Here is a 72,089-nt window from a genome sequence, read left to right as displayed (position 1 = left end):
CAACTTTTCTCACCTCATTTGTTAAATGAATCACTGCAGTTCTTAAATTAGTAACACGGTTGTTAAGTGAATCTGATTTCCCTGTTGACTTTGCTTTTCAGAAGGTCGCAAAAAGGGGAATCACATGACTCCGGGACACGGCAACCGTCATAAATGTGAGACAGCTGTCAAGCATCCGCATGTAAACCACATGACTATAGGGATGCTGCAACGGTCAAAAGTGTGAAAAATGGTCATAAGTCCCTTTTTTCACTGCTGTTGTAACTTTGAACGGTCCACTCGATGAACTGTTGTAAATCAAGGATTACCTGTAATCTATTAACTAATCTATCAGAGCTCTTAGTGATATTAAAAAGAAGTTCTATGCTTTCCTCGGGATTGAAAAAAGATGAATTCACTCCAATTTAGCTGAATAACCAGCTTCCCACATGCAACATTTTTAAACAAATGGACACAATGGAAAGGTTTCTGGATGAAGACTCAAACAGAGATGGACTGTCTTTTTTAGAAGAATGGCTGAGTTCTAATAACAGTCCTGTTTTCTTCTTGACTACGGATACTTTGCCGTATGATCTAGTCAGAAGCAGTTAAGACAGTCTTCCCAATTGCCTGTTTTCCAATGTGTTGGATTTCAAACCCCCAACAATCCCCCCCATCTGTGTGGGAATTCCACCTCCCATACTTCCCAACTTACTGCTTCTTGGTCTTAAAGCTAGAGTAGACGGTCAACTTGTGCTGCCAAACCCACTGAGTTAAGCAAGGAAAGACCGCAATAACGACTTATATAATCATGCTGATTTCTACTGAAACCTAGTCATAGCACATAGTGTGCATGTGTGTGTGTGCAATGTGTGTGTGTGTGTAAATGTGAGCAAAATTGGAAAACACCATACCCTTAGAATCTAAAGAAGAAAAATAACCGTAGCTTAGTGTAACTCATACTCTGAGATTTGCCACATTGTTTGACAGAAGAGGACATTTCCAGATAGTGAAATTTCAGTTGCCAGGTGCCAGAGGCAATTCATCAGGCGCTCATAAAACTGAGATCAAAAGCTCCTCAGCCTTTCCCTGCATCTGGTTCCAGGAAGGAACACTTAGGGACCCCAGTCCTTTAAACAGTGCTTACTTAAAGGGCTCACTGTTTATAATAACAAGAGAAGTGGAAAGGGGTCAGGTCAAGACGGGCAGCACAGCAGGTGGTGTTGTGAAGTTGTTGTCTTTTCTTGCTGCAGTTAAAAGGGAAGTGAAATCCTAGATGGGATGGCCTCCACCCCAACTGCTACTCTGCTACTTCTCTTCCGATTCATAGGAGCTTAGACAGGTGACAAATCTAGGGGTTGGAGTATTGTGCCAAGTAGCAATTACAACTCCCTCCCACCATAATGGGGTTCTCCCCCTCCCTCGTATGTTATAGGTTATATACTGGCATTCTAGATTACATTAAAAAATATTGTTTCATTCTAGCCAACACCCTTAAGAAAGATTCAGACGATCACTGAGGTTGCTTAACAAATTGGAATCTCACACTTGGGGTGGGCCGTAGTGTTAAGAGAACTGGATATGTTTATCTGAGCAGAGACAATTCAGAGAAAGTTTGATATGTAAAGATGGAAGAAATTACAATTGGGGAGAATTTCTGTAATAAAAATGAATGCTTTGCTTAGAAAGGTAGGTAGGTAGGTAGGTGGGTGGGTGGGTGGGTGGATGGATGGATGGATGGATGGATGGATGGATGGATGGATGGATGGATGGATGGATGGATGGATGGACGGATGGATGGATGGACGGATGGACAGACAGATAGATGGACAGACAGATAGATATGCAGGCAGGCAGGCAGGCAGGCAGGCAGACAGACAGACAGACAGACATAGACAGCATCACCATCAGATGGATTTGTACCTGGCTGACAAACCATACTCAATGAGTAGTCCTTAATGGTACTACATGTACACAGAGGGAAGTAAGCAATGGGGCATCAGAAGGTTCTGTTTTAGGCCCAGTACTCTTCAATATTTTCATAAATGACTTAGATGAGGGAATAGAAGGGGAACTCATCAAATTTGCAGATGACACTAAGCTGGTAGGAATAGCCAACAACCCAGAAGACAAGCTTAAGATCCAAAAAGATCTTAATAGACTAAAGAATGGGTCCCATCTAACAACATGAAATTTAATGTAGAGGAAAGCAAGGTTTTACACCTAGGCAGGAAAAACCAAAGGTACAGGTACAGATTAGGAGAAACCTGGTTCAAAAACAGAAATCGTGAGACATAACCTGGAGTCCTAGAGGACGATCACTTAAGCATGAGCCTGCAGTGTGCAGCAGCAGCCAAAAAAGCTAATACAATCCTTGGTTGTATAAACAGAGACACAAAATCAAAATCACATGAAGTATTAGTACCGCTTTATAAGTCCTTAATAAGACCACACTGCATTCTGTTTTGGTCACCACATTACAAAAAAGATGTTGAGTCTCTGGAAAAGGTGCAAAGAAGAGCAACTAAGATGATTAAGGGCCTGGAGACTAAAACATATGAAGAACGGTTGACGAATTTGGGTTTGGCTAGTTTAGAGAAAAAAAGGACTTGTGGTGGCATAATAGCAGTATTCCAGTATTTGAGAGGCTGCCACAAAGAGGAGGGGGTCAATTTATTTTTCCAAAGCACCAGAGGGCAGGACAAGAAACAATGGATGGAAACTAATCAAGGAGAGAAGCAACCTGGAATTAAGGAGAAACGCCCTAACAGTGAGGACAATTAATCAGTGCAACTGCTTTTCCTTCAGAAGTTGTGGGTGGAGGTTTTTAAGGAAAGGGATGCTGCTATGGTTGTAAGTGTGAAAAACTGTCATAAGTCATTTTTCTCAGTGCCAGTGTGACTGTGAACAGTCACTAAATGAACTATTGTAAGTCACGGACCACCTGTATTTGGCACTGATCTGAAGGTGGGACAGGATAGGTCCCTCCCTATTCAACTGAACTATGCACATGGGACTTTCCCTACTCCCTGATGAACAGGAAAAGGAAACAGTTGAAACTTCCTTTTTTTATTATTTTATTTTATTTATTTTATTTTATTATTTTCAGAAGAATAGAGATGAAATCAAACACTGAGCAAAGGGTAGCAAAGAGCAATGGGCTAAATAGATCCTTCCATCTCTATGACTCTTTGGGATATACGTTGAATGACTGAATATTTCAGGGCTCTCTGCCAGTGGTGAAATCTAAAAATTTTTGCTACCGGTTCTGTGGGCGTGGCTTGGTGGTCATGTGACCAGGTGGGCATGGCCAGCTTGACGTCACTCATGTCATTCATTGTTAGAACCAGGAGCTGCACATTCGGAAGCCCATTCTGCCCTTCTGAAGCCCCCAACACTTTTCAGTTTCCCTCCACCATCTGGCATGGGATGGAAAGAGCGTGGAGAAAAATCCAGGCAGATTGAGAAGGAGCAATAGGTGGGATGTGGGAAAGTGGTCAGAAACATCCAGGCAGAAGGGCTTGTTTTTAAGCGTGCTCAAGGCTGCCTAAAGAAAGATTAGGAAGCTCAGCCCCGGGCCCTTTCCTCCTCAGCAGCCAGTCCCATTCTAAACTTCCTGTAGAACTCCTGAGGCCGAAGGGCTTTAATCAGGGCCTGGGAACCCAAAAGCTGGCTTTCTCAGAACTTGCACATGACTCCCTGTCACCTGTCATGTTTACTTAGGGGGAGAGTTTGAATCCCGGAGCGATAAGGAAACGAGCGCCTTTTAGCTTGTCGCCAACGCCTCAAGGTTGGGGTGCACACTAGCTCCTCACCTGAACCCCCTGAGCCTCCATCGGCACTGCACACAAAACCGAAGTCTTCATAGATGGGCCGCAGTGGGATGATGCAACTGGCCACGGCCAGGGCCAGCCCCGTGCTTTCTCCGTCCCACGCTCAGTTCGTTTTCATTCCACGCAACCATCAATAGCTTGCCCTTTAACACAATTTGTAGACCTCAAATTTCAGTGTTTGCAGCTGAGGGAAATGCCAGGCCCTTCCTGGAACAACCCGCCATCCTCCCTCCCCGCCTGGCTGCAGATGTCCACCTGCTCTCCCAGAGCACCACTGCCACTGTTCATTTTCATTTCATGGTGGGAGAAGGAAGAAAGCGAATGGCGGCAGCATGGTGGTGCGCCGGGAGGGCAGGAGGATGTCCCGGGCTGCTGCACATGTCCCAGGGCAGTGCAGCAGCGGCATCTCCAGCAAGGGCCACCCACTGGCCAGGCCGGGCTGGACGCCGACCTCGGAAGGCAAGCGGGCATGGGGACCACCAGGAAGGCAGCATGGAAGGCAGGCAAGCATGGCAGAGCTGCAGGGCAGTAGACTGTTAGCTCCCTTCTCCGCAACGCTGCCATGCTTGCCTGCCTTCCACGCGGCCTTCCACTTGCCTGCCTTCGCAAGCTGGCCATGGGGACACCGGGAAGGCAGTGCAGAAGGCAGGCAAGCATGGCAGGACTGTTGGGAAGGGAGTAGGCTGCTAGCTCCCTTCCCCGCAGCCCTGCCATGCTTGCCTGCCTTCCACGTGGCCTTCCGTTTGCCTGCCTTTGCAAGCTGGCCACCGGGATGTGCCGCATGGAAGGCAGGGAAGCATGGCAGGACTACAGGCCGCACACCGGTTTGGGGCATGGCCAGCCAGTGATCACTACCAGTTCACCTGAACTAGTCCAAACCGGTAGCATTTCACCCTTGCTCCCTGCAAAGTCTTACCTTCAAATTAGTTTGGGGAAGTGGGAGGAGGAGGAGGTCACTAGCCAAGGGTTTAAACACTGGAGCATAAATAAAATAAAGTCCTGGAAAAACGAATGAAGCCAAGTGTAGGATAAAATTTAAGTTAAAATCAAAAGCAATCTTAAAACCGAACTTCCATAAAATATAAAACTATCATAAAATATTAAAAAGTGTGTATAAAAGTATGTTTAACTTTAAAAAAAAAAAGGTTACTTTGATGTTGAAAATTTTACATTGTAGGAATCAGGCACTGATCTGGAAGTGGTATATCCAGGTTGGTGGCGACATCTTGGTGATCTTAAAAAAGTAAGCCCAGAAGAATCTGATTACTATTTGAATGGGAGACAACCAAAAAATCTCAAGTTGAAGACTTGACTAGAAAGTCCAAAAAGCATAAGAAGAAGCAGTGACAAATCACTTTTGATGCTCTTATAAGGAAAGCTATATAAATGCCTCCATAAAATTGAGGGGTCTCTATTAACTTCATTTGGAGACCCAGGTAAAGGCCATGAAATTCAGTCTCTATAGAACATCTGAATGTCAATCAGTCAGGCTTGAAAAGTGAAAAAAAAATCCTTTGAAGTTAGGCCTGGAAAGAAAAGCAAATGACAAAGCCAGGGGAACAATTGAGTTTCACTGTTCAGTCTTACTTGTCAGAATGACTTTGCCCTGTTTCAAAAGGCCTCTGGCCTGCAGGTTAAATATTAAAATGTTTAAAATATTTCAAAACACTTTAAAGTTCCTTCCATATTTCATTTTCTAAAACTTTTACATAGACTTTATCTAGCTGTTAAGGGATAGAGTGAGGGGCCGGATAGCTCAGCCTGGTAAGGCCTGTTATTAAGAACACAGAAGCCTGCAATTACTGCAGGTTCGAGCCCGGCCCAAGGTTGACTCAGCCTTCCATCCTTTATAAGGTAGGTAAAATGAGGACCCAGATTGTTGGGGGGGCAATAAGTTGACTTTGTAAAAATATACAAATAGAATGAGACTATTGCCTTATACACTGTAAGCCGCCCTGAGTCTTCGGAGAAGGGCGGGGTATAAATGTAAACAAAAAAAAAATGCCTTGGTATCTTCTGGAATTAATAATCAAATCAGATATAAATGTTGCACAGTTCAATATCACCAAACAGTGGTACTTCAAAACACTAATACTCTATTCCTGTGATAGGGAACCTATGGCACGTGTGCCTCTGTGATGGCACAAGCCGTCGCCCCAGTTTAGCTCTGCTGTACATGTGCCTCCTGCCAGCCAGCTGATCTTTGGGTCTCTGCCGCGCATGTGTGGGGAGCGGAACATGTACAGGGAGGCACGTGCATGCATGGGGGGCAGGGCAATGTGGCGGGGGGCATGGGGGGGGTGCATGCATGGGGCCTGCTCACGTATTGCATTTTGGGGGTTTGGGCACACACGCGTGCATTTGAGCGCACACACGTGCTTTGGGCACTCGGTTCAGAAATGGTTAGCCATCACTGCTCTATTCTTCCCCCCCACATTGGACGGTTGGTGGTATATCCTGGCCAATACAATTGCATTCCTCCATATTTGCTTAATTATAAATTATCCCATAATACCCAACAAAAACAGTTAACATTTTGAAAGTCTAGGAGAAAATGGCTCAGAAAATAATTCTGGAGAAGTCTGATCCAGAAAACAGATCTGGGAAGTATTTAAATTTCAAATGGGATGTTCTAATGATGTTTTGTTAAGAGAGCTAGTTTGGTCTAGTGTCCAGGAGACCTGAGTTCTAGTTCTGCTTTAGGCATGAAAGCCAACTGGGTGACTTTTGGCCAGTCTCTCACAGACCAAGTGCCCTGATAGGGTTGTTATTGTGGGGAAAGTACAGAGAAGAAAGAATGTGCTGTATATTCACTATCTTGAGTGAACTATCTGTCCATCAACAGCACCAATACCATATTTAGACTAGTAGCTTTACCACTCCAATCTTTGTTCTGACATAGTGTCAGAGGGATCCAGGAAAGGAAGGAAAAATTTTTATTAAGCAAGCAGAAATTAGTTCATATACATTTCGATGAATTTGTCATATAAGGATGTCACAGCAGGAAAGCGAGTCAATAAAACAAGTCCATGGAAGATGCAGGCTAACAGTAGGCTTTATCACATACAATTTCAGATGTTCATCCATAGGATTTATCACAGTGCCAGAATTCAGTGGCAAACTTGCAAAGAACAACGGAATAATTCTTTATCCATTTTTGGCAAGAAATGCAAGACGTTTATTCAGATATCCAACAACAATACCCTCCCAAAACGATGAAATGCAGAGGTGGGTTTCAGCAGGTTCGGACCAGTTCTGGAGAACCAGTAGTGGAAATTTTGAGTAGTTCACAGAATCGGTAGCAAAAATTCTGACTGGCCCCGCCCCCATCTATTCTCTGCCTCCCAAGTCCCAGCTGGTCGGGAGGAAATGGGGATTTTACAGAATCCTTGCCCTGCCATGCCCACCAAACCACGCCCACCAAGCCATGCCACACCCACTAAGCCACACCCACAGAACCGGTAATAAAAAAATTTGAAACCCACCACTGATGAAATGGGCTTCAGATACTGGCGTCATCTTCCTTGGGGATTTTATTTGATTATAATATTGCCCATGAAATTTTGGCTAGCTTAAAAAAAACAATGGATGGATGGATGGATGAGGCTACTAACCTCTGGAAATTTCCCCTAGCTACCTAAGGTGCCCACTCATTTCAGCATTAACACACAGTCCTTTCCTTAATGAATTACCTCATTGAAAAATATATCATTCTAGCCTTGTCTATTTTTGGATAGTTTTAAAAATCTTGGAGCAATTCAAATGCTTGTAAATATTAACTAAGTTAATATTAACTGGGTTCTATCATATCGCAAGATCTCAAATGGACAGCTAACATCAAAAACATCATTAAAAAAGGACAACAAAGAATGTTCTTTCTGCGCCAACTCAGTAAGCTCAAACTGCCCAAGGAGCTGCTGATCCAATTCTACAGAGGAATTATTGAGTCTGTCATTTGCACCTCTATAACTGTCTGGTTCGGTTCTGCAACCCAACAAGAAAAACACAGACTTCAGAGGATAATTAGAACTGCAGAAAAAATAATTGCTACCAACTTGCCTTCCATTGAGGACCTGTATACTGCACGAATCAAGAAGAGGGCCGTGAAAATATTTGCAGATCCCTCGCATCCTGGACATAAACTGTTTCAACTCCTACCCTCAAAACGACGCTATAGAGCACTGCACACCAGAACAACTAGACACAAGAACAGTTTTTCCCGAAGGCCATCACTCTGCTAAACAAATAATTCCCTCAACACTGTCAGACTATTTACTGAATCTGCACTACTATTAATCGTTTCATAGTTCCCATCACCAATCTCTTTCCACTTATGACTGTATGACTATAACTTGTTGCTGGCAATCCTTATGATTTATATTGATATATTGATCATCAATTGTGTTGTAAATGTTGTACCTTGATGAACGTATCTTTTCTTTTATGTACACTGAGAGCATATGCACCAAGACAAATTCCTTGTGTGTCCAATCACACTTGGCCAATAAAATTCTATTCTATTCTATTCTATTCTATTCTATTCTATTCTATTCTATTAACATCTCTGTAGCTGAGCTAATGGCTATAAAAGTCCTACTTCAACCAAATAAGCACAAGACTCTTTTAGCCAATAGTTCAGAGACTGCACTATGCTTTTAGGTCAATATTTTGTGGTTGTTTCTTTTGAGGATAACTCAGCAAATACAGTGTTTGCTGCACATTTCCATTTTCAGTGCTTTATTTGATACTTCACTTATCTCTGCCCTGTTAACATTATATCTAAAATATTATCAAAAGTCATCTTAATGCTGCAAAAAGGATTTTTAACCCCTAATAATTACACTTCTCTTTAGATTGTAGTTATGCTCTGCCAAAAAATACTATTTGAAAGCTGCCAAGGTCAGGTAACTAAAAACGTAAATCTCTGAAGCCTAATAAGTGAGAAGGCCAATTCCTATACATATACTTTCTTTGGGGTTAGGAAGATGCTACAATAGTCTCCATTTCCTTTTACATCATTTGTTTGCTGAACAAATTCTGGAATTGTGATAATCTACTGCAGTTTTGTTTTGTTATGTTTCTGAGGAACTCTAGCCAACAGCTATGAGCATCATTTACAGCTACAGCAGGACTTGTCAGCAGTTCCCACACTTTTGTGTGGCCAAAGGAAAGAAATGAACTGTGGTTATCTTCAAATCCATGAAAGCTGGCCAGCATCTATTTTTCAATGGTGTCTATATGAGATGCACATGTCTGAATGGGTGTTTCATAAATACTCTGGATGGGCCATCTTTCTCCCCAGATGTTTCTGACCCTGAGACTTTAGTTTTGCCTTCTGGCATGAACCTGGGGGGCTTCCCAAGACACGCTAGCGCTCCACTTCTCTCACGCTGCAAGGTTTTCATCCTGGTCTGTGATATTCCATACGACATCAAACATCCAACAGAAATTGTTTTGAAATTTGAACAGATCTTTTGGTTTTGTGGTCTTTTCAGTCTCGTTTGGACCCTGCTGAATTGTCTCCTGATTGTGTTTCTTACAGCATTCATTTCTCGGGCTTTATTTCCCTCCTCCTTTTTCTTTTCTTTCCTCTAGTCCTTGCAACCTTTTCAAACGTAATGAGGTGCTATTATTTTAGATTCCTTTTGCTTCCAACAGGCCTGTTGCCTGATGAGGATTGGGCTGTGTTTTCTTTAAGAGCAAGGCCAGATCGCAATCAAGCAGGCTCTCTGGTGAGCATCCTTTACAAATTTATCATCCTTTTTGTTAGCCTGAGATAATATTGAGATGGGGGGGAAAGTGGGGGGAGGAGACCCTCTGTCTTTTTCCAAGCTTATTTATTATTTTCACACAACATTGGCAATAGGAAGACGGCTGGGCTGCTACATTCCCTTGATTTGCTAGATATATTTAAAATAATATCATGCTGATATGTATTGGGATTACGTTATGGGTCATGTTATACTTCAGCATTTTATTAAACTACAGAAATAATTCCTCGGGTCCCAGTCCTAGCAATGTGCAGGAGGTCCATATGCTCCAGACCACACAACTGAAGATTCGAGACAGCCATCTCCGTAGGGATGAAGAACTGGTGGGATTATAATTTGGAGCCCTGCCTGCCAGCTGACCCTGACAATAAACTCTCTCAGATGTTAGCAGCAGCAGGATTTTCTCACTCCTCCCTCAACTCATAAGAAAAGCTTTCCTCAGACACCAAAGGGTGGAATTCCACCATACATAAGCATATAAACATACTTAGAAGCGCAAGATGCGGTGAAGAAAACATGGACCCGTGTCAGTGGCTAATAAGTTTGACGTGGTTGCAAACTTTTTTCACAGAAAGCCTCACATACAACAATTGGGTGTCACTTTTCTGTGTTTTAGGAGCACGGTGCATCAAGTCATTGCTTCGCTGGGCAAGAGGTTAGCAAACCCGCGTTCGAGACCTGAGCACTGCCGAGGGCGGAGTTGAATTCTTGTCCTTTACTCCAGCTCCTGCCAGGGACATGAAAGGAGCCCCCAACTGGGTATACCCAGAGCAACAGTGATGTCACCGGCTAATCTTTCAACCCAGACGTGCCTTGGCGCTTCTGACTCAAGTGCAAAAAGCCATAGATGCATGTGGTGCTTAAAGGTGAAGTTCACAGTTTAATCAAAGCTGACCAAAATATTGGAACTACAATGGTGGAAGGAGAAGGAAAGACATTTTTTAAAACTGTGGTGCTTGTAGAAGTCAAAGATGGATCCCAAAAGAAATAAGAAAGCAAATCAAGGATTGTGGTGGTGGTGATGAGTGATAGTGATATTTATCCTCCCTTTCTTCCCAAATGATACTCATGGTGCAAACAGTTGAAGAAATTAAGATTAAAAAATTGGAATCTTCCATTCCTTCTGCTGTGCAGATAAATGGTGGTGAAAGGAAAGCAAGTCTTATATGCTAACTATCTTTCAAAAAATAAAAGATAAAAACTTGAAGTAACTATCAGTGAAATGTTACAAGCAGTTGAGAGGTTACAATATACATTAAGTCACTGCCACAGAACCCAAATTCTATATGTGGTTCTTGGAACAGCCCAATATAGACCCAATGTTATCATCTCTTAGGACTTCAGAAGAAAGAGAAACATCTGAAAAGCAAATGTTCTTCTGCTTCTAGTCACAGAATTAACTGTGGATTAGTGTTCTTTCAGCAAAAAGAACATATTAGATGCATTATTTTAAGCTTCTAATTAATTATAAGAGCAATTTTAGAATATGTTCAAGGAAAAAAAAACTTGATTGGAAGAAAGGGGTTCAAACCAGTGGTGAAATCCAATTTTTTTTACTACCGGTTCTGTGGGCGTGGCAGGGGAAGGATACTGCAAAATCCCCGTTCCCACCCCACTCTGGGGCCAGCCAGAGGTGGTATTTGCCAGTTCTCCGAACTGCTCAAAATTTCTTCTACTGGTTCTCCAAACTGCTCAAAATTTCTGCTACCAGTTCTCCAGAACCTGTCAGAACCTGCTGGATTTCACCCCTGAGCTCAAGCCTTGGGTTGAATCCTTCCAAGTCCATTCTCTCCTGCTCCTCCCCATATACACAGCAAACCAACCACAGGCGTAAATGGCATTGATGCTCAAGAATGGACCCTTACAAGACCACACCGGACCCTGATGGGATCTAGAACAGGATCCCACTCATGTTCCGCCCGGACAACCTTGTGCTTGGACAGAGTAAAAACAACTTCTGACATCAACCCTGTCCTAACTACACAAGCTTGCAGAACTTCAAAATTGCTTGTGACCCTCTCCCTCAGAGGTCACCACCCACAGTTAGGGAACTCCTGAAATAAGGACAGAAGAGAAATATGTTTAGCTTAAGGTTTATATTTGAATAGATAAATGCAGCCAATCTGCTAATCCCAAGCCTATACATAAATCAGATGTGCATGCCAATATCCACTATATACAGAGTGTTCCAAATCAAGAATGTGTACCAAAATGGATATTATAAGAGGAAATACCTAAAGCAATGTTTCAAACTAAAAAAAACAAAAACCTTTTACAACTCTGCACCCTGGGAAAGGTTTACAAAAATTTCTATATGCGGAGAAATAAACACAAGAATGAGAATATATATCTAGTCCCGCTTCCCCAGTTCGCAAATGAGAAGGTGGCTGAAACCATTTATCCCCTAACTGAAAAAGCAAGAAAAGTATTTCAATGTTTTGCTGATTAACTCATGGAATTATACTTCATAACATATTCTAATCTGTGAGAATATATTTTATTACCTATTATCACAAACACAAATCACAAAAGCAAAAAAAAAAAGACTTAGAAAAAATAGATGATAACTAGTGGATTACTAATAAGAAACTCTTCGTGCGATGATATTTTTCTATACATCTTAATATTTATAAATTCAGTTTGTACTTTAGAACCTATTTTCTCAAAATGATATGAAAAATGTATGGGACTCTTGAGAAAATGTTTTCATTGTGAAGCTCATAATGGCACATCCTCTCAAACCTTGTATCCCTCCCAAGAGACCAAAACTGTGATATTTAGGATTTTCCTAATTGTACATTGTTCAGCAACATTTTTATTATTAATGGACCGGAATTCATCCTATGTATTTTGGCATTTCTCATTTTATATTTCTGAGAAATGTTACCCAAATTGTGTCCCCACCACAATACTGAATAAAGAACACATTTAGGCTACTGATAGTGGTTGATTAGTTGTGTTATGATGGCTTTCCTAAACCACACATATTGCTTGAACTTTTTATGGGTTATAAAGAGGGGTAAAAATCCAAAGATTGAGAGAGGGAGACAAATATTTGGGTGGTAGTAGAAAAAGTTTGGATCAGGTTCCAGTTGATGAGGTAGCTGGGTGGTCTTCCTGTCCTCTCTTTATTTCAAATAAAAGCCACTTATTAGACAGTTGCTTAAAAAAAGGAAGTTGAGAACGTCACAGCACCACCACATACTGAGCCATTCTGAAAAGACGTTTAAAGGAAGCAAAAATCAGTGCTGAATGTGGTGCCTTGCTTAAAATAGCCTTGTCCACCAGGGTGCCTTCAAATACACTGAGGCTACGACTGCTGAAACTCAAGTTAGGACCAAACGGTTTAATGTCAGAAAAAGAATGGAAAAGACATCCCAGCCATTCTGTCCATATGTAAGAAGTGCAAGTGTAGGAAGTTAGCACCCACCCCTCTACTAGGAAAATGAAATATTCTAGAAAATATTAAAAAGGCAGAATATTATATTTTCCCTAAAGGAGAAACATGTTTCTAAAGACAAACTCAGAGCCTCAGCTCCCTGCACCACCACCACCACCCGCCAGCAGATATTTTGGTGCCAACCTAACTACAAGACAAAGCTGGGCCAGCTTATCTACAAAACAAAAGACATGGCCCTCAGGACATGATAGGATTAGCCCTGACTCAAAATCCAAACCAGGAAAAAGACATTAAGCCATAATAGGAATTGCCCAAAGCCCCTTCATTATGTCATCACCTAGCAAGATTCAATCAGGCCTGGGACTCAAGACAACCTACAGTTACCCCTACATGGCCCCATGGGAGTCTGACAAACAATCAGAATACGTTTCTTTCACAGGAACAGGAAGCTCCAATGCGGGGCCCAAGAGAGGGTATAAATCTTTCTCCCTTTCTCACCTATGTGCTCATTTTGCCTGGGACCTCAAACCATGTGGTCCTGTCCATTATTAAACCATCTTTCCAAATAGCCTCCATGTTTCCAGTGTCTTTCTCCCCACTTGGAACTGAACCTAGATGGACATTTCTTCCAACACAAGCTTTTCATAAAATCTTTATAAAAAACCCCAAAGTTGCATTTTCAGCAGAGGTGAAACAAAGATGGGAGGTAAGCAGGTATGGATCCTTATGCACATCAAGAGTTTGACATTTTATATTATGTTGGAATGATTATTTCTTCTTCATAATGGAAAGGACTTCAGCTGGGAAAGTTTTCTCTTTTTTTCCAGGCTTCCCCTATCTGTTTCCCTTCAGATGTTCTGGATGTCAACTCACAAAATTGCTATCCAGTATGATCATTGGCTCAGAAATATGTCATCCAGCACATTCCACCAGGTTAGGAAAATCTCCAAGAGATGAGGAAAAAAGCAGCAAAGAGATTAGAGTTTCTAGTTACTAGCTGATCTTAGAGAGTTGCCTGAAGTTGCAGCTAAGGATTGGGCATCTGCCTGCTGTCCATTTGCCTCTACTTGTTTTGTAGCATAAATAAAACATGCATTCTAAACATGCATTGAGACCTTGATGGTCCCTCATCCGAGGTAAATTTACTCATTCTCCTGTAAGTGTAGATAACACAGTGGACCGTATAATTAACTTGCTTAACTATTTCATCCTAGAAGAATATAGTGGGGCAGGCTGGACACTTTCCTGGATTAGCTTTTCCTTATTTACCATGAAAATAAAGGGCATTAAAATGAGAGGGTTTTTTATTTATTTATTTATTTTATTTTTTATTGTTAAATACCTTAGCCTGATTTCAGTCTCAGTCTGTGCTACCAATATTTTCCAGAAGTACCAACATCTAAACAACAACATTAGTATACATTCTTCACAGCCCAAACCATCCCATGCTACATGACATCGGACTGAGAAATATGATGCCATCACACTGGTAGGCCGATGACTGTATCTACTGCGTACACAGCTAAAGGAAGAGGAAAGCCCATTCAAATGGCAAACAGGATGACAACATTTTTGTATTAATTTTTTCAGCGTATAGAATCACACATCATCCATTTCATATATGAACCTAGGCTTTCATTTTTCCCCATCTCGTCCGTTTCTTTAATTGCAGTTCACAATTTATTTATTACTCTTTTTTTTTTACTTTACTTTTTTCAAAATTTATATGGGTTTTATTCTTCTAAAATGAATCAGGGGAAGACTGGAATGGGATGGAAGAGGGAACAGAATGGAATGGAACAAGCCAGTTTAGCCTAGTTGTTAAGGCATCAGGCTGGAAAAGATTGTGAGTTCTAGTTCCATCTTAATCATGAAAGTGTCTGGTGACTTTGGACCACTCATTTTCTCTCTTAGCCCAACCCACCTGTTGCTATGAGGAAAATGGGAGAAGGAAAAAAAATATTAGGTATATTTGGCACCTTATTTATAAAAATAATAAAGGGTTAAAAAAACATAATAAAAGTGTAGGAATTTAGCACCCACCCCCCTCCTAGAAGAATGAAATATTTTAGAAAATATTTAAAAAGGCAGAATAATATATTTCCCTGGATGAGAAATGGAGAAACATGTTTTAAAGACAAAGCAGCTTCCTGACTCCCCCCCAACCTTTGTCAATGGGCCATTAAAGCCTCAACCAAGCTCACTCATTTCCCCCTACCTTTGTCAATAGGTCAGAGGTAGAAACTCATTCTCCCCACCTTTGTCAATGGGTCAGAGGTAGAAACTTATTCTCCCCACCTTTGTCAATGGGCCACCATCATCTGCAACATAATAAGACCCATCTAGCAACAGAAACTCACCACATGACACCTGGGAAGATTACATCAGCCAGCAAGGCTAGCTAAGACCCCCACCCCCTGGGAGTCTGACAACCAATCAGGGTACTCTTCCTGTGCCCCAGGAAATTCAAAGCTCAGAGAAAGCATAAAGCCAGGGAGCGCACAGGATCTCACCCCTTTTCTGTTCAGGAACTCAAGCCATGTGATCCTGACCACCATTAAACCATCTTTCCAAGCAGTCTCCATGTTTCCAGTGTCTTTGTCCCCACTTGGAACTGAACCCAGATGGATATTTCTTCCAACAAAAGGAAGACAAAGAAAAGGATTAGGAATTTTTAATTGGGAATTGGGGATGCAGTCTTGGGGAACCATTACAACTTTGGTGGAATGCCTATTCGTTTCTACAATAAAAAGAACAATGCCAGAAGTGTCTTATCCAATCAGTAGCATCACTTATTGGCAACGCCAGCACTGCTGCATCTTTTCAGGCAAATGTCTGAATCTATACTTTGAAATTGCTTTTTACTGCTATTTTGCCATTATTGTTTTACAAGTGTCGAATCTTTGTAAAGTTATAAGAGAGGCTGGAAAAGGAATGGAAGAGAGCATAAACATAAACAACCAAGATGCAGAAGATGTGTCTGTTGGCAGTTTATCTCATAAACAGAACCTCAGCCCAGGAGAGAAGAAATTTTAGAAGAAGCATTTCAAGTTATTTAAAGACCCCACCTTAATATAGGCATTATAATGGAACCTGGGACATTCTTTGTACAATTTCCGAGACTTCGGATGTACTCTAGTTTTGTAATACAGATACTTTAATGAGGTATCTTGCTCCCAACTATGTTGGTCTTGGCAACATCATGAATGTCATTTATATAAATGCCAGCAATATAGATAGAAGAATGCCATTTAACTCGGAGAATAATGCCAGGCTATTGACTTATCGATTTAGGCTGATAGATAAAACTAGAAAGTTCCAAAAACTGAAACTCTTATCAGGAAGAGTGCATTGAAATGAACTATGTGTGGATCATTCTAATCTTGACCATCAAAGCTGAGTGGGACTCAAGAGAAATTACAAAACAAGAGTCTCCCTACAGTAAGGAATGGAAGCAGATGACTTGATATCAGGGAAGGGGATCATGGGGAGGAGAGGCTCAACCCCAGTAGTGGGTTCCATTTACCTTCACTACCGGTTTGGAACTAGGAGCGCTCGTGTGTGCTTGCTTCGCTCGCAAGGGGCGCTTCTGTGCATGCACAGACCATCCGTGATGACATCCGGCTCCGCCCACCCACCACCGCCATTGCTGGTTTGTGCGAACTGGGGCAAACTGGTAGAAACCCACCACTGCTCAGCCCTCTTCATACACCGAGTAGCCCTTGTTACCATTGGAGCCATCTTTCATGCTGCTTGTTCTCTTGGTATTCTGAACAGCAGGGGAATCTATAAACAGCAAACCACCCAAAGTCTTTGGGAGGTGTACAAATTCAATTAAACAAAGAAACAAAGCCAAGACTAGCCTTCTCAATCCCAGAGTTTCCTTCACCCATTTTATCCACACGTTCAAGAAGTCACGTTTACCATCATTCCTATTAAAAGGCTGGTTATTGATCTGCAGTGGAAGAAGAATAGAGAGGCAAAACCAGTTTTAAGTTGAAATAAAAAGTCCCAGAAATATTATCCCTTATACTATTCAAAGAATTTTTAGGGTGGGTGCAGATTTGGTGTTTTCAATCAAGTGAAAATAATTCTACAGAGGAATTATTGAATCTGTCATCTGCACCTCTATAACTGTTTGGTTTGATTCTGCAACCCAACAAGACAGACACAGACTTCAGAGGATAATTAGAACTGCAGAAAAAACAATTGCTACCAACCTGCCTTCCATTGGGGACCTGTATACTGCACGAGTCAAAAAGAGGGCTGTGAAAATATTTAGAGATCCCTTACATCCTGGACATAAACTGTTTCAACTCCTACCCTCAAAACGACAATACAGAGCACTGCACACCAGAACAACTAGACACAAGAACAGTTTTTTCCCAAATGCCATCACCCTGCTAAACAAATAATTCCATCAACACTGTCATACTATTACTAAATCTGCACTACTATTAATCTTCTCATCGTTCCCATCACCCACCTCCTTCCACTTATGATTGTAACTTTGTTGCTTGTATCCTTACAATTTATACTGATATTGTTTCCTGATTGCTTATTTGTAGCCTATGACTATCATTAAGTGTTGTATCATTAAGTGTTAAATTTGTACCCTATGACTATCATTAAGTGTTGTAAGTGTTGTACCTTGATGAAGGTATCTTTTCTTTTATGTATACCGAGAGCATAAGCACCAAGACAAATTCCTTGTGTGTCCAATCACACTTGGGCAATAAAAAAATTCTATTCTATTCTAAAAGGTGCCATCCAGAACTAGTTAATCAACCAAAGTCTGAAAGTAACAGGGTTGAGTAATCTTCTGCTCCTTCATTTTGAAAAATAAGGTTCTACAGAAGATAACCTTAGAAAGAGATTGAACAAAATAAGTGGTTTAGCGACACACACAATGGAGCTTTCAGCATCAGAAGGAAGAGAAAAAAATAGCATTACGGAAAGTAGGAAAGCGATTTGGAAGAGGCAAAAAAAAAAAAGCAGGACTTTTACAAATTATTCTTTTCCATCTGCAACTCATCCAGAAAAAAAAGGCTTTGATTCAAGGGTGCAACAAAGCTCCATCTGAGAGCTCCAAACTCAGGCAAAAAGCATCTGCTGGTAAAGTTAATGAAATTTCATGCTTAAAAGGAAACTAAAGGGAGACCTTTTCAAGGTTACTGCTTCTGTAAAGTTTTAGCCAGACAGCTTCAAGGGCTTTACTGAAATGCCTCTTTGAAGTTTGATTCCTGCACCTCTTTTTAAGACAGGGGTAGGAGAAAAGACAGTCCAGCAATCTTCAAATTGTTCATGAAAGAACCTATTCTAAACCTGTGGAGAAACAATGAAAAAAAGGTTCTTTTGTAAAATAACAAACCGACAAAATGTTTAAAAACTAAACTTTTTTAGTTTAGTTTGAAAGATTTGAAAGTGTCTTTTCATTGTTTGCCCTTCCAGGTTACCACGCTTGTTGACATGGTTATTGGCAAGGTTAATCTCTTCCGGGTATCATACATTATTTGTTATTAGTACAAAAAAAATTTAAGCCTGAAAAGGTATGGTTTGATCGTAAATGTAAATCATGGGACATAACAATCGTAATTTACTTTTTGCACTCATACCAGACACCATCTCAAGCCCTTTATCCCATTCTAGGCACCAGTTTTGAAAAAAGATTGCGACAAACCTGAACAAGTTCACTGAAGATGATTAGGTATCATCAGAAACTATTCTAAGAGAAGCTGAAGGAATTTTTCATATTTAGCCTTGGGAAGGAAAGACTGAGGAAGGATTCATATATCTGGGGACTACATCAAAAATATAATATGCTATGAAGATTGAGCATGATAATCAGTAGAGATTATCCACCAATCAACATTTGCTTTTTTTTAACAAATAGATGAATACTGTTTCTGAATTATCTATAAAGTAATAGATGAAACATCAACCAATAAATGCTCAGCTATCAATCGTTAACTGATTGCATTGTATTCTATGTCCCTCATCCCCAAAGTTCACACCACACCCTTTTCCCCTCTTCAAAATAAAAAGAAACATATTTATATCAACCAGCCATATTTGGAGTGGAGTGGAGTGGAGTGGAGTGGAGTGGAGTGGAGTGGAGTGGAGTGGAGTGGAGTGGAATGGAATGGAACGGAATAAGAATAAGAATAAGAATAAGAATAAGAATAAGAATAAGAATAGAATAGAATAGAATTGAATTGAATTGAATTGAATTGAATTGAATTGAATTGAATTCTTTATTGGTCAAGTGTGATTGGACACACAAGGAATTTGTCTCCGTGCATAAGCTCCCCGTGTACAAGCAAGTAACAAGTGACAGATCATGATCATAATTATAAAATACAATTATCATAAATCATAAGATACAACACTGAGTGACAGTCATAGGATACTAAACAAAAGCAATCAACATAAATCATATCTGTTTGACATAACAGAAAAATAGAGTTTGAAGGGACCTGGGAGATCTTCTAGTCAAATCCCCTGCAGGAGGTCCTATCCATTTCAGATATGATAGCATGCCTCTGAGCTCTTTAACATTTACTGATATTGGCATACCAATATAATGCATTTGAGCATTTTTTTAAAACTAGTTCAGCCAACCAGCCAGCCTGGTCAAAGAATAGTTAACTGGGAGACAGGTGAGTTGCAAATATCATCCAGTAATAATGCAAAGTCTTCCTTCATATGCAAGAAAAGAAAGGGAGACAAATCCATCCAGGAAATATTTATATAAGTGATACCTATTCTTTGACTGACAGAAAACAAGGGGAAAGAGCAGAACTTTTCACTTTGCAGACCCCTAGCCATTGGGACATCGGATTTTCAGAGCAGGAAAACAGAGGTCAATATGATTTCTTCTCAGGTCTGCGTCTTTCTTGTCTGGGATATGAGGAATGCGGAGTAAACTGACTTAGATTGCACAAGAGCTCTCCCACAGAAAGAACAAGCAAATATTCTCAAGTTTCCCATTTTTAAAAGTGTAAAATCTGTCTGTTACAGTCAAAACTTTTTAAAATTCTATTTGAAATCTCAAAACTCCCATGACTTCACTTGCAAAATCATCTGTTGACCAATTTGAAGAATGTTCAATATGAAAGGAGAACACTGATTGAAGCTCTGGATTTGTCCATGTAAAAGCATCCCCTGTGATTTGCTCTTGGCATCATTTAACTTTTGCATACACAGGTGGATAAAAGAAAGGAAGCACAGAACAGAAGATATACCATTTTGTGAATATAAGAGTACACAGGTACACGCTCAAAGGCAATTTGATTATTCCAGATATTTTAGACTACAAGTCTAATTAACCCCTAATCATTAGCTATGCTACCAGGATCTTGCTTAACTCTTAAGAATGGACCAGGATGAAGAACTTGTGACCTTCTAAATGTTACTGAACTAGAACTTCTAGCTCCTTTTATAGCTGGGTAGAGCTGCTGAGATGGAGTTCAACTTCATCTAAAGATGCTATGACACCAAATTATGCAAAACAGTAGGATGGGAAATCCCCAGAGCTTCAAAATCATTTTTTCCAAAGTAGGTAAGGGAAACTTACCAAAGGCAAATACAGCTCATTTTTAGTCAGCGTAAAGAGATACGCACTGGAGAGAGAAGAAAAAAGAACAGATGAAACTAAAGTATACATTCAGCAGGGAGACCTGAAATCTTCTTGGACAACTCAGGTAAAACTTCAATTCATTGTGTAACTGCTATATAGGTGATAGAATCCAGAAAAGGGGGTTATTAAGAAAATTAATGATCTTGGAATGCCCTTATAGTATGGGGCCACTTTACCTCCAAAATGTTGTTACTCTGAAGTTTGGAAAGATGATGAAATTGGTTCAGATAAACCTATATTGTCAAAAGTTCCCAGTGTGAGGAAACGGGAAATGGGAATGGGCGAATGAATACAAATAACTATACAGTCCTGCTTTCTCTATTATATACAATCCAACATCATCTCCACAAGTGCCATAATTATTAACAGAATAATAAGAGTTGGAATGGACTTCAGAGGTCTTCTAGTCCAACCCCCTGCTTAAGTAGGAAACCCTCTACCATTTCAGACAAATGGTTATCCAATCTCTTCTTAAAAACTTCCAGCGTTGGAGCATTCACAACTTCTGGAGGCAAGTTGTTCCACTGATTAATTGTTCTGTTGGTTGTTAATTCTCTCCTTGATTAGTTTCCATCCATTGCTTCTTGTCCTGCCTTCAGGTGCTTTGAAAAATAGTCTGACCCACTTTTCTTTGTGGCAGCCCCTTAAATATTGGAAGATTGCTATCCAAAAATGATATGCTACTTTATTCACTGTGTACTATATTCATCATTATTATGATGGTTTTAAAATACAAAAAGGAACTTGTTCCAAAGAATGTGAAAAGTTAGTCATAAATGAGAAACTATCCCTTCTTGCAGTTTTTAATATTACCTACTGATAATAGTAATTAATATCAGGTGGTACCAAAATTAATAAATAATACTTTGTTTGATTCTTTTTGCCATCTCACTCTCTTTATGTTTTGTTGTTATATAACAGTTGTAGGCTCAAAAAAAAAAAGGGGGGGAAGAGGATAAGAATGTTTAGATCATGGCTTATGGATGGGGATAAAACTGGAGCTACCAGGCCATGCCAATGAAATAACTAAACATGAAAGTTTTTTAAAAAATAATCATCTGAATTTAAAAACAGGGTTGTCCCAAAACATTTTATTGCCAAAAGCAGAAGAGGAAGTAGTTCTATTCAATGACATCCAGGATCACAATACCCAATTATTTTAGCATCTGAGGAAGAAAACAGGAGACAGAGTTGCCTGGCTTTATATGGATTCTGAAGCTATAAAGGATCAAGCCTAGTGATTATTTGGATTGGAGATAATCAGAGAATTTTGTAGTTATAAATTAAATGAAAATATGGAAAAATTTACAACAGGGAATAAAAAAAAACATTTTTTATTGTTGCCAAGAATACTGCATGTATAGCAGTGATGGGATTGAAGTAATTTAACAACCGGTTCTCTGCCCTAATGATTTCTTCCAACAACCAGTTCACCAAACTGCTCAGAAAGTTAACGAATGGTTCTCCCGAAGTGGTGCGAACTGGCTGAATCCCACCACTGATGGTCCATATAATGTACTCATAAGGACTCAAACTCAACTTGAAGGAATTTTTATATTAAGGCAGAAAAGGCTGCATGTCTCTTTCCCTCTTCCTGACGATAAAATTACCACAATGACTAATCTTTTTGTGCTGTGTCATATATTTTGATTTATGCTTAGCTTAATACGCTTTCTGGCCCTCTGACTGGTCACACAAAATTATGTACCTTCATATCAACATTTTGGATCTTCATATAAAAACTTCTTAAAAACATTTGAATTATTAGTAATATTAGTATCACTAATATTAGTGAAATTACTAATAGTAATTTTAAACCTAAACTTGGCTAAAAAAGAGGCCTGCGACAATTCCAGTTGTAATGTATTACACAGTTATGGGCACCATAATGGAAAAGTTCACTCTTGGTGTCAAGATGTAATTATGACAGGATTTCCAAAGTGGGGGAGGATGTATACAAAATCTAACTATGCAGACAAACTGGATACGAGTAGAAAATCCTCTAGGCAATTTGGGCTTAATCTAGGGACCCAATAATGAGCATCCGTAATTGGGTTTGAAAAACAACTGGCAAGTAAAATAGCTGTTTCTACAGAGATATGATATGGTAGATCCCCCACCTATATTCAGAGGTGTCAGTCTGCAGGTTCTGACCAGTTCTGGAGAACCGGTAAAGGAAATTTTGAGTAGTTCGGAGAACTGGTAAATACCACCTCTGACTGGCCCCGCCCCCATCTATTCTCTGCCTCCCGAGTCCCAGCTGATTGGCAGGAAATGGGGATTTTGCAGTAATCTTCCCCTGGATTGGGGAGAGAATGGAGATTTTACAGTATCCTTCCCCTGCATGCCCACCAAGCCACACCTACAGAACCGGTAGTATAAAAATTTGAAACCCACCACTGCTCTGGCAGGTCTGAGCTTCAGAAGCCCCCTCATCCCACAACAGAGTTCTCTGTAACTAAAGTTCCCCCAATTTCAAATAAAACAGAGCTCAGCTAATTTTTCTGTCTCATGAGCTATTCATTCATTCTGTTTAGTTCTTTCTCATCTGTGGATGATGATGACAGCTGAGTCTTTTGTAAACAAAATATACTAACTGAATGGGGAAAAAAACCCAACCCCAAACGACCACTGGATTAACTTTTGAAATGAATGCTCTGTTTCATTCATGTGTTGCAATTGCTAATTTTGTCTGATTTCTTACCCTTGGTTGCTGGCAGAGGAAATGTTATGGCAATCTCCTGAAAAGCTCCCTGTTTTCTCCATGGAAAGCATTTGATAATTTGCAATGCATTTTAGCTATTAATCATTTTAAAGAGCTTTAAATGAGCATGGAGCCCTTTGAGCCCCTTCTGCATGTTACAGGCATGGATCAGGGACCTTATTACAAATTGCTTTTGTCTGGCCTCCTAATGCCAAATCAACCTGAGACGGGGAGAAATATATCACTGTTGAGTTTTATTACGAGGCAGAACTATTACAAACACATCCCAAGAAATATTTTTGAACCATTCTGCTAATAACAGTGAGGTCTGATTTCTTGGTTTTAACTTACCTCCATTTCACATTTTCTGTGATATTTTCCAGATATAAACTGTTATGATGAAGAGTCATTCAAAAGAGAAGAAAGCTGCAATTATGTTCTCTTGCACTCCCTTTCTTAAAAAAAGAGAGGGGGAAAAAAGAGCAGTGAACAGAAAGACTGGTCTACATACGTCAGTGAAGGACACAGTAACAAAGAGCAGTCTGGAACCATTCCCCCCTCCCCCTCACATTGACTTATCAGCAACAGCCATTGTAGCAGATTTGGAAATTACATAATAGCCAGGAACCATATATATTTAACTTGGCACAGCCTTGAAGTGTCGCTGATTTATTATTGTAAGAATTTTGTTTTAGAGAAATGAAGAAGTCTTTAATAAAAGAACAGTAGAATGCCTAGAATACCAGTAGAGTGTTGTGTTCAAAGGTACCCTTATCGTGACAGTATAAATAAACTAGGAAAATTGTTCAAGATGGCAAAGAAGACACAGCCTTCGCTGCAAATGAAAGCAGTGACATCATCAAAGATATATGTTAGTCCATCGTTTGCAGAAGCTAATCATGAGAAGAAAGTAACGGAAAATATTATTTACCAGTTTGGATTATGAAGTCTGTTAATTAGCTAACTTGAAGCACCCATTCTTCGCTTTTCTGCTTTTTAACAAGTTATTCAATCCAAAAGGGTGAAAGTTGCCAAATTTAAGCTGAAGTGAATGTTTTTATTTATTTCATTCATTAATTAAACTTTATGCTGCTTATTTCCCCTACAAGGTGACTCTGGGGGAAAAATATATCTAACAAGGTACAGTTTAATTTACTGACAATTATTAAAAGTCTATTTTTGTGTCTCCTATTACAAAAATGCAGCAGGACCAAATAATTTGCAATCTCATTGATCAAAAAAAAAAAAAGGCCTCTTTTCAAGATGTTTTTTCTTCCAATTCATTTAGAATCTAAAGTTTTGTTATTTCTAATTTGTAAATGCCACTAAACTGCATGCCTGCATTAAACTGCATGTTCCAATGCACACATACTTGGCAATTATTAAGAATGTCACCAATTATATTTTTGTGGATTTTTTAAATATGGCTTAATAAAGATTCGTTTGTATGGTTTTGTATGTTGGTTTTCATTTGTATTTCATTGGTGTTTTTTTTAACTGTTGTGAGGTATCCAGAATCATATACATGAGATGGGCCCCCATGTAAATTGAAGAAATAAATAAAAAGAAACCTCACTACTGTGTCCCATAGGACTTCCTACAAGGTAAGCGTGCATAAATCTACTGAGATTGGGATGCTATGGCCTCCCAAAGTATTGCTTCAGCTTCAGCTAGCATGGAAAGTGGTGAGGAATTCTGGGAGCTGTAGTTCAGCAGCATCTAAAAGGCAAGAAGAGCTTCTTTATCCTTGCTGCAAAACTTGCCGTCTCAGTTAGCATATCATAAACCAATCAAAATAGGCAGTGGGGTCTTCTTCTTCTTTTTTTTATTTACATTTATATCCCGCCCTTCTCCGAAGACTCAGGGCGGCTTACAGTGTGTAAGGCAATAGTCTCATTCTATTTGTATATTTACAAAGTCAACTTATTGCCCCCCCAACAATCTGGGTCCTCATTTTACCTACCTTATAAAGGATGGAAGGCATTGGTGACATTCTTAATTGGAGCTAAGACTGCTATCTTAGGAGATCAGGTTTTGCTGGTCATGTCAAGGTTCACTCTTTTCAAGTGGCAAAAAAGGAAGGCAAGGGGGTTAAAAGTTGAACTATGTAGATGACTTAAAATGTGAGCATGACAGCCTCTGCAGTCTGGGAATATTATATAGATTCATGTTTGACAGGGACCATATGAAACCCACAGAATCGTATGTCTGGAGTATAGGAACCAAACTGTTGGCTTTGACATATTTAAAGTGCCAGGTTGTCAAAGATTAAGCTGAAAGGAATGCCTTTGTGATTCATTTTCATCAAAGAGATTTATTTTGGCAAATTGTTCAGGAGAAGGATTTCCTTCCTGATAAAGCACTCTCTAGGCTGGGATAGAATTTCCTGGAAATATAGGCATTATCTTCTCTTTAATGCTACCTTGTATTTCCCAAGATGATCAGTTTCAAAAGTTGATGAGGCTCTCAGCAGTTCAAATCAACATAGCCGCTCTCTCCCATATGACCAATAATGTTAAAAGGAAGAGTTGCACACTGGTGAGCCAAGAGACACCAAAATGCAAGCCAAGCATAAATTAATATACCAACCTGGAGAAAGTGGACCCAAAACATTTCAATGGAGACGCCCACACACACACACACACCTTTGCCAGGACTCCACCTTTGACACATTTTTAAATTAAGCCCCAAATAGAACTACAGATTGGAACCGTCTGAAAGATATGTGCAGCATTAAATTTTCCATAACCGGACTTATTCCCTTGCAATTATTGTGGTCCAGGACTCAAATGCTGAAGAAATGGTCAAGCTAAATCAGTGGAATGTCAGCCTCAGAAGTCACCTGGTCAACACAGGCACCAACAGAGCAGCTGGAGCAGTCCGATGAGGATGTATTGCATCAAAGGTCTCAGATTCCGAGAGTGTGGATAGCAGAATAAAGACAATGAGGCTTCTTGCCAAGGAAAGGAGGAACTCTTTTGATTATAGATAGCTGAATATTTAAAAGACAGCCCTGATCTATGTTGGAAATGAGCTCCTGATTTCCTCTTCTGGGGTATTATTCTGTGAATCTTGCTTGAGAAACTCTGACCCTGGACTGGTTGACAAACCCTACTGGGCTCTCTGAATTTTGAACTGGATTTTGACTACTCTTTAGTATGCTCTTGTTGAAAATGAAACAAGCACTCAGGCAAGCTTTGTTTTCCAAAGACTCTAAAAGATCTACATTCCTTTCCTTGTCTGCTGTTGTCCCTTCAGCCTTGAGTAAATTGCTAGTCACCTAATGAGGCCAGTGCAAGTTTGAAACCTGAAACAGGACAAGAGGGGAATTTAGGATGACTGATTATGTGCCATGAAGTTATTTTCAATTCGTGGCAACCACATGGACTTTCTCCATGATGATCCCTAAGCTGGTCCCTCAATTCTTCCAATGATGCACTGTACTGCCATTGTAATTGAGTCTACCCACTTTGCTTGTAATCATCCTTATACTTCTTTTTCCTTCTGTACCTTTCTGCATTACAGCCTATTCTACCAAAGTTAACTAATATAGTGGACAGGTGGTACGTAACTTCCAAAGTTGAAGTACGTTCCAATGTTTCAGCCCAGCTCTAGAAAATTCAAAATTGTACCAACGTGCCCTTAGACTTGCTAGGTTTATTTATTTATTCCAATATTACAAAATACAGTATAAAATAGAGCATTTAAAACATTAACACTAACTATTAAAATTATTAATTAATTAATTTTAATTCATTACTTGAATTATTATTTCTTCTAGGAGATCAAGCTGACATACAGGTTGTGCCTTTCTTTACCTTACAATTTCCCCACAAAAAGTAGCTTGGCAGATTATAATTAGCCCAAAGTAGTTAGTGAGCTCTATGGTCAAGTAAGGCCTTGAACCCAGGCCTCCCTTGTCCAGGAGGCACCTCAGCTCAAGATTATACCAGCATTTCTATCTTGACAAAAAATGTAAGAAAATTATTTTTGTGAACTTAAATAGGAAGGTTCTGCCCATTGAATCTATGGCCATAATTTATTGGTGTTCAACTCTTGAATGATATTGATTATTTGGGTGTCTTGTGGTTGGCGGCTTAGGCAGTTTAGAAACTGAAAAGGCTTAAATGCTAAAATATATGTATATTGTAGATAGGGGAAATGCTAATACTTGGCTACATCCTGAGATTCCTTAACTATAAAGCAGATGCAGCAGCAAGCAAAAACCAAAAGACTTATGGCTGAAGAATTAAGTGTTGCTTCCTTCCTAGGTCAAGAAACAAAGTTCATTGTGGTCTTTCTAGAGTGGAACAAAAATAAGCAAGCACCTGTAATAAATGCAAACTTTTCCCTAGAGCAAGGGATTCTGCACCCAAAGTATAAGTAATATATTAGGGGGATCAAGAAAAGAAAAGCCAATTTAGATTTGCAGCAACTTAAATATAGGTTGCAAATCCAGTGACTTATGATGTTGCAAAGCTTTGTGGCTTTTTTTTTTTTTTTTTGAAATGTGCAAACCAAATTTCCTTTTATTCCTGTTTCTGTTTGAGACGGCTAGTCTTCTGTTTCATAGTCTCCATATCCTCTCTTTCCAATATTTTGTAGATCTTATCTGATTGCTCAGTGCCTCCCTTGCTCAAGGTTTTTGGATAGGAAATTGTTCTCACCTTTGTGCTCCTAGTAAAAATGCACAAAGGCCCATTTTTATGCTACATGAAATATATAAATGTATTTCATTATTCTAAATTTATCTGAAACTGATTTTTTTTAAAAAAAAGTAATCCTGAACTAAATGAGGACAGTATTATAGCTAAAACTATCTATGAAGAAACTTAGATACAAAGTGGACTATAAATTTTATTAACTTCTCTGGGCTACACATTTTATTAATTTCCTAAAACAGCCCATAGCCATTCTCATGAATCTCAATCTAGTCAACTTTAGGATATACAGGTACCTTCCTGTTAATAGTACCTACTTACAACTAGAACTTAATAAATGAGGGATCAAGCAAACTGACAAAGAATGCTTTGTGAACCCAGTGAATAATTAGGTAATTATTATCCTTAAACATAATAATAATAATAAGCTTGTCGATCAAAAGGTCAGCAGTTTAGCGGTTTGAATTCCTAGTGCCACGTAATGGGGTGAGCTCCCATTACTTGTCCCAGCTTCTGCCAACGTAGCAGTTCGAAAGCGTGTAAAAAATGCAAGTAGAAAAATAGAGACCATCTTTGGTGGAAAGGTAACAGCGTTCTGTGCGCCTTTGGCATTTAGTCATGCCAGCCACATGACCACAGAGACATCTTCGGACAGCGCTGGCTCTTTGGCTTTGAAACGGAGATGAGCACTACCCCCTAGAGCCGGGAATGACTAGCGCATATGTGCAAGGGGAACCTTTACTTTTACTTTATGCTTAAACAATAAATGACTTATAAAAGAGGTATGAATCAGGTTTCACAGTTTTATGAGGTTTCCCCTCAGAATCAAACAAATAAATGTAGATAGCCGTTAGACAATCCCAATGACAATACTGCTGAGAATGAAATGGAGAAAAAAACCATACATTTCAATGCTGACTAGATTCCTTCAATTAAGTGCCTCTTCAAATTGTTATCGTGCAAAGGGGGCCAATCCAACCCCAACATTTCAAGGGAAAGGTACAGCTCCATTTCTTGTTATTTGCTCATTCTTAAAGCTAAACTATACAATATATGAAATATACAGTATATCATGGAGATTATTGGGATATTAAAAACATAAAAGTACAGAATGGTGCAATTCAACCTAGGATTCTCATATGCATAGGATGAGTGAAATTAACTTTTTCTCTTAGTCCTTTGTAAAATAAAACTTTAATATCTTGCTGCATACATGTAGGATTAATAGTACTAATGTGCTTAAAAATAAATTATTATTTTTTAAATGCATCTGTATGAGGAAGATTTCACTAATCAAAGGCCTTGGGGAAAGAGGCTCCAACTTTTTAAATGGTGGCATTAACTCTTGTATTTTATATAGTTTATTTTAGATTTTTAAACTAAAATATTTTTAAAGAAGGGAACTTGCATGAAAATATCCTCTTCTTTGGTTTCTAGAACTTTCAGCAATGAGTACGGTATCTGATGTATGGGTGTACTGGTTCAAGTTGGAGAAGGTGCTAAGGTATTTCTTGCCAATACCTGGGACTAAATCCCATTCAGCATTGCAGAGGCTACTTTATAGTAAGCAAATCTAGGCCTGTATCAAACTAAAATCCTGCAAGTTAATGAACAAAACTGTCCAGTTTACTGAAAATTGCATTAGAATACTTATTGCAAATAGCTTAGGGGGCTATTTGCTAATAGGAGGGGAAGACTAAAAGGCAGTCAACCTATTTGGTGTTGGATATAATTGTGTATTTCTGAAGAAAGCAACAGATGAAAAGTGTTGTTCAAACTGTGACAAGAAGCAACTAATCTATATTAAGTGATTTTGAGTAATTCTCAAAGTATTAACGTCTCACAGATATTTTAAAAATTTCAGCAAAGATAATATGCATTTAGAATGGAAAGACATTTTACTAGAATGTACTTACTGAAAACAGTTCCCTTGCTGTTATCTGCTGTGTAAATGCGTACACGTTTTTATATTTATTAGCATAATTTCTTACTTCTCCTCATTTGTTTTATAGCGTTGAGATTATCTTGGCCTTCCCCAAAATGATGAATTTGCTCTATCATCTCTTTACTCTGTCATGCCAATATTTACAAGTATTCAGCCATAATAATTTCCATGGGAGAGGGAGTCCAATTTCTTTTGTCTAGGTCTAATGACCCGGCAGTTGGAAAGCAGGCGGCCATGAGTAGATAGATGGGTAACATTTTGGTGGGCAACTTAATGGAGACATGAAAGGACATTCCCCCACCTCCCAATCCAGACTGAATGAACCATGTTCCCCTTGCTTTTCTACTCTTTACTTCCAGGAATTCCATCCCATTCCACTTTTTCCACTTTTTTCCACTTCCAATTGCAACAGAGAAACATTGTTCTTTTGTTTCTAAGTAGCTAAATTATACCAAGTTTCTCCCTGTTACAAACTCGCCATGGACTGCCAAAGAAGGTAGGACTGAAAGAACAACCTGTTTCCTGTTGCTTTGCTTGTTCTACATCAGAGCTAGGAATGATACTATAACAGGGTAAAAGGAAAGTAAGGTCTGCTTTAAAGTTGAAAGAGATGAACTAGGGAGGGGAAGCCATCCATGTGGGCAAACCTCTGGGAAGTGAAAGGAAAGACATGGGAACTAGTAAGAAGAAACAATCCCTAAAAAGAAAAGCAGGCACTAATAGACCTGTTCATGCAGGTGAAGCATACCTTCCCTGCATGACTAGGAAGAAGAAACAGAGGAATAACCAGTGAGATCTTGCAGTACCACAGTCCATTGGCCCAGCCTGTTCCCAATGCACTACAATCCAGACCAGAGTTTCTGAAGCAGACTTCAGAAACAGCTGGGGGCTGCATGACTAGCATGTAGAATTTTCAGAAAAGCATTACATGAACCCAGTATTTTTTTTAATGGGCATATGCAATACACAACTGTTGTTTCATCACATTTGTGCAAGAATTTTTCCACAGCAATTGGGGTGGGGGGGAGAAACTAATTTTGCAAGCGATCTCATATGATCATTTCAAATTTAGGAAAATGTTACCATCCATATAGAAATGTAACTGGAAGGAAATACTGGTTTGAGGGAAGATCTGTAGGCAGTCTACAATGAACATTCATATAGGGAATGAAAATTATGTGTTACTTTCCTGCATCTTAACAGTGTTCTGATGCAATCCTAATTATTAATCTATATCAGAGGAGTCAAACTTGCGGCTCGCAGGCCAGATGCATCACACACTGGCCACACCCACCTGTTTTAGAGAAGGGGGAAAGTCGCGGTACATCATGTGATAACAATGTGACGATGTGAGTTTGACACCCCTGATCTACATAACACAGGTATAAGTAGCTTGAGTAAATTCTTACATAACAAAAATAAAGACACTGCCTAAAAGAAGGCAAAAAAGTTGAAATTTTTCATGATCTTGACATTAAAGAGCAGAAGAATGTACTTCTATATTTTTGTCTGTCAAGTCATTAAAAAGTAATCCATTGCAATCTCTGCTATTTGCAAGTGCAACATTTCTATTATTTCATAATTGTCAGCTCTTTGTTTTTATTCACAAAGCCAGTGAATTCTTTTACTGCGCCTGGCTGCTCCAGTTTTATGTATGGTTTCTCTTTTTTCCCCACCCAATTGTTGCCTTGGTCATGGCTTAACAAGCCTCTTCTACAAGCTGCTCATCAACTGAGATCTGCTCAGTTCTTCTTGCTTAGCCCCCATCTCTCTCCCCGTCAGGACACTACCATCTATGGTTATTGATGCTTGGGCTGCAGAAGAGAGGGGGGAGCTAGATTTTGCAGAGGCATTTGCTTGCATAATGTTTGGCAGGTGCAAACTGCTTCTTGGCAGTTTATGTGAGAGCCTTAGTTACGGGAGTTTGCCAGGTGGCTAAAACACACCATTCAAAGCACATATTTACACTTAGCATTATCTCATTACCCATTAAGGAAGACAACTGATGTTCTTAGTAACACCTGCAAGTGATCCTCAGTGGAAGGAGAAATGACACCAAGGGAAAGCACTAATATTTTAATTTGTTCTATGTGACATCTATTGGGAGAGCACCACCTACAACCCACCCACCTCAAGCAGACTTGGGTTCAGCCACACTTGTCAAACTAGTAGACAGCTCTGCTGTCTCAAATACTGGTGAACTGCATTTTAATAAAGCCTTTAAGTTATGTCATAAGTGAGATCTTCCTTAGCTTTCCCTAATTTTAGCACAGAGTGATCAAAATTGTTAATTCCTTCCACTTGTAAACCAGTGTTTAAAAGGATACATCGGCTTCCATTTAAGCAACAGCTTAATAAACTATTTTTATTTTTCCACACATCTGGAAAATGGGAGAGGAAAATGGAAAATTAATGGAATAGTCAGAAGAAAATTGATTAATCGCTTTGAGACTTTCTAGTAAAAATGAAGTATAGCTTGATTCCTGGTGGTTTTATAGAGAGGTTCATATGGTTTTCTTGGCAACAGTACAGAGGGGTTGCCATTGCCTTTTAAACTTTTTTAAGTTCTTTGTTTCACAGATCGCTACTACAGTACCTGGCCTTCAAGTAGTCTATTGCTGTCTTACAACCAGAGGTGGGTTTCAGTAGGTTCTGACCAGTTCTGGAGAACCAGTAGCGGAAACTTTGAGTAGTTCGGAGAACCGGTAGTAAAAATTCTGATTGGCCCCGCCCCCATCTATTCTCTGCCTCCCAAATCCCAGCTGATTGGCAGGAAATGGGGATTTTGCAGTAACCTTCCCCTGGACTGGGGTGGGAATGGCGATTTTACAGTATCCTTCCCCTGCCACGCCCACCAAGCCACATCTACAGAACCAGTAGTAAAAAAATTTGAAAGCCACCTTTGCTTACAACAACTCATAGGACTGGAGGTAGCCTTCGGTGGCATTCAGACCAAATCTAAATCTCATTCCAATACTTCTATTTGCCAGGAATGCATATTTATCACTACAGATGATATATGCAGTAACAATGTAATTTGGCAATTAAATCCCTCTGAAAGCAACAGGACTGAATTCCAATTTAGGATTATAAAAATGTGAAAGGAAGGCATATGCTGGTAAATCTGTGAAATCACTTGGAAAGCTGCTGACTATCCCAGATTTGATTTTGTGAGCCCAATTCATAGAGAAATTATGCCAGGATATATTTATTTAGTCTCTTCCCAAAATTCCCAAAGTTTTAACCAAAAACTATCTACTATTGACCTCCCCCCATTCCTAAGAGGTCTGTAAGGGGCGTGCATAAGAGCACCAATTCTGCCTACCATTCCTGTCCTAATGTTTCCTTTGATTGTATCCAATTTCTTATAGTTATTACATACTTATGCTTATATATATATGCTTATATATCGTAGTTATTTCATGCTTATGTTTATATATACTGTTGTGACAAATAAATAAATAAAAAATAAAAATAAAAAAATCCTTCCCCCCCCCCCTTATATAACTACTGGCAGAAAATCTTGGGAATGGCAGACTCAGTCTCTCAGAGGAAGATTGTCAAAATCCAAATCTCAGATCATTTATTTTAGCTGATCTATCATGACATATATTTCTTTAATAAACTCTTGTCAGTGGGAGCCCAGTGTTATGGGTTCATTCTGGATGGTTTAGACACAGTCAGGACAAACCAGCAGATAAGAGTTTATTATCCAAGAAAATATTCTATTTATTGTTTTATACTACACTGGTATTGCTTCAATTTTTACTGATAGTCTTAATCCACACTCCAGATCAGGGCTGTCAAACTCACGGGAGGCCGTGGGCCAGATGTGTCACGTACTGGCCACGCCCACCTCAATTTTAGTGAAGGGGGGGGGAAAGTCACGATATGTCACATGATGATGCAAGTTTGACACCCTTGCTCCAGATCATTTCTGGATCAATACAAGTCTATTATATTATTTGCAGAGTTTTCACTGTTTTCCCCTTAGTTTCATCATCACATCCCATGCTAAGCACATTGGGCTATAAACATACTTTTTGTTTGGTACACTGAAATTAAAAAGTTTCTGCTTTTATCTCTTACTTTGCTGTTTTAAATATTGTACTGTACTGTAGATATTTTTCTTCCTTGAAACTCTTACTTTTCTGTTTTCTATTTGATTTGCTTTGCTTTATCTCTTATTTGCTGTTTTAAATACTGTACTGTATAGAGATTTCCCCCCCTTTCCTTGAAACTGCTTTCACTTTCAATCTCTTTACCCAGTAAAGTATTTTCTTGGCTCATGGGCTCCCTGTGACAGCCCTTCTCTTTGTCTCTTGGAGATTCCAGATGGCTGAGTCACTTGGGAAGGCATTTTACCTCTATAGCCTCTTTCATTACTGCTTGCATAAGCTTTCACTGAGTTTTTTTTCTATCAGTCCCACAAGTGAGTTTCTCCTACTTGTCCCAGGTCATTCTGTTCTCAGACTCGTATCTTTTGCCTTTCTGTCAATAAAGCAATATCCTCTAGGCCAGTATTTTCCAAACTTGACAGCTTTAAGATGTGTGGACTTCAACTCCCAGAATGCATGCCATATCATGCTGAAAGCAGTATGCTGGCTGGGGAATTCTGTGAGTTGAAATCCACATATCTTAAAAGTTGCTAAGGTTGAGAAACACTGGCTTATAGTATTATCAGTTATTTCCAGCTGTTCCTCTTTCCCACCCACCCCACATAGCATTTCCATTCTCCACTCTATTCAAACCATTCTTAATGCTCTTCACTACTCCAGGCTTAACAAGCCTATCAGTACTCACTGCAGCTGACCAATAGGAGAGGGCAAAGAAAGTCCACACATCTTAAAGTTACCAAGTTTGAAAAACATGATGCTTCCAACATACTTCACCCTACATCACATTAAACCACTCCTTCAAGCAGTCATCACAGCTGCAATGAATCAATCAATAAACCTTCCCTCCAAATTATCAGCAACTGGCAACCAGGCAGAGAACCTATAGGGTTAGCATTTCTTTCTTCTAGAAACTAATGAATCTATTATTTGAGAAACTTGGTTTCTCCCCATCAAGGAGAGGAAGGAAAGACTATTTTTCCAATATATAGGTTGTTTTTCTTTACACGTACTTATGAAGGAACAGTTCACATTTTCCAAACTCTTCTAAGAAAGCTTCCTTTTATCTTTACCTATTTAGTTTTCCTTTCACTACCAATCCTAAAGACATCTATTAAGGATTTTTTTTAAAAATGCCTTCAAATCCATTCTTTTAATCCCTGCAGGGTTTTTTTTGTTTTTTTTAGCAAGAAGCGGTTTACCATTGCCTTCTTCCCAGGATTGACAAGATTGATTGGCCTAAGATTACCCAGCTGGTTTCATGTCTAAGGTAGAACTCCAAACTCACCTAATTTCTATCCTGATGCCTTAATCACTCCACAAAACCAGCTTTTGTATTAAAGATTAAACACATTAATTCTAAATTATAGAATGGCCATCTCAGAGATTTTATTACGTTTTCCTTATTAGGCAAAATTAAAACACAATTTCAAAGGCATTCTATTTGGGCAAGAGTCACCTCTTCCCAGAAATTCAATGCACATCTTTCATATTATATAATCTTGGATATTTCAATGTCATAGAAAGACTGAAGATCTATTAATGTTCTCATACATATTTTGTTATTTGGTTTTTAAATTAAATATTTTTAATTTATATAATTTAATGCCCTCTAAATGTTTTAATTGTAATTCCCATGTTTTCCAGACACAAACATAGTCTGCCTAAGTTGAGAAACATTGGGCTAACTTTAAGACATGTGGCTGGCCAGGGAATTCTGGGACTTTTAAGTTCACACAATTTAAAGTCATTAAGGTTGAGAAACATAGGTCTTAGCTCCTTGGAAAACATATTTGGGGGAAGATTCACTCAGAAGGAATCCTATTTAGTTATTACACTCCTTGGAGGGAAAAATCAACCCTTTTGATGCTTTTTGAAGCACAAGTCCAAACAACACTAATAGCAAAAGCAGCAACAACACCTGTTGCCTCATATACTCCCAGCTGACAGAGCTATAAAACCTAAGGGGAACAAAAAACAAGAAATGCAAATTGCTTCCAGGCCCTTTTCTGCTTCTTCAGATTAAAATCCCACTCCATTCCCATTTTCCTGAAGGAACCCCCATTATGGAGCTCATTGGCAGTTATTTTCTAAGTTGACATTCACCGCTTCCTTCCTTAAAAAGTTTCTAACCCGACCCAACAAGATCCACTACTCCCTTTTTTTCAGATGCACTGAATGTATACAACAGTACATTTGGTGACTGTTCAAGTTACATTGCCACTGAAAAAAGTGACTTCTGTTTTTCACACGACTGTTGTAGCATTTCCATGGTCATATGGTCAAAATTTGGATGCTTCTCAACAGGTTCATATTTATGATGGTTGTAGTGTCACGTGGTCATCTTTTGTGACTTTCTGACAAGCAAAGTCAACTGGGAAGCCAGATTCACTTAACAACCATGCAATTGGCAGTTAAGTGAAAGAGCTGTGGTGGCACAATGGTTAGAATGCAGTATTTGCAGATTGTTTCTGCCAACAGTTCGATTCTCACCAGCTCAAGGTTGACTCAGCCTTCCATCCTTCGGTAAAACGAGGAGCCAGATTATTGGGGGCAATACGCTGACTCTGTAAACTGCTTAGAGGGAGCTATAAAACACTGTGAAGCAGTATATAAATCTAAGTGCGACTGCTATTCACTTAACAACTGTAACAGAATTGGAAGGAGTCTTGTAGGTCATCTAGTCCAACCCCCTGCTCACGCAGGCAAGAAAGGTCATAAAATGGGGGGGGGGGGAAATCACAAACAAATGTCTGGCTTAGCAGCATAAACGTTGGGCTCAATTGTGGTCGTAAGCCGAGGACTACCTGTATTTAAGGTTTCCTTTAAAAAAAAAAAAAGACAAAACCTGGTTCCCTCCCTCACCCGACTCGCCCTTCTCCGCCTCGGCTCGAGCGCAAAGGGTGTGGCGAAGCGAGGCGTTAATAGACGCGCGTAGCCCAAGAGAAACTCGGCTGCTCCGGGCGTAAAAGAGCCGGTTGCGCGGCTTCCTGCAGGAGCGGGCGGGGCCGTGGGATGCCTGGCGGGGTGCGGTTTTTCAGCTTCTTCTCCAGGCCTTGTGGAAGACGCGTTTTTGTTTTTTCTGCCCGGCGGCCGCCGAACTCCCCCCAAAAACCATGAGCGGCTCTGGCCCAGACAAAGAGGAACCCCCGAAGAGCGAAGTGGAGAGCAAAACGGAGCTTCCCCAAGAGGAACCCGACGGGGCTGAGATGGACTGGGAGGCGGCGAGGATTGCCTACGAGAGCCTCACCAGCACCAAGAGACCCCGGCCGGTGAGTATGGCGGGGAGGAGGGTGGGCGTTTCCGTCCTGAAGGGACGCTGGGGCTGAATGGCGAGCCAAAGCGCGGGAAGCCGGGGAGGGGGGACGGCTTCGGCGACCCTCTTGCCACAGGAGGGGCGGGGACCCTGCCGGCTTTTCCTTTTGTTTTTTCCCCCCTTCCACGCTGTTAAAATGCCCCCGCCGCGTGCGGTTTGCTTTCCCCGCCACTCCTACTCCTGGCTCGTGGAGCTTTCCCCGCCTCGCGTGTCTTTTTTTTTCCCCCTCCTCCCTTGGTGGTCGTTGTTGTTTGTTTCTCTAGACGCTCCCCCCCCCCATCCCCTTGTTTTTTTGTTTTTTTATTTATTTATTTGTCACAACAATATATGTAGGTGTCATACAAAAAGATTATATAGTAAATAAACACATATATGGGTAAATATAAGGAGGTATAAGCATATATATAGGAAGGAGAAAAGAAAAAACAAACAAACAATAGGACAGGAACGGTAGGCACGTTTGTGCGCTTATGCACGCCCCTTATGACTTCTCCTGAGACTTTCCCTGTCTTTGTTTGGTTTGGACTCAACCGTTTTGTTTTTGTTTCTCCCCCTCCCCGCTCGTTCCTTCAGCCCAAGCCTCAAAATGCCATCACCATTGCAGTGTCTTCCCGAGCTCTCTTCGATATGGTGGAGGAAAGGAAAATTTATGAAGAGCAAGGTCTGGAAAAGTACGTGGAATACCAACAGGCCAACGAGAACGTCACTCTGAAACCTGGCCCTGCTTTTGCCTTTGTCAAGGTAAACTCCCTTCAGTTCCCTGGATATCTTTTTTTTTTTCTATTTAGCACATGCTTTCCTTCCTGCCTTTTTTTTTTTTTTTTGCAGCTTCTGATCTTTTCTTTCTTTTTCCTGGAGCGCGCATGGCAAATAATAATAGGACTGTATTTCATAATTCTGCCATCTGACAGACACCATTGGAGATGTCTTAATAATAATAATAATAATATTTTAATTTATAGACCGCCCTTCTCCCGAAGGACTCAGGGCGGTGAACAGCCAGTTAAAATACAGGAAAACAGACAATATTAAAAACAACCCTTAAAAAACTCATTCAATTGGCCAAAACTAAAACACAGTTACACCCTATAAATTACAAAAAATTTAAAACCCCAATTAATCAAATTAAAATTTTAAAAAATCAAGCCAGTCCAGCGAGACGGAACAAATAGGTTTTAAGTTCGCGGCGAAAGGTCCTAAGGTCAGACAATTGTCGAAGTCCATGGAGAAGCTCGTTCCACAGGGTAGGAGCCCCCACAGAGAAGGCCCTCCCTCTGGGGGCCGCCAGTCGACATTGTTTGGCTGACGGCACCCTAAGGAGTCCCTTTCTGTGAGAACGCACCGGTCACTGGGAGATTGAAGCCGGCAGAAGACGGTCCCTTAAATATCCCGGTCCTAAGCCATGGAGCGCTTTAAAGGTCGTCACCAAAACCTTGAAGCGCACCCGGAAGACCACAGGTAGCCAGTGCAGTCTGCGCAGGATAGGTGTTACGTGGGAGCTATGTGCTGCTCCCTCAGTAACCCGCGCAGCCGCATTCTGGACTAACTGGAGTCTCCGAGTGCTCTTCAAGGGGAGCCCCATGTAGAGAGCATTGCAGTAGTCCAAGCGAGATGTAACGAGAGCATGAGTGACCGTGCATAGGGCATCCCGGTCCAGGAAGGGACGCAACTGGCGGATCAGGCGAACCTGATAAAAAGCTCTCCTGGAGACGGTCGTCAAATGGTCTTCAAAAGACAACCGTCCATCCAGGAGCACGCCCAAGTTGCGCACCTTCTCTGTCGGGGCCAGTTGTTTCTGTTACTTCTTTCTATAGAAGCTCCTTAAATACTTTACTTCCTCCTCTATGATCTGCTAGAAACTGTTGTGTAAAAACATGGGGTGAGTTGCACCACAGTCCCTATTTGGTGTTCCCTCAGCTTCTTCATTGTAGAGATAGTCAGTTTCCCATCACTGGCTAGAAGAGATAAGTCCTTCTGTCATGTCCTTTTCTTTCCAATTTCTCACCTCTTCATTATCAATACTTCCTTTCCCATCCATTTCTCAGTATGTACCCTTATTTGAGCCACTGCATCATTTTCACCCTTCTGCAGCAGCCCTCAATTTAAAGTTTAAATTGCTTTAAACTTTAAACTAGGATAGTGTTCCATTTAACATGGTATATCTGCGTTGACTGATGGTGGCTGAAGATAATCAGCTGTGGACTACTTTTACCATGCAAATAAGTATGCTGTTCCACTGAACCTTTTCTTGGTGATTTCATCCAACTGGAACCTAGCTAATTCATAGCTCTATCTTAAACTTCCCTTCTTTTTCATCAAGGGGATTATATGATTAATTTGGGGAAAAAGCAGAAAATAGATGGTGACAGAACCTGAGAAAGTGTGCTGAAGCACATCAAGCAATGTTTCATGTTCAGCCTCCTATTTGACCAGGTGAGGCTGAGAATGCTGTAAACTGAAATGCTGATGAGTCACTTTTAGTCTGTGCATACAATGCATAATTATCAAGGGAAACCTCAAGTAACTTTTATTGCTTAAGGCAAAGGGCAACATTATGCCCTCCACCCATTCCAGGTGCTGTAGTTAATCATACTAGTAATTGAGTCTTCATGCATGCAAATAGATCACTTTCTTCCACATGCTTGGAGAACAAGCTAGCCTAAGGGACATAGGGTGGGTCATCCATCCAACCCTGGTTGTTGCCTGCTGTGTATTAAGTTACTACTGCTTGGGCAACCATCTCCCTTTGTTTAGTGAAGCCATCCCTATTTATGTTCCTCAGCATCTTAGTTACTATAGTTGTTAAAGGAAGACAATTGGGTTTGATACATCTGCAGCAAGTCCTAACAGATCCTGGAGAGGTCAAGAAGTGAAGTCATAGGCAGGTTAGACTGGTAAGTACATTCTTCTTCTAGGCATATCCCACCCAAGCCTCTTGATGAAATAATTGAGCAAATATATGTGTTTATCCACTTGCTCTTCACAGGCGGTGGAACATGTAAATGCACGACTTCGTGAATTATATCCTGATGATGAAGAACTGTTTGATATTGTGCTCATGACTAATAACCATGCCCAAGTGGGAGTGAGACTTATCAACAGCATAAACCATTACGGTGAGCCTGAAGTCTGGTTGCCTAGGCATTAGGCTAGGCTACTATGACATCTTTCATCTTTCTGTATCCTATAGAATTCTAAGACTAAAACAAAGTGCACCAAGGGTGGTTGATTCATTGCTATTCCTTTTGTGTGAAAAGCAGAGCTGTGAGATGAGGATTTGATGGCACTGCATAGAGTTGAATGTAATGTAGGACAGTCCCAAAGGTGCTTTTTTTCAAGAGGACTTTCTGGTTTTTCTTTGAAGACGTTTCACTTCTCATCCAAGGAGCTGCTTCAGCCTCTTGAAAAAAGCACCTTTGGGACAACCATGACCTGGATGACTAAGAATCTCCATAGACAAACGTAGGACAGTGCATTATTGTATTGCAATTCCTGTTGGCCAAAGGGTTTCACCAGGTTTAGGTAGCATGTCAAAGGTCATACCCCAAAGTAAGGAGAGGTGGGCTCTTTTGAGACCATCTTAACTTTTAGGCCAGGGGTCCTCAATCTCCAATCTGCAGCCTGTTGGGAACTGGGCCATGCAAGCAGCCAATGAGCACTTGAAATTTCATTTGCACATGCATGGGATTTAGGTAGCGTGTGTGAAACCATGCTCCCCCCCCACTGTCAGTCATGGAGCTAGAAAAGTCGGGAACACCTCTGTTTTAGGCACCAGCTTTGCCTTTCAAGCCCAAAATACAAAAATGGAGCTCAGACGTCTAATCCTAATTACTCTGAGCCATAAAAGGTATGCTGGCCAGCTATGTCTGGCCTATTCCTATTCTTAAAAGCGGAGCTATACAACTGGTTGCACCTCAATCTCCTGCCTAGAAATGTACTCTTCCATGTTTAGGAAGTTCATGACCCTTTTTATTTCTATGCCAGCATTACCACCCCAGGATTATACTGCTAGATAATTATATTAGCAAAATATCAGTTTGGAGGAAAATAGTTTTTCTCTTGAAACGTTGAGTAGAATCATGACACACAGATTTTTTTCCAACCTAGCTGAAAATGCATTCTTTCAACAAGAAATATCTGTTCAGCTGTTTTCTTTTAGCATTGTGCAGCTAGAAAGATTTCAGATATATTGCTCATAAATATAACATCAACAAAATTTAAAGTAGATTCAAAATGTTTTTAACTGGGACACAATTATTGCATAAATAGTAAGTAAGAATTTCTCTGTGTGAGTTGGGACTGAGAATTTTTCTTAACATCTAGGTCTTCTAATTGAACGGTTCTGTATGACTGGAGGCAAGAGTCCCATTGGATACCTGAAAGGATACCTTACCAATCTGTATCTTTCTGCTGACTCTGAAAAAGTCCAGGAAGCCATCGAAGAAGGTTTGCATTGAGTTTTTCATTGCTTTGGTTGAATACTAAGCATAGTTTACAAGAAGAGTTCTCCATTCCTCTGAAAACAATAGAATACCCTATCCCACCAGACTTGAAATCCTAGGCTTAGAAAACTTGGAACTCCGTCGCCTTCGACAAGACCTAAGCTTAACTCACAGAATCATCTATTGTAATGTCCTTCCGGTTAAAGACTACTTCAGCTTTAATTGCAATAATACTAGAGCAACTAATAGATTTAAACTTAATGTCAACCGCTTTAATCTAGATTGCAGAAAATATGACTTCTGTAACAGAATCATCAGTGCTTGGAACACTTTACCTGACTCTGTGGTCTCTTCCCATAATCCTAAAAGCTTTATCCAAAAACTTTCTACTATTGACCTCACCCCATTCCTAAGAGGACCATAAGGGGCGTGCATAAGTGCACAAAGGTGCCTACTGTTCCTGTCCTATTGTTTTTCTTCTTCCTATATATATGCTTATACCTCCTTATATTTACTCATATATGTTTATATACTATATAATCTTTTGTATGATTCCTACATATATTGTTGTGACAAAATAAATAAAATAAAATAAAATAAATAAAATAAAATAGTTTTGATTAATTAATTCTTTAACTGGATCAATTTGTTAATTTTAAAAAAATGGAAAGTTTTGATTAAATCAAAACCTTAATTAGAAATTTAAAAATATGGGTCTGATCCTACATTCTTGAGAATAGTTTAATAAGAAGGTAATGCAGCTGTTTCTTCTGTCTCCAAGTGTACTGGACTAGTTGTTAAGACACCAATCTAAACATGAGATTGTGAGTTCTAGTCCCACTTTGAGCACAGACCCAGCTGGGTGACCTTGGGATAATTGCTTTCTCTCAGCCCTAGGAAGGAGGCAATGGCAAATCACTTCTGAAAAACCTTGTCAAGAAAACTGCAGGGACTTATACAGACAGTCTCCAATAAATTGACACAATTGAACAGAAGAAAAAACTGTGTTCCATTAAATCATGTTCATAATGGCAATTCTAGTTGTCTATGAGAAAGGCAGAAAATTATTAGATCTTGCAATTTTTGCTCAGATAACTAGCTGACAATTTTGTACATTTTGGAAATATTCATTAATGCTGGCCTTGAGATTTAGTAGAAGGCATCCTGAATTGTTTCTGTAACATTTCTGCAGGAATTGCTGCTGCCATTTTATTTTCTGGTAATAAAAATGTGCCTTATGATGATAAACAACTCCGAGTAGCCTTTGATGGAGATGCTGTTCTTTTTTCTGATGAGTCTGAAATCATTGTGAAAGAACATGGCCTGGATAGGTTTTTTGAGCATGAGAAGATCCATGAGAATACACCTCTGGCGAAGGTAGAGTGGCCACTTTCTGCATTTTCTTTGTTTTCTTATAATGTGGCCTATATTTTCATTCTGTATTTTGATTTCAATATTTCTTTTTCTGAAAAGGAATTAGGAATCTGTTCGTGTTTTGATTTAAATATGAGCTCCTTGCTTAAAATGTTTATTAAGCTTTTAAGAACTGCTGATGCATAAAGCAGCTTGTTCATTATGTATTTATTTTAAATATTTATAACCAGTTCAAAGGATCTTATAATGGACTACGATAGCAAAGTAATATGGCAGAACCAAATAAAGTGAGTAATGATTTTTAAAATACACAGAGTCAGAATAGAATAGAATTGAATTGAATTGAATTGAATTGAATTCTTTATTGGCCAAGTGTGATTGGACACACAAGGAATTTGTCTTGGTGCATATGCTCTCGGTGCACATAAAAGAAAAGATACATTCGTCAAGGTACAACACTTACAACACTTAATGATAGTCATAGGGTACAAATTTAACACTTAATGATACAACACTTAATGATAGTCATAGGGTAATGATATAATGACATTGGCACTTAAAGATAAAAAGACAAAAATGTTACTGTCAGTTTAGCAATTGGCTGCTAAAATTGGATGGTGCATTTTGGGGAACACCATGAGCTGAAAGCCACATGTAGCCACAAATTGCCATCTATCCTGTTGATAAATAATCGTAACTTCAGGATTGTGTTGGATTCTGACAGATTATGCACCCTTATTTCATGGATGGGTTTTTTTAATGAAGCCTTTGCCCTCATGGAATTGGCCCCTCAATTGAAATTACAAAGGCAATCTCGATATATCTACATATGCGCTGCAGTCAACAAGTTTGCAATGCACTGAAAGTCCCATTAATGATCAGCAATCCTGCCTCTCCTTAAAGGAAAAATGGTGTAGAATTCTAAATGTATTTGTGTTATCTTTGCACCTTTAGGGTCCTTTGAAATGTTTCCTGGAAGACCTTGGAAGGCTCCAGAAGAAGTTTTACCTAAAGAACGAACGGTTGGACTCACCAGTCAGGACTTATCTGGTGACAGCCAGGAGTGCTGCCAGCTCTGGAGCCAGAGTGCTGAAGACACTTCGAAGCTGGGGAGTGCAGATTGACGAAGCCCTCTTCCTCGCAGGGGCACCCAAGGGTCCAATCTTGGCAAAAATCAGACCTCACATTTTCTTCGACGATCAGATGTTTCACATTGAAGGAGCACAGCAGCTGGGCACTATTGCTGCACATGTACCATATGGCATCGGACAGAAGTACCACAAATCCAAACTGAAAGAGAGCCCAGCCAAAAATTAGTTCGATTTACCTTGCACATAATTTCACTGTTAAGTTTAATATTTTCACATGTGGATTTCTATCAATTGATGGGAGTTATTGGGGGTGGGGGGCACATTTTGATATTCACGTTCTTGTACAAATAATAAAACACTTTAAATGCTACAAAGCATATTTGTTTTTAGACATTTCTAGCTTTGACTTATTTAACGTCAGGAAATAAAGCTATGAAATGTGTACAATACAGTGCAGAGTTTAATAAACAATCATTGCTATTGCAAACCAACCACTGCAATAAAATTATCAGTTTTATGAAATTTTGCTTATGTTGTTGCAGAAGCAAGCAGCCTGTAGAGCTGGGGGCAGATTTAAACTTTTCTGAACATACTTACAAAAAGGCTGCAGCGAAAAGCTTCCCTCTTCAAAAAATGGCTGTCCTCTGACATGGCCAATCACAAAACAACCACTTGCCAAAGATGAATGTGCCCCAGCACTCCCTGGCTTATTCCAGTGAGCCCCAACATAACTATTGCAAAGAAGTGTTAAGAGAAGCTTGCGTTGTGCATTACAGCATGGCAGATTAACAGACAGACAGATGGTAGATGGATAGATACCTGACAAATAGGTTTTAAAAGTTAGATGGGACCAGGAAACTATGTTGCCTCCTACTAGATACTGTATTGTAAGATACAGTCTGTCAGACCCTGTAGGCTCCCAGTAGAGGGCATGATCAATAGTGTAGAATGCAATTTAGGTGGCTAAGCTTATATTCTTGATACAGCTGATGATCTATATCAGTGTTTCGCAACGGTTGCCATTTTAAGATGTCTGGACTTCAACTCCCAGAAGCTTCTGTGCATGCACAAAGACGTCCAGCTGCTACCGGTTCACCCGATCCAGGGCAAACTGGTAGCAACCCACCACTGCATGGAACACTTACCACGGAAGTGGTACCTATTTGCATGCTTCCAAACTGCTATAAGGAGTTGGGGCAAGTAACAGAAGCTTACACCATTGCACAGTGTTTGGATCTCAAACCCAGCTTTGCAGTCTTTAGTGGTCTTTAGCCATTATCCATTATGCCCCATACATACATACATACATTATTGTTTTAATTTAAACTTCAGAACTTTTAGGTCAACATAATCGGCACTTAATGAATACAGTAGCATAAGTTTGGCTGCTATCACTGTCCTTTCTCATTAATCGCCACATAGGAGAACCTGAAAGTAAAGTTCTTTGGCCTTTCAAGCAAATTAATGAGAAGTAGGGCAGAAAATTCTCAGTGAACATCTCTGTGTAATGTGTAGCTATAAATTTTCTGACTAGAGCCTGAGAGAATCTGCCTTGGAAGGGTTACATAAGCAGGCTATGGTGAATATCTTCCTCCATTTACAGTCACTGCAGCTAGGCACTTGAATCCAGTTTTTCTGAACATTAATAACCTCAGAGCTTTTCAAACACTAATTTGGCTTTGTGAAAGGCTGTTACAGCCATAAACTCCGCATAAACTAAAAATTTACTGCTCAACACCTTCCAAAATTATTGAAAATAACTTGCAGAATTAATAGAAGTATCTATAAATGTAGAATTGTCTGTATATTTTAAAAAGTGTGTGTATTTTTTTGTTTTTGTGGGATCTGAAGCCCTAGTACCAATTCTACTGGGAAGAAAAAAAATAATTTAAAAGCACATTGCCAAAGGAATGTTTAAATTGATCCTGCTCCAGCTCCATATTTCTCATTGCATTTGACCATTGCAGGACTTCTACCAGAGTTCAAAAATAATTTAGATCCACTTTGATGCAGGGGTGCTATTAAGCAGGTTCTGACAAGTTCTGGAGAACTAATAATGGAAATTTTGAGTAGTTCGGAGAACTGGCAAATACCACCTCCGGCTGGCCCCAGAGCGGTGAGGGAATGGAGACTTTGCAATATCCTTCCCCTGTTACGCCTGGCAAGCCACACCATGCTCCCCAAGCCACGGCCACAGAACTGGTAGTAAAAAAAATTGAATTCCACCATTGCTTTGATGATACATACATACATACATACATACCCATTGTGCTATTTCCTTTCATGGTAAGTTGCATGGCTGTATGAAGAACACAGACACCAATAAGAAATAACAAAAGAAATTAAGGGCATAAGATAAGAAAAATAAAAAAAATACAAGTAACATTGGTCTACATCAAGACTACAGTATTCCCTACCTCTCTAGCCTTGCAAATTGTCCTTGTTTCCATTGCCTCCACAGATTGTTTCATATATTCCTTCATTCATTAAATTATTCACCTTTTCCAGTCTCGGGACTTTTTATCAGTTCCATCTAGCCATGACTTTCTCTGTCATTCCCTTTTTCTCAACCTATTTACTCTTCCTATTTGTTTTACATTTTGATCTCCATTCATTCTCTCTATGATCAAACCACCCCAGTTTAGGCTTTCCACACAATGGAATCAGATGTAGCTGTTTTTATCCCTTAGCTTTCTTAAATTTATTACGGTACATTATTTATCCTGCTGAATGATCACGTGAGCGAACTGAAAATGCCAGTTATTATCTTGTTATTTATAAGCAAACCTCTGTTTAAAACTACTCTCCCATCTTAATAAAATCTAAATATTAAGTATTTTTCTACTTTTCATAAAAGAATGTCCACATTTTTAACGAATTATCTTATGGTATTAAACTCTGCAAATATATATTATTTTTCTATAATCAATGAATGATCATTCTCTCAAAGAATAGAATGCCTACCGGTAATAAATAATTATCAACATTTTATTGTAACAAAAGATAGAAAAGACATTGTATTTCTCCCTCTGCCTTAGTACAAGCATTTCTGTTCAATGTTCAATGTTAGTTATCATATGATGAAGATGTAACTCTTCCAATGATATTGAAAATATCAAGATAGTACTACTAAACATATAAACTCAGTGGGAAACTATTGGTTAAGGCACCAGGCTAAAAAGCAGGAGATTGAGTTCAGGTCCAGCTTAACCATGAAAACCAGCTGTGTAACTTTGGTCAGTCACTCTCTTTCAGCCCAACCCATTTCACATGGTTGTTGTTGTGGGGAAAATAGGAGGAGGAAGGTGTGGTGGATATATTATCTGCCTTGAATTATTTGCAAAAATAATAAAGATGGGATACAAATAAGTAAATGCATAGGTAAATAAATCACAGGCTCTGATGAATAAGCTAACAATTTGTGACACAGGGCCTAGGTGTCAAGAGATGACGCTGAGCCTGTATATTGATTATATTGGTTTGTGATTGAGGGGTCTGGTTTTGCCCCAACTATTCTTTCTACGTGTATGTTTTTCTGTATTTGTATTTTCTTTAACATTACCTGCCTCTAATTATGAATTTGAGATGGGCAGCTCTCAAAATGGTAATTAATTAATTATCCCAGGTTTGCATTATTCATACTATAACTGAGCTTATATAGATCATATAAACTTCAGAAATAACAACTTTGACTAGCGAACAGGAAATAAAGAATAACAATGCAATGCCAACTAGTCGCTTGCTAATATTTATCCAAGCAATATTTCCTTTTTGATTCAATTTTTCTTGTTCTTGGGTTTGTTTGTTTGTTTGTTTGATTGATTGATTTTGGAAACCTCAAGTTTAAATCTGTTATCTCAGCTTTTACCTTCTACATCAGCACACATTTTATTTTCTTTCTTCCCACATAAAAGCTCTCTTAGTTTCTAAAAAAAGCCTGAAGCCTTGGAAAAGGAGGGGTTGAGGGGAATCTCATTCTGCTTAGTGAGCAGGAACATGCCATCCCTGGCAAGATCTTGCTTCGAGATAAAGGAGATATGCATTGGAGGGGTGGGGTGTTCAGCCACAACCAAAGCCTACACGCTGCTGCTTCTGGCATCTCGCCCATAGAATCTACCATTGATATTATAAATTAAATGTGAGGTTGGCAAGGAATCAGCAATAGTTCATAACAATACATTTATATTTATTATCACATTTCTAGACTGATCATCTCATCTAAGTGATTCTATTACTATTTTTTTTCCAACTGGATAACACTGGACTTATACCAATCCTGGGCTGTTGTTTAAAGTTGTTATCCAAAGACATTACAGTGAAATCTTACCAGATATCGGCACAACAAATATGGCATACAGCAAATAAGATTCCTGCTGCGATCTAACACATTTGAACAATGGCATCTGCAGCAGATTGAAGTGCCCAGTTAAAGAAAAGGGGTTGGGGTTTTTATAGAGAGATGACTTAGCACAAGATCGCAATCACAGAGGCAGGTAGAGGGAAATGTTGGAAGGTACTTGTAGACTGGCACATGTATGTCATAGATAGGGAAATGTTGGAAGGTACTTGTAGACTGGCACATGTATGTCATAGATAGGATATAAAGAGGCAAGAAGGTAGAGAAGGAATTTTTTAATTTGCAGATGCTGCAGTTCATGCTGCTAGAGAGGACATCACTTGGTAAACATGGAATGACGTGGAGCTTACAAATCCAAAAATTCTGGCAGGCAGGAAGCAGCCGGGAAAGAAAATCCTGGAGTGTTGTGCACACATGAAAAGACCAGAAGACATTGTGTCATATTTAAGGAGTTTCAGATACTGAATAGTGAAAATGTGTAACTAAAGGCTTTATTTGGCAGTGTTTAAAATAAACTCCCTCCTTTGTTTAAGTGCTGTCCCTGTGTGTGACTGTATCAGCTCCTATCCTGACTCGCCATCTGACAACTTCATTAGAAAGTAATCTAAATGATGTTATTCACACCCTCCATTATATCATTATATCATCTGCAGCAATTTGTATAATGGCATCAGACCTGATAAAATGATGTCATTTGTTTCATGATGTCATCATTCAAACGGGAGAAATTTTCATGATGCCATACTTTTCAAAGCAATGAATATCGCTCAGTAGTAGTACTATTTCTGCCCAACTAGTTTATTAAATGAGACTTCAAGGGACGTGATTACAGGTAAGTGTTTTGTAATGCATCACGGGTGTCAAACTCGATGGAGTCACATGACATATGATATATCGTGACTTTTGCCTTTGCAGAGCCGGGGTGGGCGTGGCCTGTGCTTGATGCATTCAGGCCACAGGCTGCCAGTTTGACACCCCTGTAATACATACACGAGCACAAGCATTGGTTGAATTTCCAACATTTGTTAAACAAAACACATCCCAAGTAGTAAAAGTATATCTACTTAAGCTGACCTTCCTCACCCTAAAACAATTAAATGCAGACATCTGGAATTTGTTCTCCTTTAAGTAAGTATACTGGAGATCCTAAATCAGGAACTAGATGTGAATAATCTAATCTTTCTATGTTTATGCTGCAAACAGGGGAAAAAAGAATCTGATGGCAATTTTAAGCACTGGAATTTTATTACACCATAAAAAGTAAAACAGAATCCAGTTCATCCAATGCATAAATAAAGTGTTATCCTCTACACATGGTACAGAGGGAAAATGTAAGCAAGTGGAAATTAGATTTAAACAGGTCAGAAGGAAGTTTGAACGTGAAAGAATTCCAAACTATCAGGACCATTCGTTACTACAGACACTGATTAAAGCAGATTAGCTAAGCAAATTAATTTCCCGCTTTGTTGATATATGTCTAACAAATAAACCAGGTTTCTTTTTGCACCGGCGCAACTTGTTTTGAAGCAAGATGACAATCATTGTATTTGCATAATAATGACACGAGATCGGACGTAAAAAAAGAAAAAAGCCAATCAGGACGGAGCAGGGTGAGCGACAGGTAAAAATCGAATCCCGGCTTCGCGCCAGCTAACTATATTTCCCAGAATGCCAAGCGAGACGAAACGGACAACCTACCCAATTCCCGGAGGTTCCTGGCCCCCCTCCCTCACCGCCCGCCGCGCGATGTCATTGGGTCGTAACTCTTGACTGATCCCTCGGTCGGCCCAGCCCGCGCCCAATCCCGTCCAGCCTGGGACTCTAGGCGATGGCCGCGGCCGGGATCCTCCTGGCCGCCGCTCTGGGGGGCGGGTTGCTCTTCATCGTGCGCTGCTTCTCTTCCGTGGCCAGAAAAATCGCGCTGAAGATGCCGGCCGGCGGCCCGATGGAAGGCAAGACTGCCATCATCACCGGGGCCAACAGCGGCTTGGGGCGGGCCACGGCGGCCGAGCTGCTACGGCAAGGCGCGAGGGTCATCATGGCCTGCCGGGACTGCGGCCGCGCGGAGGAAGCCGCCCGCGAGCTCCGCGCCGAAGTGGGCCTCTGCTCGCGCGGGGGGGGCGAGTGCCGCGGGGAGCTGGTGGTGCACGAGCTCGACCTGGCTTCGCTCCGCTCCGTGCACAGCTTCTGCCAGCAGGTGCTGCAGGTACGGTCGGGGTGGACGGGGGGAGTGGACGGGGGTGGATTTTAACCCATTGGGGGAATCCTCCCTGCTCCAGGAAATACAAATTGAGCCCACCCCGCTCCGGGAGGGGAGGTCTTAACATAAAGAGGGTCCTGGAATCCTTCGTGCGTGGGACGATGGGGAGGATCCCGCTGAGCCTGGTGGAAGGTACAAGAGGGACACCCCCCCCCCCTTTAGCCTAATTGCGATCTGGCGCGTGGCCGAGGCAGCAACATTTCTTTTGCAGCAGGTTATGGCTAGTCAGGGTCCGCACTGCAGCCCTTGGAAACTAAACAGAACGTCTTTCTCTCGTTCGATGCGGCTTTTAAGTGGGATTCATTTATGTTATTTATTTGTTTATTTATTCTGTCAATCATATATAAGATAATAGGTAAAAGTATAAACATAATTTGGATACATGAAAAGAGTAAATAAAAAGGAATATTAGGACAGGGACGGGAGGCACGCAGGTCCTCCTCCTCCTCTTCTCCTCCTCCTCCTCCTATTATTATTATTATTATTATTATTATTATTATTATTATTATTATTATTATTATTATTATTATTATTATTATTATTATTCACCTGAAACCTGAACAGACTATGCCTGTAAATAACTTAGTGCGCCCTAAAAATAGGTCAGGCCGTTTGAGGCTAATCCAGTAACAGAAAAAAACATAGGTTCTAAATAGAAGCTCTTGATTTCCCATCACTTTTTCATGGGCATCATCTAACAGTTATGCATGCATGCTGACAATTATCTCTCTCGACTATTTTTGGTACCCCACCCCACCCATTCCCCCCATGGCTAAAGTAGGAATCTGGAAAATGGCTCTTCTTCATTCGTATGGGTTCAGTTATGAGCATAGCAAAGTCATAAGACGGTATCAGCTCCATGCATTGTCTTGTCACAAATCAGGAGATTTGGGAGGTGTTTGGTGTATGTATCCTTGAATCTCGTTGTTGTGGTTCAAATTTTTTTCATTTCTGATCTTCATAAAAATCGTGAGCAGGTTCATTGGCACATAACAAGCCATCACTTTTCATGAATATCATATGCAGGTTCTGGCAGCATGGCACAAAGACATAGGTGAGGCATAGATCCACCTGATTTTCTTACATGGAATCTTTCAGTTCCCATCCCATTAAATATCTACAAGCTGCAGGCCAATATTGATCTCACACTGTTGACATTGCTGTGACACAAAAACATGTTAGCCATATGAAACCACAATCAGATAATAGAACACATCTGCCTGCATACAGGGAACCCTGACAGTCTTGATTGGCAATCATTTTTGGCAGCATAGATCACAAATCACAAATCCATTTGATGTACATGACCTCACCATTAAATCCTAGGCCACATTGTGATGATATAACTGTAGTGCAAACATGTGTTTACAAAACATAGAGCCTAGTTTTTTTGCCTTATTTTATATGAGCTAAACTTAAAGCTGTCAAATCACAGATTACATCCATCTGTATACAATGAGTCATAACAAAAACAGTTCCAAAGTGGTTTGATGTCATTGTTGGGTTGTCGCAATGTCTGTAATGAGCCATCACAAATATGGATTTCAGATCCATATTTGTGATGGTTCATTGTAGACATTGCATTCAGCATGATGGCGTTTTCCTGAAGATTGTATGAAAAATTGTAGCTTTATGAGGGTCTGTGCCATAGAACTACATTTTTGCACCAGATGATATCTGGCTTCTACCATAGTAGCCGTCTCTAGTTGAAACAATTAGCCCTAAGAACAAGTGTCCATATTCTGATTAGTAAGATTTATTATGAAGTATGTTAAATAACAATTCCAGTGAGCACTTTCACATGAAGTCTATACATAGGCAAAATATAAACTAGTTCTGCTTCCCACCCACTCCCACCCCCTTTGTTTGCTTCCTGTGTAACAGACTTGTCTGCACCTGTTGTTTTGAAAACCCCTATTGGCCATCCAACTGGCCGGTTTAGCTCACGCTGGTAAAAGCCTGTTATTAAGAACACAGTAGCCTGCAATTACTGCAGGTTCGAGCCCAGCCCAAGGTTGACTCAGCCTTCCATCCTTTATAAGGTAGGTAAAATGAGGACCCAGATTGTTGGGGGGGCAATAAGTTGACTTTGTAAAAATATACAAATAGAATGAGACTATTGCCTTATACACTGTAAGCCGCCCTGAGTCTTCGGAGAAGGGCGGGGTATAAATGTAAACAAAAAAACAAAAAAAAAACTAGCTCTTGCAGGTGGTATTTTAAATAGTCAACTCTATGGTTGAGATGACTCATTGCTTGTCGATGGAAGTTATCTGTAATATACTAATTGCTTATGTATTCCAACTAAAAAACATGCAACTTTAAGAGGATCCATTTTTACATTCATATTTTTGCAGCATGATGATGCTGAAAATAGATCCACAATAGTTAAAATGTACTAGGCAATAACACAACCGGTTTACTTTTTAATATTGGATTCTGGTAGGTGCTATAAAAAAATAGTGGAATCAGGAGGTTCCTTTGTATTGGATTTTAAAGATCCAAGTTTTATCCAGCCTCTTCATCAGTGCAAATGAGCTTTATCATCCTCTCCTCACCTGTGAGCTGCAGTAAGGAAGCATATGTGTGTGGACTGCTCAGAGACAGGGTATGCTTTGCAGATGTAGACAGGGGTCTCGGATCCTTCCACTAGTATCTCCAGAGAAATCACTTCACCTTATGGGAATTAATATCCAGCAGATGTGGTAAAGGACATAAACACATACGTTGCATTGTGTGTATGCAAATTGCTAGCTAAAATTAGTTGTGATTTTCCACTGGAAGCATGCAACGTCAAGAGACTGTTTGTTTTTTCCCCAGACATTGCTGAAGAAGCAATAAACAGCCTTTCCAGCATGAATATTAGCACTGCAGAATGTTTTTTAAGTGATGGGGAAAGAATGTGAGGCCTGAAATGCAGACTAGCTCAGAAGACAATCTTGAACAATTGAATGCTTCATAACCTCAAGCACCACTTTGATGTTATAAAATTAAGAAAGGCACAATCATCTGTTGATTTATAATTGGGTAGATGAGATAGATATGCTGGTCCTTCAAGCTTCTCGGCTTTTGTATACAAATTGTAAGATGTAAAATTATGTTTATATCTTAGGAAACAGAGGAGGGTTTTTATTTTTAAATTCCCTTAATCAAATAGAAGACTGTGCATCTGTCTAAGATGTAGGAATGTTTTGATCTCCAGAGCAGGGGTGAAATCCAGCAGGTTCTGTCAGGTTCTGGAGAACCGGTAGCGGAAATTTTGAGTAGTTCAGAGAACCGGCAAATACCACCTCTGGCTGGTCCCAGAGTGGGGTGGGAATGGAGATTTTGCAGTATCCTTCCCCTGGAGTGGGGTAGGAATGGAGATTTTAGAGTATCTTCCCCTGCCATGCCCATCAAGCCCACCAAATCACACCACACCCACCAAACCACGCCCACAGAACCGGTAGTAAAAAAAATTATATTTCACCACTGCTCCAGAGCATTTGAAGAGAATTACAAAAATATTTAGTAGATATATACTTGAGCAATGTTGGATTTGCCTTTGCTTGTTCTATAGAAGTTCAGCTAATAATAGATTTTATCCTATTGCAGAAATGGAGAACTTGTGCCTACTTCCTGTGGCTGCTGTACTGTAATTCTTCCTGACCCTAACTGGCACAACTAATAGGGAGGAATGCTGGGCAGTCACAAACTTTTGAGCCTCATAAGTGTTGCTTAACGATACACCTCATCATGGCTTTGGTGGCAAGGATTTTTGGGAATTGTAACAACAGGATGGGCACCCATTCCTTGCAGCCAGCATGAGAAGCATAGGTTCCAAATAGTCTTTCATCTATGGAAACTTTGAGATTGTTGCTGTTTCTCACCCAGACAATCTCACAAGATCGTTGCTGTAGGAATCAGAAAGAGATCCCCATATGAATTTCTGAAGAAAAGATGCATTGTAATTCTAATAAATGTGTGTCTTAAAAAAAAGTACATAAGAATCAGGTAATCGTGAAGGAAGCTGTAAGGATTGGCTATGTTCCTTTTGTGTTGTGGTGTTTGACTTTCTTTAGACATGTTTCTTTTTTCCCCTCTCAGGAACTTTGTCTGACAGTCTTCCAAAATTGTGCAAGTAGAAAATTTGAGGGAAAAAGGGGATATCAAAGATGCTTTATGAACATGGAATATTAAGAACTTAAACTTTCACCATTTTTCCTTTAGAAGACAAGATTTTAATATCTCTCTCTCTCTCTCTCTCCCATACAGGAAGAGCCAAGGTTGGATGTCCTGATCAACAATGCTGGGATATTCCAGTGTCCTTATATGAAGACTGAGGATGGTTTTGAGATGCAGTTTGGCGTCAATCACTTAGGTCACTTTTTGCTCACAAATCTTCTCCTTGGTCTTCTAAAAAGTTCTGCTCCCAGCAGGATTGTAGTGGTATCCTCCAAGCTTTACAAATATGGAGAAATCAACTTTGATGACTTAAATAGTGAACTAAGTTATAACAAAAGCTTTGCCTATAGTCGAAGTAAACTGGCCAACATACTGTTTACCAGGGAGTTAGCCCGACGCATACAAAACACAGGTGTCACTGTGAACGTATTACATCCTGGTATTGTCAGAACAAATCTAGGTAGGTATATACATATTCCTTTATTAGCCAAGCCCCTTTTCAATTTGGTATCTTGGGCATTCTTCAAGTCTCCATCAGAAGGAGCTCAGACCATTGTTTATCTGTCGGCTTCTCCTGAAGTAGAGGGTGTATCTGGGAAATACTTTGGAGACTGCAAGGAGGAGCAGTTGTTGCCCAAGGCCGCGGATGACTTGGTTGCAAGAAAATTGTGGGATATCAGTGAAGTGATGGTGGGGTTATTAAAATAACCTAGAAGAAGCACTTTATTGAAACAATGTTCAAAGCTATTTTTGAGACTTCCGTTATTTTCCTCGCACTTTATCCCCTTGGCTTTTGAGACACTTATTTTGGGATTCAGAGCAGAGCAGAGTGTCGATTCTTGATTCTTTCCACCTTTTTTAAAGAAACTAAACTTTCCATTGAAAGAAAAAATAATATTTAATGAAAAGAGTTAGAGTATAAAAAAAATGTTAATATATTTCAGGATAGATATAGATATAGATATAACTCTTCGGTGAAAATGAAAGAATAAAAAAAAGGAAGAATGGCTATTTTCAAATTGCGTGCTCAGAGTTCAGTGCTTCGTACCTGAATTAGCTGTGCGTGGTGCTATATTTGAAATGTGTTGCAGCAATGTTCTATTAAAGAAAACAACAACAACTAAGAGACCTATTTTCTATGTCTCATTCAGTGTGGCCTACATTTCTGCTTTTGAATAGGAAGCCTGGTCAAAAACTGTAAAGAGAAAACCTGGCTTGTGATCCCCCGTACTAGCCTTTCTGCTCTGCCATGGAAGCCGCCTAGGGCTTTATGGTTGCACTATGGTTAATCATCTACGTAGCATCTGTATTTGCAAAGCATTTCCACTTGTATTTGCCCCACAAGACCTTATTCTGAAGCATTTGTTTGTCTCACCGAATCTTATCCTTTAAAACGGGTGAAATGTAAAATTTGTTTACTACCGTTTCTGTGGGCGTGGCTTGGGGGGGTAATGTGACTGGGTGGGCATGGCCAACTTTTTTTTTTTCCTTTAAAAGCATTTTTCTCTACAACCTCTTCAGCCGAAAAAGAGAAAAAATGTTTTTAAAAGCCTCTGATGATCAGGCAACTCAGGTGGGATCGCCAGAGGAAGTGTTCTGACAATCCCAGCTGAGTTGCCTGATCACCAGAACCCTTTAAAACAGGGGTCTCCAACCTTGGTCCCTTTAAGACTTGTGGACTTCAACTCCCAGAGTCCCTCAGCCAGCAAAGCTGGCTGAGGAACTCTGGGAGTTGAAGTCCACAAGTCTTAAAGGGACCAAGGTTGGAGACCCCGGCTTTAAAAGCACTTTTTTTTACAGCCTCTTTGGCTGAAGAGGTTGTAGAAAAAATGTTTTAACAGGGTTCTGACGATCCCAGCTGAACCGCACAATCATCAGAGGCTTTTTTTTTTTAACTTTTAAAAGTGTTTTTTTGGCTGAAGAAAAAATGCTTTTAAAAGTAAAAAAAAAAAGCCTCTGATGATTGCGCGGCTCAGCTGGTCTTGGGGGATGGGCAGGGATTTTTGCTACCACCCGCCACCATTGCTACTGGATCAGGTGAGCCAGTCTGAACCAGGAGCATTTCATCCCTGCTCTAAAACTTCTAAAACCATTACAAGTAATGAGAGTGGAAAATGGACACCTCTGGGGCCTTTGCTTTATTGGAATGCTTGTGGAGACGGTTTCGTTTGTTGTGATCTTTGCTGTTTGCCACCGATCTGTGCTCTATAAAGTTTTAAATTCTTCTCCTGGATTCACTCTCTAATAAGAAAGGCCATTCAAAGTTCTTTGAAGGCTGTTTCTGCGTCTGAAAGATATTACTGCTGCCTTCGTTTTTTCCCCTGAGGATATATTTTAGTGCTTTTGTTATAAACCCTGGGTTGCCCCATCTTTTTCCTTTTTGGAGGGAATATAACCTGTTTGGTCTACCTGTATTATTTCAGAAGTATGGTTTCTCGAGCATTCAGGTGATATTGTGGATGCCATTCTCTCCTTATCTACAATTGCCGGAATCCAGAAGCAGTCTGGGGCAGAACCCATTGGGTATACTCTTGAAGTTGGGTTAAGCTAAGCTTGAAGCTTCTTAGAAATATTCCGAGTTCAAATTCACCCGGCCTTTCTGCCTATACTTTCTAAGATTAGAATGTTTATCCAGAATCAGTGAGCCATAAAAGTTGCTTTTCTTAACAAGGTATTCTCTTAACTTTTACTATAATCTATGGAGATCATTTTCCTTTCCTTTTTATCTTTTCATTCCCTTAGTTTTCTCTTTATTTATTTTTTTATTTCCTTAAAAAAATAGGATATTTATCAGTTGGGTCTAGTATCTTGGGGATAACTTTGAATAATACACAGTAGTAAAATATGAATGGGACTTTCACATGAAAGTAGAATTTAATCCAAATGCATTTAATTATCAGCTGCATAAATAATTCCGCAGAACTACCGTTCATAAACCGCAAAGAATGCCACCTAATGCATAACTGTAAAAGAGGGATGTTAAACATAATTGGAGGAAGTGGCCATGGACTGTGGTTGGAACTGGCATATCTCCTGGCTATTAAGCATTGCTGCAATGAAACTGAATGCATTCCAAAGATTTAAGTCTCAAAAGGGAAGATGCTGGGTACAAGTGATTCTTGGGGCTTTATCACAATATGCAACCTGTCTTCCGCAGTCTTTGAAGTGATGATTTGCTTTCTGTATGAATGAATTGATTTAAAGGAACAAGTTGAAATACACACACACACACATTTGCACATACAAAATATATACATAACTATGAGCACATTATCCAAAATACAGTTAAACCAGTATTGATTTGCATCAGTTAATCTCTGCCATGCAGAGCGGTTAATATTTCACATAGTTCATTTTTGCATTAATTCATACAATGTACATTTCGTAAATACAGTTCTATCTGAAATAAAGTATATCAACCTGACAGCATTCTGTTTCCTCATTTAAATGTGAAACTTTCTACCTTTTCCAGTCAGCAGCCTTATATCTGAGAGACAGGGACCGAACACTACAGTAAAAATGTCTTACGAGAAAGGATGATCTCAGGGATGTTTCCTACAAAATATGAATGTTATAATAAAAAGACAGCTGAATAATTTTTAAAATTAAAAAAATCTATCAGGATTTTTGGAATATCTCGTTTGAGGGGGAAAAAAACATCCCTGAACAAAGATAAAGGTATGTGTATGCTGCAGAGATCATACATTTACAGATGTGGGTTGGGGGCGGAATTGATATGGTTCTTGGACCAAAAGATGACTCAGAAGAAACCCAGGGGTGTCAAACTCACGTCGTCACATCACGTACCGTATCATGGCTTTTTCCCCCTTTGCTAAACCGGGGGTGGTTATGGCCAGTGTGTGACGCATCTGCCGCGTGGGCCTTGAGTTTGACACCCCTGCTTAGAGGCACAGAGCTCTTTGGTTTGGCTTCTGGCTATGTTTTTTCCAGATCCCTCATGTAGACTTAGGGGTAAGAAAGTGTGTTGAGTTCTTCCAAACAAAACCTGCCTGTGGAGGTGTGTAGCGGTGAAAGATGTTAGATTGGATGCAAGCATGCATCCACACCAAATAACAGGATTCCTTGCTGTCCCTATCAATGAAGTGAAAGTTTGATAGTGTAACAAGAAAAAAACATGTCTGGTCTTCCATGATCAAATTCAAGATGGCTATAGAAGCATAGCAACTTGCCGGGACAACTGGAGCTAACTGCATCATCTTTGAGTTTGTTCCAGAACAGCCTATACTGTTTATCTTTTATATCGAGCTAAGAAGAAAAACGCATCCAATTTGGAAGAACTAAGAAAGCTTTTCGATGCTTCAGCTACCGGATAGGAATGGGACAGGAGCAGCATCCTGAATCTCTCAAAAAATGTAGGTGGGATGATGGGAAGAATAGGGAAGTCGGCTGTGTCCTTGTGGTGCCAAAGAGTTGTAACAAGATAAAAAGTTTTTTAAAAATGCTCCCAGTGTGGAGGGTTGGGGAGGAAAAATATGGCTGGTATGGGGGAGAATAAATAAAGGGGGAGAGGTTTCCTCATTAGAGCCCTTCCCAAAAAGCAATCACTTATGGGGATATGGCCATAAGAATACTACACTGCTCTTTTACATAATTGTTTATAAAGCTGGGGGGGCAGGGTGGGAAATACAAAAAAATACAATGGTCAGATTGTTTTCGTTTTCACTTTCTGACGGGAGCAACTCAACTGTCAGATGTTGTACCAGACTTTTTATTTTATCCCAAGAGATTAATAGTATCTGAAGCCAGAAAAAGGATTTTGGGATGGGGTGGAATCTTCCTAAGGATCTCTAAATGGTTCTGTTTCCCATCCCTCTTTGTCATAGTGACTTCCTTTACTTTTTCTCCTTTAGGCTAAATCTCCCATGATACCCCATCAAGTGATAAACATTTACAGATCCTTCAACAAGAAACATAAAAAACTTCCTTCGGAAAATCTTCCTGTAGCGTTTTTTTGTCTGCCATGTCATGTCATAACCTGACTACTTCCTCTTTGCTCCTTTTTCATTAATTGCTGTCAGAAAGTTTACCCCAAGTAGAACATTTGATCTCTTTTCTAACTGAAAAAAGCACATCCTTCAAAAACCTCTCCCCCAAGAAAAGTGAAAAGTGATACTGTTTTATCCTTTCCAGCCTTCTAACTTGTCTCCAAATTTCAATCCATTGTGCTGGGAAAGGGTTTCAGTTGTATGTTTTTCCCATATTAATCCAAGTTAACAGCTTACTTTCTAGAACTTTAGAACTGGAAGGGGCTTCATAAGCCTTTGAGTGCATTCCCTGCTCAGGGCAAAATTAAAACATTTATTTATTTGTTTATACAATTTCGATGGGGCCTGATTCCTTGATGAATCTGGTGATGTATTGACAAGAAATTTATAATGCATAAAAAAGAGAGCCTGGCTGTCTGGGAGATCAACGAATTATAAACAAAATATACTTTATTTTGCAGAGTATAAAATGCACCGGCGTATAAGACACACCTTAATTATGGGGGAGGAAAATGGGGGGGGGGAATTCTGCCTACCAGGTATTCATCTGGCTAGTCCCAGCACTCTGGTTTTGAGGTTGGGGCTGGTTGGGGCTGTGCTTCTAAAGCACAGCTGGTTGTCAGAGGTAGCAGCAATTAGAAAAGCAGGCAAAGCACGGAAGATCGCTTTGCTCGCTTTGGGACTGGAAAACAGCTTCAAAAGCACAGCTGATCCTCGAAGGGAGCTCCAGTGGCTAAAGCAGGCAAAGCGCGGAAGAGGTAAGAGAATTAGGAGCTGTTCCAGGTAGCCATTTTGGGCACTGCGTGAGGTTACATTCAGAGTATCACAGGCACCCAAATTTTCAGCCTCTTAGGAGGGAAAAAAGTCTTATACTCCAAAAAATACAGTAATTAAAGAGAGCTTCACACCCACCCTACCAGATGACCTGTGAGACTAGTCAGGTGTTTATTGGGTTCATGAATGTCATAAGGGTGGGAACTGCACAAATCTCTTAGGGGAATATCATTCCAGAGGGCAGGTGCTGCAACAGAATAGGTCTGCTTTGTGGTCCTGTAAAATAAACCTGATGGGGAGCCCGAACACACACAGCCTTCTTGATTGTATAAACAATTGGAAATAAACAGTCCCTTATATACAGTAGTCAGGATCTATATAACAAAGGGCTTTAAACATGAAATCGGAATCTTCAATTGCATCCTGGTAAGTGGCTAACTAGTTTCCATGTCACCACCCTCAGGGAATGAGAGCCTCCCACTTCTCTAGTAATTAGTTCCACCATCTTCTATTCAGAAGTGCTTTCTGTATTGTGTCCCAACTACCACAATAACAGAGGAAATGCTTCCCCTTTTAGGTTACTTAAAAATGCTATTATATGTTACTTCATATTACACATCTTGACCGCAGCAAGACTTGTATGTGCGTAGCAGTGGAAGAGCAAAAACACCCCTACGGAAGAAGAGACAATAAGGAAGATACTGGTCTGTGCAGAAATTGACAGACTAACATTAAAAATAAAAGAGAAAGCGGATACAGAATACCTTGCTATATGGAATAGATCCGTGATGGCGAACCTATGGCACGTGTGCCACAGGTGGCACGCGGAGCCATATCTGTGGGCACACAAGCATTGCCCTACCTCAGCTCCAGCACGCATGAGCGTGCTAGCCAGCTAATTTTCAGGCCTTCTGGGCCCACCGGAAGTCAGGAAACAGGCTGTTTCTGGCCTCTGGAAGGGTAGGGAAGTCCGTTTTCTCCCTCCCCAGGCTCCTAGAAAGCCTCTGGAGCCTGGGGAGAACGAAAAATGGGCCTTCTGGTCCCACTGGAAGTTGGGAAATGGGCCGTTTCCAGCTTCTGGAGGGCCTCCGGGGCTGGGGGAAGGCTGTTTTTGCCCTCCCCAGGCTCCTAGAAAGCCTCTGGAACATGGGGAGGGCAAAAAACGGGCCTACTGGGCCCACCGTGCCATTGTGTGCCAAAAGGGGGGGTCACACGGGGGTGGGGTTATGCATACATGCATGGGTGAGACGCATTGAATTATGGGTGTGAGCACATGCACGCGTGCAGGCCTTCTGGGCCCACCGGAAGTCAGGAAACAGGCTGTTTCCGGCCTCTGGAGGGGTAGGGAAGTCCGTTTTCTCCCTCCCCAGGTTCCTAGAAAGCCTCTGGAGCCTGGGGAGAACGAAAAATGGGCCTTCTCGTCCCACTGGAAGTCGGGAAATGGGCCGTTTCCAGCTTCTGGAGGGGCTCCGGAGCTGGGGGAAGGCTGTTTTTGCTCTCCCCAGGTTCCTAGAAAGCCTCTGGAACATGGGGAGGGCAAAAAACAGGCCTACTGGGCCCACCGTGCCATCGTGTGCCAAAAGGGGGGGGGTCACACGGGGGGGTCATGCATACATGCATGGGGGAGACGCATTGAATTATGGGTGTGAGCACGTGCACGCGTGCAAAACCACCACCACCCCACGCTCCCCATGTTTTTGGCACGCGATGGTAAAAAGGTTAGTCATCACTGGAATAGATTCTATCAATGGTTGGAAGTTAGAATGCGATAGAATCAGGTTAGGTGGAAATGGAAAGAGATACTATATATGTATTAGAATGTTGGCATTAGAATGAAAGATAAATTTGATACTCTAGAATACGATGGTCAGAAATAACTACAGCACAAGCACTGTTTAAAATAGTATATATGTTAGTTTGTTTTTACCTTTGTTTCATGGCAAGTGGAACCCTAAGACAATTGCACTGTATTCAATATATTTACGTTTAAACAATAAAAATATATATTTTTTAAAAATGCTATTATATGTGTGTACACAAACACAAATTGGCCATTGACACACACTTAGGTATCTGTGTTGCTAAGTTCCTATAGCCTCTAGGCCTATAGAGGCAAACCCATGGCGTGCTGTCTGTGGGCACGTGTGCGCCAGCTGCTCTTCACTCAGGCCGGAACGCCAGAAACCCAGTCTTTGGGTTTCCAGTGCTCCGACACATGCAAAGACGGTTCGCCATCACTGCTCTAGGGAGTCCACCACATCTACGAAGGGAAATGCTCTACTGACAAGCAAAGTCAATGCAGAAGCCAAACTCACTTAACTTCATTGCTAATTTAATAAAAACGGCGATTCACTTAACAAAGGTGTCAAGAAAAGTCGTAAAATGGGGCAAATGTCACGTAACAAATTTCTTACTCAGCAACTTAAATTCTGGGCTCAATTGAGGTGGCAAATCAAGGATTACCTGTACATCAAAAATCTGATGACATCCGTAGAAATTGAAATTTGGGGAATTGGGTGTTGCTTCAGTGCTGTCATACCGTCACCTGAAGGTTCAGTAGACTAGTCCCATTTTAGCCCTCCAGAAGCTAGGTAAATTATTATTTTATTATTATTATTATTTTATTAGATTTATAAACCGCCCTTCTCCCGAAGGACTCAGGGCGGTGTACAGCCAAAGTAAAAAGAAACAATGTACAGTTAAAATAAAATTAAAAAACTTATTATACAGTGTGGCCGGAATTAAAACAGTTAAAAATCTAAAAAAAACCAATTAAAACCAGAGAGAAATTTAAAATTTAAAACTAAACAATTTAAGAAAGCCCCGCACGAACAAACAGATATGTTTTCAGTTCGCGGCGAAAAGTCCGAAGGTCAGGTATTTGACGTAAACCAGGGGGAAGTTCATTCCAAAGAGTGGGGGCCCCCACAGAGAAGGATCTTCCCCTGGGGGCCGCCAGCCGACATTGTCTGGCGGACGGCACCCTGAGAAGGCCCTCTCTGTGCGAGCGTACGGGTCGGTGGGAGGCATGAGGTAACAGAAGGCGGTCCCGTAATTGACCTAGGGGTGTAATCCAGCAGGTTCTGACAGATTCTGGAGAACTGGTAGCGGAAATTTTGACTAGTTCGGAAAACCGGCAAATAGCACCTCTGGCTGGCCACAGAACCAGTAGTAAAAAAAATTGGATTTCACCACTGGATTGACCCCTCCTTTGGCTGCTGGGCAACAGATAGACCAGTCCCACCCTAGCCCTCTGAAGGCTGACTATACTGGTCCTATCGTTGACTGCTGGAGAATGATCAGCCACAGTCAAGTTGGCAGGAAGTCAGAAGTTGCTCCCTCTCCCACCACTTTTTTGCCCTTGGTCATTCTTTATCTCTGAAACAATGACCCAATAGGTTGTGATTTGTCTATCCCTAAGTCTCCAGACCCCCAAAATGCATTCCTTAAAAGACTAGTTTTTCTGGTCCTTTGGGGGGCATGATCAGATATTTGGAGGGAAACAATTCCCTGACAGGACTATTACTGAGAAATCTCAGCTCCAAGTCTTTGTAGATGGAATTTCCTCAAAAAACCAGTCTCAGCAAGGTCTTGCTTTCTGATCTCATTAGATGGGCAGAAGCAGAGGCAAATATCCCAGTCCTGAGTCTGGATATCCTGGATCAATTCTTATTTTTTAAGATTAACCCAATTCCCTCCTTCTTTCCAATTCTCTAATCATGTTGGTTCCTTTCTCTGTACCAGAGGTGGGTTTCAGCAGGTTCTGACCAGTTCTGGAGAACCGGTAGTGGAAATTTTGAGTAGTTCGGAGAACCGGTAGTGGAAATTCTGACTGGCCCCATCCCCATCTATTCTCTGCCTCCAAATCCCAGCTGATCAGGAGGAAATGGGGATTTTGCAGTAACCTTCCCCTGCCATGCCCACCAAGCCACGCCCACCAAACCATGCCATGACCACTAAGCCACACGCAAGAACCGGTAGTAAAAAATTTTGAAACCCACTGCTCTGTACCCAAGATAGTTTCTTTGATTTGTTTTATCAACTCTGATGTAGAATGCAACTCTTGCGGTGTGACTAAGTAATGCAAGATATACAGAATCATTCCTTTCCATGGTTGAGAAATCATATTTTTAGGAATGGAATCTGAATTTGCCTTTGTTGGTTTAGCAATTCACTGTTAACTCAGACCATGATCAAGTGGACTAATTACATATACCCACTTTAATTTATTTACTATTTCCTATCATATACAGATAGTCCTCAACGTATGACCACAATTGAGCCCCAGATTTTTGTTGCTAGGTGTCGTGTCCCACTCCTCCGCTGACGGCCAGGTCAGGGAAATCCAAATCAGGCGTGCCTCTGCATCTCTGCCAAAGTCCTAGCAAAGTCCTCAGGGCAGGCAGGAGACCAGAAAGTGACTTCAGCAAGATATGTTTAGACTTTGCCTGACTCAGAGAATGCCAGAAAGCAGGTCCTTTATATAGGCCATGGGGTGTGGCTCCATGACTCAGCACTTATCCAGGCCTGCCCCTCCTTTCCTTCTGTTGCCTCCGTCTATCAAGTCTTCTGACGCGAGGGTCACTCCAGTCTGCAGCTGTTGGCAATTGACCTCCCTCAGGCTCACATGCTGTGGAGGAGGGGGAGGGGTCTAGTTGCTCTGTTTGCCTGGGCATGGAGCCAGAGCTGGGGGCTGGAGATACTTCCTCCTCTTCAGCCTGTCTGGGCATGGAGCCAGGGCTGGGGCCGGGAGGCATACTAGGACATTCCTCCGTGTTCGGAAGCAGATAAGAAGGCCCCGGCTGTGGTGAGATCGGACGAGACACAACACTAGGTGAGACATTTGTTAAGTGAATTTTGCTCCATTTTACGACCTTTCTTGCCACAGTTGTTAAGTGAATCACTGCAGTTGTTAAATTAGTAACATGGTTGTTAAGTGAATCTGGTTTTCCCATTGACTTTGCTTGTCACAAGGTCACAAGGTCACGTGACCCTGGGACACTACAACGGTCATAAATGTGAGTCCCCCAAGCATCTGAATTTTGATCATGGGAATGCTGCAACAGTTGTAAGTGTGAAAAACAGTCATAAGTCACTTTTTTTCAGTGCCGTAACTTTGAACAGTCACTAAGTGAACTGTTGTAAGTCAAGGGCTATGCTTTAGATTTCTTTTTCCTTAAACATAATACTTTTGCATTTGGTATTCTTATCTATGTCACAGACATGTGAAGTAAGCTTTTGTATTTATTTCTGGATAGACAGACTATACCAGGGGTCACCAACCTTTCGGACCTCAAGGACCACTAAATTCATAATTTTAAATCCTGTGAACCACTAATATGATCTGCCTCACAGTGGGTGTGGCAAGATGGTCATGTGACTGGGTGGGCGTGGCCAACTCAATGTCACTCACATCGAGGTGGACCTTGCCGGCCTCTACTCGCTACTCCTCACCTGCCCACTAAGGCTCATTAGGGCCCCAATGGGAAGCAGTTGCTGGAGTTAAACAGCCACCACGAGAAAGAGTTGGCAAAACAGCTCAGTACAAATTGGATTGAGAGAGGAGGCTCAGCAGAAGCACCTCACTGAGGACTACGAGCATAGGCTTTCCAAGTAGAGGGAAGACCTGCAGGAGTGCAAGACCAGGTATTGGCACTTAGCGGCTCAGCGGGCTGAGATGGTCAGCCAGTTCCAGGCCATGATGCAGGAACAAGGCCCTCTGGCTCTTTGCCAGCAGCGGCGCTTCCCTCCAGTCTTTGCCCAAAGCCCTGTACCAGGAGGCTGAAGCAGACCCCAAGTCGAAATTTCTGCCCCCCCCTCCGACCCACACAAAAAGACCCCAAAGGGGGAGACTCTCAAAAGGTAACTGGGTCTTTTCAAATACGAAACCTCATACCCTAAAGAGGCAATACTTTTTGCAGAGAATAGTTTTGGCAGCTTAAAAGAGTGAGATGTAACAGAGTGAGAAGAGAGATTATAATTGGCAGTCAGACAAAAATAAAAACCTTTCTTTAAATGCCGCTTACACCTGAAGGCCCTCATGTTTTGATGATACCCTGTCGGTGCAATTTGAAGCCGTTCTGAACATTTGGTGAAAAGAAAAAGAGCAGAAATACTTAAGTTGTTTCTGTATGTTATGTATCTTTCATTCATCAAGCTATATATTATGGGGATACTTGTTGGAGCAGCAAGATTTCCTTCTAAGAATTAGATTTAAAAACAGGGTGTCAGGAAATGAGTTGATTTCCAGTTGAGCTACCTTAATTCTTTTCTACTTAAGGTGATGGAAAAAATTAAATTCCAAAAGTATTTCAAATAAATGCAAATCAGCTTCTTTGCCATTCTTTGCTTTTCATGTTGGTTTTTTTTCCCCCAAGCTGGTCTTATATGTATTCGTCACCTGGCAAAACAGCTTAAGCAATCTAGACAGCAGGGTATTATTTTTGAGAATGGAGCTGTTGTTTGCTGTAGAGGAAAATGGCCTTATTCCACCCAGTCTCACAGCAACCACCAGCACCTTCAGGTCTGCTGTGACTGGCCAAAGATCTAAGAACTTCTCTGAATATTAAACAGTGTTCAAATATCTTAAGCAGAACCCAGAAAAAGAAGCAAAGTTTGCTCTGTAAGTGGTCGTTCCACAGAAGGCAAGAGCCGCGGCTATTTTTCTAGGTTCAGCAAATTGTCTTCTTCCATTTCAGAATAATATATTTTAAAATATCAACTTTAAGCCAAACATAGCCAGTGTGATGCAGACCAAAGGCTGGATAAAATCAAAGGCATTTGCCACAGTGGCCATCTACATGCTTATGAGATCTTAAGATTGGTCCAAGCCACTCAGAGAGTTTCATAGGTAGACAAAGATTTGAACTGAATCTCTCCAGAAAAAATCTTAAGTACCACATTCTGGTTTTTTGAGACCGTGTCTGTATCTGGTGCCCTTAAGACTAGTCATGAAGATCTGGGATAATATCTCTGGCTAAAAATAGAATTTTGTATTCAAACTGATAGTGTTCTGTCCCCCCACTTCAGTCCGGGAGGCACGTGAACTGACTCAATTAGCCAGCAATTTAGTCCACAGCAGCTATAAGCTCTGGCAGCAGACCAGCGAACGTCTGCCAAGGTTTTCCCTGATGTTACCGGAGCAACCAGGAAGTCAGGAACAAACAGCAATCCAGGCCAAATGCTCAGTCAAATAGTTCAGCTCAAGTTTTCTCGAGTCAGTTTGTTTGTCCGTCACGAAGTAGTAGAGCAGCTCCTCCTGCTTTTATACCCTGTGGGGTGTGGCTCCGTGACTCAGCACTTTCTAGGCCTGCTCCACCCCTTCTTCTGTTGTTCCCGCCTCTCTTGTCTATGAAACCGGGGATCTAACTAGGACTGATTGTCCCCAGCTGGGTCTGGAAGCATTGCCTGGGTGGGGGGAGATATAGGAGACAGAGGCCTCGTCAACTCTTCCACCTGGCCTGCCTCTGGCTCCTGGAGCTGAGCCAGAGAGGCTGGCCCTGCAGAGGGGAGCCCTGACGGCCCTTCCCCCTCACCCTCTGGTCACTTTCTGGCAGGGGGCCAGGCCCGGGGGGGGGGGGGCTGGAGCCACAACAGATAGTCCCAACCAAGCTCCTAATCAAAAGTATGTTCAGAGATATACTTGGGTTGCTGCTGTAGTTCTAATGTAATATCTAATGTGGTTCTTTCTTGTAAATTGCTCTCTCGTGTTACTCAAAATTTATCTGACTCTAGAATGATGGAGGATTCTATTATTTTTCCAGCTGGTTGAGATTCTAAGCGCAAGAGTACTTAGAATTAGGGATGTTGATTAAAAATTAATCGGTGATTTTTAAAAAGTATTTAGCATTAAATAACATGGACCAGACTTATCTCAGGCACATGGCATGCACTACAATAGACTCCTCCAAAAGAATTTTGTGAACCAGTCTTCTCTGTCTGATGAACTCCAGACGGCGGCTACAGTTTCTACCATCCCATATTAGCCACTTTTTGGACATAAATGCTAACTAACCAACATGGATTGGCATCAAATTGGAGGAGATCACGTCCAAACCCTTCTGTCTACTTCCCATCCTTTCAAAAAAGTAGCATCATTGAGACTTACTGCTTAGACATTTTGTGTAAAAGGAGGTTACTTTCGGGCCACAGGAATGCCTGCTGTTGAGGAATTGTTGGGCTTCTTGGCAAGAATTGTTTCCTTCTTGCTTTGCGTCAGGGTTTCTTCTGGTTCCAGGAGTGTGAAGCCTTGGCTTTTATTGAACCAGTTAATGTCAAACCCAACTCTGCCATCCTGAGTTGAGACCTTTCAGCAAACAGGAACAGGCTGGATGTTCCGGGCCTGGAACGAGTGAGCAAACTGACTGCTTTCTGCTTTCTGCATTACCCACGCAAATATGCTAACCTCAATGCTAACATGGACTACCTCTTGCCCATACCCTCTTATCTTCCTTGGTGACTTAAATCTACCTCTCATTAACTGGACAACCAATGAATGTTCAACTGACCCAATCCATACTACACTATACAACGCTGTTACAAACCTAGGTCTTGAACAACTTGTAACTAACAATACAAGACTCAACAACTGCCTTGACCTCATCTTCTGCAACAATCCAAACTCAATTTACGGTATACAAATTAAAGAACCTTTTTCAAACAGTGACCACTGCATGATTGATTTTCGTCTCAATATCGTCCATACTTAAGTCGTCATAACACCAGAACCCCCAACTACAACTTCAAGAAAGCCAATTACGACCTTATAAACAACGATCTTTCACTTCTGAACTGGCAAAATCTGTTTGCAACCTGCATAACCGCTGATGACCTCTATAGAATCTTCCTACTTGAAATCAATAGAGTCATTAAATTATATGTACCACGAATGACTACCATGTCCAAGAAAACAAACTACCCATATCAATAAAAAGCTTCAATCAAAAAAAAAATCCCTCTGGAAAAGAAACAAAAAAGGCTATGTTACAAACTTCAGAAACCGTTACAGAAACATATGCAACCAAATTAAAACTGAATGCACAAATTACCACACCAAGCAAGAAGAAAACCTTCTACGCACAAATTCCAATCGTGCCTTTTATAATTTTGTCAACAGTAAACTTAAAGATTCAAGATCCATCCCACCACTAAAAGATTCTAACAACAAAGAATGCAATGACGAAACAGTCAAAGCAAACCTCTTCAACATTTTCTTTGGCTCAGTTTTTGTTAACTCCGATAACACATATCCAACATTCCACAAACGAACCAGCAATGACTATGATGATCTAACTCATATAGATTTCACAGAAGACAACGTTGGTAAAGCTCTTCACAACTTAAAACCATCGCTTTCTATTGGACCTGATGGTCTATGTGCATATTTCTTAAACATTCTTTCCATTAATATAGCTGAACCCCTAAGTATTATCTTTGATAAAGCTTTCACTACCAGTTCTCTTCCCAAACTTTGGTCACTAGCCACAGTCATCCCCATCTTCAAAAAAGGAGACCCCAGCTTACTCGAAAACTACAGACCGATCTCCCTTTGCTCGTCACCTGCAAAGTCATGGAATCTATCATCAATCAATCCATTACCTCACACTTAGAAACTAACAACCTACTCTCCAACAAACAATTTGGTTTCAGGAAAAAGTTATCATGTAACTTACAACTTCTCCACTGCAAAAACATATGGACTTCAAATCTAGATCAAGGCAAATCAATAGATGCAATCTACATAGACTTCTGCAAAGCTTTTGACTCAGTAGTACACGATAAACTTCTCCTTAAACTAACATCCTATGGCATCTCAGGACCCCTCCACAAATGGATATCTGCTTTTCTGTCTAACAGACAACAAGTGGTCAAAATTGGCAATGCTTTATCAAATCCTGTTCCTGTCAAGAGTGGCGTTCCTCAAGGCAGCGTCCTTGGACCAACACTCTTTATTCTATACATTAATGATCTTTGTGACCATATCTCAAGTAATTGTGTTCTCTTTGCTGACGATGTCAAACTATTTAACACCACAGACAACACTTCTATCATTCAAAACGACCTTGACCATCTAACGCTTGGTCTAAAATTGGCAGCTCCAAATTTCAACCAGCAAATGCTCAGTCTTACATATAGGAAAAAGAACTCTAAAACTAAGTACATACTAGATGGACATTACCTTACAGACGACCCCATCCCGTTAAAGACCTTGGAGTTTTCATGTCAAATGATCTAAGTGCCAAAGCCCACTGCAACTACATAGCAAAAAAGCTCTAAGAGTTGTAAACCTACTTCTTTTCCAAAAACACCACACTACTAACCAGAGCATATAAAACATTTGCTAGACCAATTCTAGAATACAGCTCACCTGTTTGGAACCCTCACCACATCTCTGACATCAATACAATTGAACGTGTCCAGAAATATTTTACAAGAAGAGTTCTCCATTCCTCTGAAAACAACAAAATACCTTATCCCACCAGACTTGAAATCCCAGGCTTAGAAAACTTGGAACTCCGTCGCCTTGACAAGACCTAAGTTTAGCTCACAGAATCATCTATTGTAATGTCCTTCCTGTCAAAGACTACTTCAGCTTTAATTGCAATAATACAAGGGCAACCAATAGATTTAAACTTAATGTAAACCGCTTTAATCTAGATTGCAGAAAATACGACTTCTGCAACAGAATCATCAGTGCTTGGAATACTTTACCTGACTCTGTGGTCTCTTCCCATAATCCTAACAGCTTTAACCAAAAACTTTCTACTATTGACCTCACCCCATTCCTAAGAGGACCATAAGGGGCGTGCATAAGCGCACAAACGTGCCTACCGTTCCTGTCCTATTGTTTTTCTTTTCTTCTTCCTATATATGTTTATATGTGTATATACTATTTAATCTTTTTGTATGATGTTGTGACAAAATAAATAAATAAATAAAGCATATTGTTTGTTTTAAAGTTTGCAGTGGGGCGTTGCTACTTATTTGCCCATGTGCTTAATGGATGGCTCTGCTTTTTTATCGATGTATTGCAGCATTGTTTCTAATTTACTGATCTTACGATTTGATTTGGTTTCTGAGAAAGGATTGTGTTTACTTTCTCAAGCTTTCACTCATTACGCATTTAATATATTTTTGGCTCTTTAAAGTTACTTGTGTAAAAACAACATTGGGTTGCTCAGTTTTGGTTTTTTTTCTCCCCCTTTCTTTTGCATTTCTTCCAATTCGCCTTCTCCTTTCTTGACAGTAAAAATTCAGAC

At 40.5% G+C, this 72,089-nt stretch overlaps 2 protein-coding genes across 2 annotated transcripts; both read left to right on the top strand.

The window, feature by feature from the left end:
• Nucleotides 1-36,982: 36,982 nt before the first annotated feature.
• NT5C1B (5'-nucleotidase, cytosolic IB) lies at nucleotides 36,983-45,360 on the top strand. Its single transcript, XM_058179190.1, has 6 exons — nucleotides 36,983-37,319; nucleotides 37,937-38,104; nucleotides 40,350-40,479; nucleotides 41,687-41,809; nucleotides 42,998-43,182; nucleotides 44,134-45,360. The coding sequence occupies exons 1-6, from the start codon at nucleotides 37,164-37,166 to the stop codon at nucleotides 44,494-44,496; spliced, it is 1,125 nt and encodes a 374-aa protein (XP_058035173.1). The 5' UTR covers nucleotides 36,983-37,163; the 3' UTR covers nucleotides 44,497-45,360.
• Nucleotides 45,361-49,142: 3,782 nt separating this feature from the next.
• On the top strand, nucleotides 49,143-56,569 carry RDH14 (retinol dehydrogenase 14). The gene is made up of 2 exons (XM_058179202.1): nucleotides 49,143-50,833; nucleotides 55,142-56,569. The coding sequence occupies exons 1-2, from the start codon at nucleotides 50,456-50,458 to the stop codon at nucleotides 55,757-55,759; spliced, it is 996 nt and encodes a 331-aa protein (XP_058035185.1). The 5' UTR covers nucleotides 49,143-50,455; the 3' UTR covers nucleotides 55,760-56,569.
• The last annotated feature ends 15,520 nt before the right edge of the window (nucleotides 56,570-72,089 follow it).

The sequence above is a fragment of the Ahaetulla prasina genome, chromosome 1 (assembly GCF_028640845.1).
Source record: "Ahaetulla prasina isolate Xishuangbanna chromosome 1, ASM2864084v1, whole genome shotgun sequence".
NCBI classification, from domain to species: domain Eukaryota; kingdom Metazoa; phylum Chordata; class Lepidosauria; order Squamata; family Colubridae; genus Ahaetulla; species Ahaetulla prasina.
The sequence above is the reverse complement of the archived record's forward strand: the minus strand, read 5'-3'. Positions and strand labels throughout refer to the sequence as shown.

Coding starts and splice junctions, on each gene's coding strand:
- NT5C1B (XM_058179190.1), top strand. CDS start 37,164: ATGAGCGGCTCTGGCCCAGACAAAGAGGAACCCCCGAAGAGCGAAGTG. Junction 40,480..41,686: donor CAACAGCATAAACCATTACG/GTGAGCCTGAAG, acceptor CTTAACATCTAG/GTCTTCTAATTGAACGGTTC. Junction 41,810..42,997: donor CCAGGAAGCCATCGAAGAAG/GTTTGCATTGAG, acceptor ACATTTCTGCAG/GAATTGCTGCTGCCATTTTA.
- RDH14 (XM_058179202.1), top strand. CDS start 50,456: ATGGCCGCGGCCGGGATCCTCCTGGCCGCCGCTCTGGGGGGCGGGTTG. Junction 50,834..55,141: donor TCTGCCAGCAGGTGCTGCAG/GTACGGTCGGGG, acceptor TCTCCCATACAG/GAAGAGCCAAGGTTGGATGT.